The following is a 72,089-nucleotide window of genomic DNA, read 5'->3' as shown; positions in this document are numbered from 1 at the left end:
TCAGTCTTAAGAAAGAAGGAAATCTTGCCATTTGTGACATCATGGATGAGCCTGGAGGATATTATGCTACGTGAAATAAGCCAGATGCAGAAAGGTCTCGCTTATATGTGGAATCTAAAATAGTCACATTCAGAGAGGGAGAAAGTGGAATGGTGGTTGGCAGGGGCTGAGGGGAGAGAGAAATGGGGAGATGTTGGTTCAGTTGTACAAAGTTTCAGTTATGCAAGATGATTAAGTTCTGGGGATCTAATGTAACTATAGTTAGCAATACTGTCTTTTATAACCGAAATTTGCTAAGTGTTCTCACCACACACACGAGGTGATTATGGTGATTATTTCACAGTGTACACATATATCAAGTCCTCAACTTGTACGTTTAAATATATACACAATTTAAATTTGTTAATTGTATCTTGCTAAAGCTGGGGAAAAAAAGACACCTGAGCTGAAACCACAGCCCTACCACAGGCTAGCTCCATGCCTTGGGTGAGACCATGTCTTTCTGAGCCTCAGTTTCCCCCATCTCTAAAGAGGGGATCATAGTTCTATTTCACAGGAGGATTTTAAAGACTTAGTGACTGCACAGGGCTTGGCACAGAGGGGGATGTTCATTGCTATTTTGAGGCCCAACTCCATCTCTCAGAGCTCCAGTCTTTCCCTTTCATAAAGTGGAAATACAGTGAATATCAGGTCAGGGTGGGGCGGGTGTGTGGGTTGAGGGATTTGCTGTTGCTACAGTCCCCAAGGTTAGAGCAGTTTGCCCATTAGGTGGCCAAGGGTCCCCCTCCAGCTCCCTTAAAGTGGCCCCAGGTATTCCCAACCTTGAGCAGGGCCTCTGATTTTTCCATATCTTTCTCCATCTTCCTCTTCATCCTCTTTAGTTCCTCTTTCTCCCAGGTAAGCATACTGTCAGCTTTGTCAGGGATCTGGAAAACAAGGAGAGAATCTTTCACACCTTTGGGAGAGGGCTGGAGGGAGAGTTCTCCTTCCAGAGTAGTAGAGGGTTTGCCAACCTCATAAACTCTGGCTTTGGGGAATGGAGTTGGGGGCACTCTCGCCTTTTGGGGATCTCACTCTCTGAGAAGGCTTTACCTTTTAGGGGGCTCTCACTTGGGGTAGGTCTTACCCTCTAGAGAGCGGGGCTGGGGGCTTCTCTCTTTTTATAGGTAGGAGCCCAGTGAGCTGGGATGGAAGTGACTTAAGCTGGGGAAAGGTTATCACCACTTTCTGGGGCTGAGGGTCCTCCTTCCTTGGTGATGGTCTTATCTTCTCTCCCTGGCTAGAAGTGGAGGAGTCTCATCATAGCGATGATGAGGGTTTGCCTTCTTGAGGTCTTACTATCTGGATCTGGGGGCTGGGACTAGGAATCCCACCCTGTGGGTGGGGTCTCATCTCTCCCCAGGGAGGCTGGAATATTCTCCCCTTTTGGGGTAGGGGTATGGGGTTTCACTTTAGGGGGAGGATTTCACCAGGGCTGGGACTAGGGGTCTTACCCTTTTCCCCTGGCTAGGGGCTTAAGTCTCAGGTGCAGGGGCTGGGAGTCCAAGGGTCTCAATCTTTATGCAAAATCTGCTCCTTTCTGCCTGGGTGAGGCCCCGGGAGGGGTTCTCACTCGCTGAGGCTGGTGGGGGACTTTGGTTAGGGTTTTAAAAATAAGCATTTTGAGGAGAGTTTCATCTGGGTTGGGACCAGGACATCACCCACTCTGCTCATCTGGGGGCTTCGTGTGTGTTTTCGGTGGGATTGGGGCACTGAGGGTCTCATGCCTGTGGGAGGGTCTCACCCTCTGCGCCTAGGGACTGGGTGAGTGATTTCATGTCTGGGCTGGGGGTTGTAGATTTTACTCTTTGGGAAGGATTTCATCTAGTCTGACTCAAGGGTCCCACCTCTCCCTGGCTGGGAGACTGGGATAGATTCCCCCTCTGGGGCAAGGGGCCTGAGAATCTCATCTCTTTGGGAGGATCTCCGCCTCTGGCGTTGGAAACAAAGGCACCTCATCTTGGGGGAATTTTCTTGTGCTCTCACTCAATGGAGCTGGGATGGGTTGGAGAGTTCTCTCTATAGGGTGGGTTTTGCCCAGGCTGAGCCTCTGGGAGCGGAGGCCTCAGTCTTTGCGACTGGGCTGGGGGGAATGGTGGTCCCACCTTCTCAGACTTGGGCCGGTAGCCCCGCAGCTTGACGCTCTGCTGGTTAATAAGCAGGGCCTTGCGCACTTCGCTGAGCCTGTGGTCGGTAGCCTCCCGCTGGCGCTGCAGCAACCGCAGCTGCCCATTGATCTGGTGCTGGGCGCGGCTGAGGCGGGCGGCAGTGAGGCGCGCCCCACGAGCGTGCGCGTGCACCACCTCGGCCGTCTGCAGGGCCCGCGCGTCGCGGTGCATGGGCAGCGGCAGGCGCGCATGCCAGGCAGGCGGCTTCATCTTGCCCTTCCACAACGTAACGCCCTCACCCGGCGGTGGCTTCTCCATGGTGCTGCCACCTTTGAGCATCTCCACGCGGAAGCGCCAGGGCAGGATGTAGGCGGCCCGGCAGAGGTGGCGCGCCATGTGTGGGTCCCGCACGCTGTCCTTGGGTTGCCACATGGTCACTGCCTCTCGCCCACAGCGGTCGGTCAGCTGGTGCGCCTTCTGTGTCAAGGCCTTGGTCGCCTCGCGCCATGCTGGAGGCCCAACACGCGTGTCCTGGCTGTGCTCAACCGGGGGTATCAACACGGGCATGGTCCCTGATTGGTGTCCTCGCCTGGCCCGAGGTCCTCTCCAGGAGAGGCAGGGACCCCCAACGACACGCAACTCCTTCCTGGCCTGAAGAGTGAGTGAAGCAGAGCACCCATCACTATGACGACCGTGGCAACAGCGCAGGCAGAGTTCCAAAAGTGGGGGAGGGGAAAGGCTACAGGGAAGGGTTGGATGGACTCTGCTTTGGAGCCAGGCAGAGGTGGCTTGGAATCCTGGCTCTTCGAGAAAACCGACCTCATCTAGCCAGCCCCTCACTGTTGCTTCTTACCCTCCAGGAAAACGGGCCTTCTTCCAGCTCTGAGGACATGCTAAGGTCTTTCCCACTTCAAAGCTTTAGATTTCCTGTTCCTTCTGTGTAGTATACTCCTTTTCACCTCCTTCCCATGGCTGGCTCTTTTCCAGTCTTCAGAACCCAGCTTAAATATTACCATCTTTTGCGGAGCACAGGCTCCGGACGCGCAGACTCAGCGGCCACGGCTCACGGGCGCAGCTGCTCCGCGGCATGTGGGATCTTTCCGGACCGGGGCACGAACCCGTGTCCCCGGCATCGGCAGGCGGACTCTCAACCACTGCGCCACCAGGGAAGGCGCAAATATTACCATCTTAAAGGAGTCTTTCCTTAGTGCAATATCTAAGCTCTACTCTCTCCCATCACTCAGGATTTTTAGTGCAAGCCACAGCAAAGGAAAAGATGGTTTCCCGATCAGAATCACAGCCAAAAAATACAGAGACACGTGGTGGCTCTTGAGGGCACCATGGCAACCACTGCAGAAATCTCAGCTGCTGGTTGGCTGTCCCTGGGAATGGCACTGTTACTGCGACCAGCAACTGAGTCAGTTCTCTATAGTACCTGCTTTTTGCCTCCTTAGTTCCCAGGGTCCAAGGTGGCTGCATCTAATTGCCTGAGCCTGTGTCACATGATCATGCCTGAGCTACAAGGCAAGCTAGGAAAGTGACTCATGTCTGAACTTCCTGTTTCTATGGCGGAAGGAGGACTTTGTTTTCCACCCACCAAGACTTACATGATGTATAATTCCTCCCACATAGGAAGCCTCTCAGAGTCTGGGGAAGAAAAAGAGACAGTTGCCCTCAATCTCTCCCCCGTAATTCTCCATCACATCACCTCGTTTGTTTCCTTCTAGCAGTGGCATCTTTATCTGGGCCATTCATAGGCATCTCAAAGTCGACAGGTCCAAAACCACACCTCTGATTAATCTCCCTGATCTTTTTCCTCTGCTAGTGTTCTTTGACTTGATAGTTAGCCCACCATCCACCCCAGTTGCTCATGTTAAAATCTTAGGAAGATTCCTTAATTTTTTTGCGTCCACATCCAATCCATCAGCAAGTTTTGCCTGTCCTACCTTCAAAACTTATCTCCGATATGATCTTTTGTTTTCTCCATTGCTACCAGCGGTATTCTCACTCTCATTCACACCATCATTTCTCACTCACCTGCTCTCCCTGTCTACCCCCTCCTCCCTTGCCTCCCCAAATTCATTCTCCACACTACAGTCAGCCCTATGTTTTAAACTAGAGCACATCACTTTCTCGCTTAAAAGCCCTTCAAGTGATTCTCACAGTACTTAGAATAAAATCTGAGATCTTTACTCAAAAGTGTCACTTCCCCGAACTAACTCATCTTCTATCTTCCACCCCCAGGCCCACTCCACACGGTGCTCCAGTCTCTCTGGCCATTTTTGTGTTCCTCTAACATGTCATGCTAGTTCCTACCTCAGGGCCTTTGTACTTGCAGGTACCCTTTTGGCTGAATCTCTTTCTCTCAAGATTTTTGCCTGGCTGGCTTCTTGGTGTCCTTCAGGAAGGTCTCACCTCTAAGCCAGGTCTTCCTTGACTACTCAAAAGCAGCTCCCTTAGTCTTACAGTCTCTTTACATAGTGTCTTCATAACACTTCATAACACTCTGAAAATGTCTTATCCATTTATTTGCTTACTGAAAAATTTTTTTGTCTCCCCCACCTACCCTGGAAGAATCCAAGAGTCTCGAGAGCAGGAACCTTCGTCTCAAGTGCCCAGCACAGCTCAGGGCACATAACAGGTCCTCAGTACACTTGGGTTGAAGGAATGGATGGCCTCAATCACATGCTGTGATAATTTTACTTGCTTCTTTTTTTGAGATGAAAGTTTCATAAATAAAATTAACCATTTTGGGCTTCCCTGGTGGCGCAGTGGTTGAAAGTCCGCCTGCCGATGCAGGGGACGCGGGTTCGTGCCCTGGTCCGGGAAGATCCCACATGCCGCGGAGTGGCTGGGCCCGTGAGCCATGGCCGCTGAGCCTGCGCACAGCAGGAGAGGCCACAACGGTGAGAGGCCCGTGCACCGCAAAAAAAAAAAAAAAATTAACCATTTTAAAGTGCACAATTCAGAGGCATTTAGTACATTCACGACGTTGTGAAACCACCACTTCTACCAGGTTCTAAAACATTTTTATCATCCCCAAATAAAATCTTGTTCCCATTCCCCTCTCCCCTCAGCCCCTGGCAACCACTATCTACTTTCCTATCTCTATGGATTTGCCGGTTTTGTATATTTCATTTAAACTAATCATACACTGTGTGACATTTTGTGTCTGGGGCCTCTTTCACTTAGTGTGATGTTTCTGAGGTTTGTCCAAGCTGTAGCATGTAACAGTACTTCATTCTTTTTTATGGCTGTATTCCATTATATTTATATATTGCAACTTTGTTTACTCATTGATTCATTGATGGACATTTTATGTATGTTTTACTTGTCTCCTTTGTCTACCTTCCCCATCAGACTGTGAGATTCATGAAGGCAGTGACCTTGCCTATTTTGTATATCACTGAAACCCAGCACCCAGCACAGATGGTGGCTCATAGTAAGTACTCAATAAACATTTATTTAATGAATACACGAGTGAAGGAGTGAATAAGTGTTTTCTTATTGAGTGAGAAACGCAAGGAAGAGAAAGGAATGAATGACCCTGGCTTTGCAAAATCAAAGGATCATTTAGTAATGGGGAGGAATAAGATGAAAAACTGAAGGATCCCAGGTCAGCCATGCTGGACACCCACCAGGAAGAAATGGGGGTAGGTAACCTTTGGTGATGGAGGCTTGTTTCAAGGATTCTCAGGAATGCGGGTTTAGTACACACATTAGCCCCTGGGCCCAATGGTATCTGACTCAACAGATCTTCACTAGGGTCAGGATAGTACCACGGTCAAGATTCTGGAGTCAGATGACTTGGGTTCAAATTATGATTCTGACGCTTGCCATCTGTGTGACCTTGGGCAAGCCACCTGACTTCTCTGTGCTTCCGTTTCCTCATCTGGCAACTAGGATAATAGGATTGTGGCATGGATTAAATGAGTTAGTATGAATGACGTGCTTAGCATGGTAACTGACACAGAGTAATCATTATGAAGGCGCTTACATTTCATTTTTATTAATTGAATAAATAGATGAATGAGCTATTTTAATACCAGGCCATGCAGAGAGGGTTTCACAAAGAACCAGGGAGATAGCTCATTTGGGACAACATTCTGGACTCAACCATCCACCTTTGCTCTGTTCATTTAATGCTTCCATTTTCCTAACTGGAGGATTTCACTGGATTGGGTTGCCGCCTGGTGTATGGAGCACATCTATTGGGCAGTGTTTGTGCTGAGCTACCCGAGGGACACCTGTGTCAGACCTACATATGGAGGATTTTGGCTCCAACTTGGGTCTTTGGTGAAATTAATTAGGGCGATGAGTGAGGGTGTGGTCTGTCCCATTCTGGCTTTTAATTGGTTCTCCTCTTTCTTGCCAATATACTCCTAGTGTGTATTACATCGTCTGAGTATTGAAATTGGTGCATACTACTGCCCATTGCTCAGTCTGCCAACTTCTCCTCATTTTCATCTTCCAACACAAGTTTGACTATATCAACCTCTAAAACTCACCTCCAGTTCCTGGCTTTGGTGGCCCGTTTTGGACACTTTTTTTTTTCCCTATCCTGACACACATGCCCATATTTAGGAATAGGTGAACCATCTTCTGCACTGCTTTCAAAGTCTGCTGGTCAGAGCCTGGGTTGACAGGTGCTAGAGACTGAAAGTTTGTGTCCTTCCAAAACTCATATGTTAAATCCTAATGCCCAATGTGATGGTATTTGGAGGGGGGGCTTTGGGGAGAGGATTAGATCATGAAGGTGGTGCCCTCATGAATGGGATTAGTGCCCTTTTAAAGGAGACCCCAGAGAGCTCCCTCACCCCTTCCACCATGTGAGGACATAGCGAGAAGAAGCTGTCTATGCGCCAGGAAGCTCTCACCAGACACAAAATCTGCCAGTACCTTGACCTTGAACTTCCCATCTTCCATAACTGTGAGAAATAAATGTCTGTTGTTTATAAGCCACCAGTCTGTTATAGTGTTATAGCAACATGAACTCAATAAGACAGCAGGTGCCTGGAAGGAACCAGAGCAGGGATAGGGTTGGCTCTCACTCTCCAAGAGATTGAACTATGTGTGGCTGAACAGAAATAATGAAGTTTAAAAAATGCTACAGAAACACTTACATACATGAGTTGAGGGCTGGGAAAATGTTTCACTACTCTCCAAGCCCAAATACCTTCTCAAGCTAACAGATAAATCTATTTTCATGAAATGAAAATAATGTATGCACATTGTATAAAACACAGAAAATATGATGAGGAGAATAAGAATCATCTGTAATTTTACCATCCAGAGATAACTATTCTGAACATGTTTTGATTTCACTCTAGCCATTTCCCTATCTCCCCCCCTCCATATATATAGTTACAGGTATATACATCTCCCTCCTCCCAACATACTAAAGCTCAAATATTTCTAACTCAGGCCAGTGGGGAATAATATTTGTAAAATTAGCTCTCTGATTTTTATAATGAAGAACGCTTTACAGAAATTCCTTTTTGTAGCCATCTTTGGTGGGACCACCTGTTCTATATAATGAGCCCTGCAAAGTGGGGAGCAGAATTCTGCCCTTGCATTGAATAGAGTGAAAATGCAGAATGTATGAAGGAGGACCTTTTAAAACTTCTGGCTTTTCTTTCCTTTTTCTTTTAATGTTACATGGAGATGCCCTTCACTCTGAAATCTTGGCAGGTAATTATCAGAAACCCTTTTTTAGGTTCCCCGATGTCTTCCCTTCTGGGGCACCAGGTTCTACTTTTAGTAGGTGCCCCCTTTCTCTTGGAGATAATCACATCAATTGGTCTCTTGTTCCAGGGGGATATGACCTAGAATCAGTTTTGTCTTTGAGAAATGAGGTCACTTTCCTGGGGGAGGTGTCAGGAGACTGTGGGAAGCCCCAGGCTGGGAGAGGAGGTTCTTCCTGGTTTTTCCTGGTCACCTCCTGCAGAGGTGGTGACCGTGCTGGTCAGTGAGGGATAAAGACTGGTCCGTATGTCTCTAGCCCCCATCAGTCCTCTGAAATGGTCTAGGCAAAGGTTATCAATGTCCTCCTGCAACTGATCAATTCCTAGTTTCTTTTCCATCCCATTCAACTTGACCTCTAGGCAGTATTTGAAATTATCAACCACCTGTAACTTGAATGTCCTCCCCTATACTCTTTCACACTCTTCCCTTTTGCCTTTAGTCTTGGTCCTTCACTGGCTGATTGTCTGCCATCCACCCTCAAATACTGAGTGTTCTTTAGGTGAGTTAAGCAGTCTTGAAGATGGCTCCTAGTGGTCCCCACCACTGATCTTCATGTCCTGTGTAATTCCCTCTTTTTGAGTGTGGGCTGAACCTAGTGACTCACTTCTAACCAATAGAATATAGTGAAAGTGATAGGATGCCCTTTCTGAGATTAGGTTATAAAGAGATCATGGCTTCTGTCTTGCTCACTCTTTCAGAAAAGGAGAGGCCACATGGCAAGGAACTGAGGGAACTTCTGGTTATCAGCCACTGAGGACCTAAGACTCTCAGTCCAATATTCGTGAAGAACTGAATTTTGCCAACGACCCCATGAGTAAGCTTGGAAGCATATCCTACCCCCGTCTAGCCTTGAGACTAGATAGATGCCCTGGCTGACATCTTGTCTGCAGCCTGCTGAGAGACCCTGAGCCAGAAGACCCAGCTAAACTCTGCCCAGATTCCTGACCCACAGAGACCCATGTAATAAATGTGTTGTTTTAAGTTTTATGCTGCTAAGTTTTGGGATAATTTGTTATACAGCAATAGCTAGCTAATACATTAGATTTCCATTCTCCCTTCACTTCTCATCCATCGCCTTCTCCCTGGAAAATCTCATCCACATTAGTGGATTTGGGTATCACTTATTTGGTTAGGATGACTGTGACTTTAAGACCAATGGGTAGGTTTAGTGAGATGAGCCTCAAGTTTAGAATAGCATCCAAATACCTTACCATGATCTACAGAATTCCAGTTCTTTACCATCTGGTCTACCTTTTCTTCCCCCTATCCCATCACTTTGTCCTTGGATCATGAAGCCATGCTGGTGCTCAGACTCCTCAAACTTATTTATTATTATTTTTTTTTAAATTTATTTATTTATGGTTGTGTTGGGTCTTCGTTTCTGTGCGAGGGCTTTCTCTAGTTGTGGCAAGCGGGGGCCACTCTTCATCGCAGTGCACGGGCCTCTCACTATCGTGGCCTCTCTTGTTGCAGAGCACAGGCTCCAGACGCGCAGGCTCAGTAATTGTGGCTCATGGGCCTAGCTGCTCCGCAGCACGTGGGATCTTCCCAGACCAGGGCTCGAACCCGTGTCCCCTGCATTGGCAGGCAGATTCTCAACCACTGCGCCACCAGGGAAACCCTCCTCAAACTTATTTAATCCCATGGTCTTTGTACTTGCTTTCCCCCTCTATGGAATATTCTTCCCTCTCGAATGTTTTTCACCTGCATTTTTATATGGTTTACTCCCTCTCATCTTTTAGGTCTCTGTCCAGGTATTGTCTCCTAAAGGGCCTTTCCTTGACCATCTGAAGCATCACACTGCCATGTTGTGCTGCATCTCTCCTACATCAGTTTGTGATTCTCTCAATTCCATCTCTAAATATCAGCTCCTTGACGGGGACCTCACCTGTCCTAGTCATCACTGAATCCCTGGTGCTTAGCCCAGTTTCTGGCACAAAGCAGGTTCTTAATACTTATTTGTTGAATGACTGAATGATGGTGGCCCTACCGTGATTGGACTTAATTCATGTGTGGACCGACCAAAGACTTTCTGCTGCTTCTGCCATGGGCATTCCTGTTCTGGTTGCTCAACTTCCAAGTGTCCTTCTTATGAGGGATCCCAAATTAGGTGGGAGGCAGGACGGATGAAGGGCCTTGCCCACTTTTGTGGGTTGAAGTGTGTCTTCCCCAAAAGATATGTTGAAGTTCAGATTTCTTGTACCTATGAATATGACCTTATTTGGAAATAGGGTCTTTGAAGATGTAATTAGTTAACATGAGTTTATACTGGAGTAGGGTGAGCTTTTAATCTAATGACTAGTGTCCTTGTAAGAAGACTATGTGAAGAGACAGAAACACAGACATGGAAGATGGCCATGTGAGCAAAGAGGCATGGACTTGAGTGATGCCTACAAGTCGAGGAATGCCAAGGATTGCTGGCAACCACTAGAAGCTGGAAGAGGCAAAGAAGGATCCTCCCCTAGAGCCTTTGGAGGGAGCATGACCCTGCCAACCCAGGGTCAAACCAGTTTTGTTTCAGAATTCTGGGCTCCAGGACTGTGAGAGAATAAATTCCTATTCCTTTAAGCCACCCAGTTTGTGGTAATTTGTTATGGTAGCCCTAGGAAACTAGTACAATGGTGTCTGTCTCTTTAAGTCTGGGGTCCCCTGACTACTTCTGGCCTGTCTCTACATAACACTTCCTATCACCTGTGCACACTGGAAGCACCCCTTCAATGCTCAAAATGCAGAATCAGAGAGAATCAGTCATTTCTTCTCCTGGCTGTCTGAGCTCATCTTCTAATTTCTAGGTTTCCCACCTTCACCTTAAACCTTCCTCTCATCTCCTGCTGGGGACTCCTTTAAACCAAACTCACCAGATCCCCTGAGGCATGGAGCTCACTGATATGGTCCACAAAGATCTGCCTCCTTGGGTTCAGAGCAGGTTGGAGGTAGATGGAGAGAGGATGTGAGGGTCCACCAGAAAAATCTGTCTTTCCTAATGGATTGATCGATTGATTGAGTTATTTGACAAATATTTACTGAGCACCTGCTCTGTGTCAGGCACTGGTCTAAGAACCAGGAGAAGAGAGTGACAAGACACAGCCCCTTCTCTCATGGACCTTCCCATCCAGTGGGGGAGGCAGAAAATGAAAAGCTAAAATAAACCACCAAGGTCATGTCAGATAGAGGTAATTGCTTAAGTTGCAGTGACAAATCATAATAATGACAGACAGAACAACAAACTGCCAAAATGACATGATTCTTATTTTTTTTATTGTGGTAAAACACACACAGCATAACGTTACCGTCTTCACCATTTTTAGTGTACACTTCAGTGGCATAAGTACATTCACCTTGTCATGCAACTATCATAACCACCCATCTGCAGAACTTGTTCATCTTCCCAAACTGGAACTCTGTCCCCATTAAGCACTAACTCCCTATTCCCCCTCCCCGGAGCCCCTGGCACCCACCATGCTACTCTCTGTCTTTATGAATCTGACTGCTCTAGGGACTTCATATAAGTGGAATCATAGAGTATTCGTCCTTTTGTCTCTGGCTTATTTCACCTAGCATAATGTCCTCAAGGCTCATCCACATTGTAACATATAGGCACGATTCTAATTTTGAACTGGGAAACATATCCCCACTTGGAAAGTAACCCACCAACATTTTTTTTTCTGTTTGTTTTTTCTCCCATCAACATTTTAATGATGATTATGAATAGGATTTCGGTGACGTTTTTGTTTCCTTCTACACTTTTTGCATTTCCCAAATTTTGTACAATGAATATGCATTACCTCCATCATAAAAAAAGTCTTTAAAAAATTTACCCTCTGTTTATCTCTCTTCCCTGTCAGCAATGCTGCTAGGGCTCCCCAGCTCCTGGATGTGCCACCAAAGACACTTCTACTACTACAGTCTACTCATTGCCTGGTTATTTTTTTATTGCCTCTTCTGAATACCTCTCTAGACAGGAAGTCTCAGCAGGAAGCAGATATACCCTCAAACTGGATAAGTTGAGGAGAGTTTGGTGAAGGTGTGGTCGGACAGCAAGGAAACCACATGGGATGGCACAGTAACAGAGCTAGCGGCACCTGGTTAACAGTTGTCCATCCCTGGAAGAACATTCTGGAGAGGTGGGAAGCAAAAGCAGAGAGAGAGGAGGGAGCAGTTACTTCTAGAATTTGGAGAGAGCCACCTGCCAGGACCTGTGGTCTACAGTAGGGGTCCCCAATCTTTTTGGCGCCAGGGACCTGTTTCGTGGAAGACCAATTTTCCATGGACGGGGTGGTGGTGGCGGGTGGTGGTACAGGTGATAATGTGAGCGATGGGCAGCGGCAGGTGAAGCTTTGCTCCCTAGCCCGCCACTCACCTCCTGCTGGGCGGCCCGGTTGCTAACAGGCCGCGGACCCAGTAAGTGGCCCGGGGGTTGGGGACTCCGGTCTACAGTCTAGGGGTACAGACATCTGCAGTGAGTATGTAGGGAGGAACCTGAGGGAAAAAATACCCTGGCCTCACTCTCCTCCATCCCTCTGCCCTCCTGAAAGGGTCTCCCTTGCCAGAATCCAACCAGAAGTCAGAGAGCGAAGGGAGCCTGTTGGTATGATCCGTGAGGGTCGATGTCCTAGGACACAGAACGAAGGGAGGATGGAGAGTGTCTTAGGCGGCATTATGGAAGTTCTCCAGGGCCATTTCTCATTGAGATAGAGCTCTGAGCGCAGTGCTGGGTTTCCCCACCCAGTACAATGATGGGCACAAAACAGGTGTTCATTAATGTTGAATAAATAATCATGAACTAGAAGGAGACAGATTTTTAAATTGTAAAACACAGTTAAGGTTTACTACTGTAGCCATTTTTTCCAGCTTTATTGAGATATAATTGACACATAAGATTGTGTAAGTTTGAGGTCTGCAATGTGGTTTTTTTTTTTGCGGTACGCGGGCCTCTCACTGTTGTGGCCTCTCCCGTCGCTGAGCACGGGCTCCAGACGCGCAGGCTCAGCGACTATGGCTCATGGGCCCAGCCGCTCCGCGGCATGTGGGATCTTCCCGGATCGGGGCACGAACCCGTGTCGCCTGCATCGGCAGGCGGACTCTCAACCACTGCGCCACCAGGGAAGCCCTACAACGTGTTGATTTGATATATTTATATGTTGCAAAATGATTACCACCATAGCCATTGTAACTATTTTAAGGTCATCAGTTAGTTTTATTCTTTTTATTTTTTTTTATTTTTTGGCTTCGCCACGCAGCATGCAGGATCGTAGTTCCCCAATCAGGGATCGAACCCGCACCCCCTGCCTTGGAAGTATGGAGTCTTAACCACTGGACCGCCAGGGAAGTCCCTAAAGTCATAAGTTAGTGATGTTAAGTACATTCAAGATGTTGTGTAGGTATCACCACTACCTAGCTCCAGAAATGTTTAATCACCCCAAAAGGAAACGCTGTACCAATAAAGCAGTCACTCCCCATACCCTCCTCCCTCTAGCTCCTGGTAACAACGAATCTGCTTTTTGTCTCTATAGATTTACCTATTCTGAATATCTCATATAAACATAACTGCAGGCTGAATTTTGCAGGTAGGTAACTTATACCTTCATCTCTGACTTCCTTCTCCCCTCCCCACCCTGAAATTCTGCTTGTAGTTTCAGACACTTTGCTTATCAGGCCACTCTGGTAATGAGGGTGGGGTCGGAGTATGGGGGCCTAGCCTTCCTCTTCCCCCTCCCTTGCTCCCTCTGGAGCCCAGGGGATGAGGGGGAAGCTGCCAGTGGATAATGAGACCCCTTTCTCCCTTAATGACTCTGGGGGCTGCGGGGATGCCGCAGGCTAGCTCTGCCCTAATTAATTAATAGGGAGTGCTTCCCACAGAGGAATTAGCCTCGATTCCTCCATCTCAGGCTCCTGTTGGCTCAGCCGTGGCTCAGGCCCCACCCCACAGCTGGAGCAATCATCTGGGACAATCTGGGGATGCTCTATGAGGGCTGGCCTGCCCTCCTAATGCTAGGGCCAGAGCTGGAGCCTCTGGTCAGAGTGGACCTGGGGTGGGCTCACACTCTGGCCACACCATTTATTAACAATGTGGGCTGTAACTTAACTTCTCTGAGCCCCCTTTACACCTATAAAAGGGAGCCAGTAGCCTTTCCCTTATTGAAAGAATGAGAGAGAGACACAGGGCCAGGCTGAGGGTGAGGAGAATGAAGCACTCACCTGGGCTGCAAAATGTTTAGGAGAGCCGAAAGAAACTCTGTAATTAAGATAAATAATATTAGAATATTAGTATTGGAATATTAACTTTGAGAAGTGATAGATATGTTTATGGCCTTGAGGGTGGTGATGGTTTCATGGGTGTATACTTGTTCCCAAACTCATCAGGTTGTATACGTTAAATACGTTCAGATTTTTACTGGTCATTTTACCTCAGTAAAATGGTTAAAAAAAAAGAAAAGAAAAGAATAGGGCAGTGAGATACACAGTGAGTCTGTGTGTAACTGTAATTTTGAAATAATGAAATAAGTCAGATTTTTTTCTTTATAAATTATTCTTTGGGGATATAGTTCTGTTATCTTTTCCCCATTCAGAGATAATAAAGATAGTCTCCTAGAAAAAAGATAAATAATATTCCAACGTGAATAATTAAAAAGTCACACAAAATTAATGCAAAAATCCGTGGTAAGCAAAATATCGAGATGTTAAAGACAGAAATCAGTACGAGTATTGAGCTGAGCCATATGGAAGTCTGAAGCACAAGGAGAAACCAGGAATTCTGATCCTGTCTTTATTTGAAACGTTGATATTTTGTTCATTGTGGATTTTTTGTATTAATTTTGATTTTTAAAAATATTGCATTGAAATATTATGTATATTAAATGTCGAGTTTTTTGGGCACTCCTTTACTTTTCCTTAAATTGAGGTGACATTCAAACAACATGAAATTAACCATTTCAAAGAGTACAATTCAATTACTCAGCCATAAAAAAGAATGAAATAATGCCATTTGTAGCACCAGGATGTAGCTAGAAATGATCATATTAAATGAAATAAGTTAGAAAGAAAGATAAATGCCATACATATGAAATCACTTATATGTGGAATCTGAAACATGACACAAATGAACCTATCTATGGAACAGAAACAGAATCACGGACGTAGAGATCAGACTGGTGGTTGCCAAGGGGGAGGGCGTTGGGGGAGGGATGGAGTGGGAGATGTAAGCTTTTATATATAGAATGGACAAACAACGAGGTCCTACTGCATATCACAGTAAGATGTTACAAAAACCCAAAAGAACTTTTGGGCCAACCCAGTATATTCAATATGCCATGATAAACCATGATGGAAAAGAATATAAAAATATATTATATCTATAATATCTATATTATAGATACAACTGAATTACTTTGCTGTACAGCAGAAATTAACATTGGAAATCAACTATACTTCAATAAAAAATATTAAAACTAAAAAATAAGTACAATTCAGTGGCATTTGGTACATTCACAATATTGTTCAACCATCATCTCTATCTAGTACTGAACATTTTCATCATCTCTAAAGGAGACCCACCCCCAGCCCCAGGAAACCACTGGATTTGCCTGTTCTGGACAATTCATATAAATAGAACCATACAATATGTGAACTTTTGTGTCTGGATTTTATCATTGTGCATAATGGTTTTGAGGTTTATCTACGTTATGGCATGCATCAGTGCTGCCTCATACATTTTGTACCCATGGTGAGTGCTTCACTTGCCTCAACCTCATCCAAGCCCTGAAGAATTATAGCAGCTATTTTGTTTTTGGAGTCCAATCTTTTTTATTTTAATAACAAATGCTCTCCTGTCTGTGCTATGATGCTGATACCATGCTCTTTATGAAAATGATGTTTTTCTTGCATACTAGCAGAGGACCACGGGGCATGATGGTATTTTGAGTACCCAAGGAGAGGACCTTCTTTTTTTGTTTCTTGCGGTACGCGGGCCTCTCACTGTTGTGGCCTCTCCCGTTGCGGAGCACAGGCTCCGGACGCGCAGGCTCAGCGGCCATGGCTCACGGGCCCAGCCGCTCCGTGGCATGTGGGATCTTCGCGGACCGGGGCACGAACCCGTGTCCCCTGCATCGGCAGGCGGACTCTCAACCACTGCGCCACCAGGGAAGCCCAGGACCTTCTTTTTTTCATTGTGTCCTTTTCTTTCTATTTTATCTTTCTGGATGCAGATCCTCTTTTCTAAACTCATCTTTCCTTGGCTCTACCTCCGAGGACCCACTCCTCCACGCCCACCTTGAGTCCTGAGTGCCGCCCCTTCCTGATGCTCCCACCCTTCATCAACCAAACTCATTCTCACACATCCTTTACTCTCTCCTAACCACCTGCTTTTCATTGTTGCACATCAACCCCATCAGCCCACTTCTAGCTTCTCCTGCCATCACTCTGTGTCCCTTCCTTTTCCCTCTGCTCCTCTTTGTGTCCCGCTGTCCAGTCTCATCCCTCCTGCCTCCATGTTTCCTTCAGTCTCTAATAGCAGCTAATTTTTATTGACCCTTTCATGTACGCTTCATTTTAAAAACTGAGATATAATTGACATACAACATTTCATAAGATTAAGGTGTACAACATGTTGATTTGATACATTTATATATTGCGATATGGGTTGATTATCACCATAGCATGGGCTCACAGCTCTCTCACATCACCTAATTATCATTTCTTTTTTTGTAGTGAGAACATTTAGGATCTACTCTTAGCAACTCTGAAGTTTATAATACATAGTGATGATAGTCACTATGCTGTGCATTAGATCTCCAGATCTTATTCATCTTCTGGTTCATGTAACCCTCACTACAATTCTACAGATGCAAAGGCTGTGAGCATTCCCATTTTACAGATAGGAAAACTGAAGCTTGGAGAAGTAAAGCAGCCTGTTGTAAGTCTATGGAGCTAATTACTGGGGGAGTGGATGGTAGCCTGATTCCAGGTGCAGTACCCTTAATACTATGTAGGGAGAGTACACGGACAGTGCCTGGCATAGAGTGGGCTCTTGGTACATGCAGAATAGCTCAGGTCATGTGGATCCAAAAAGGACAGGCTCTGCCTGGGCCCAGACTAAGCTCCCTGATTTGCTTCCCAAAGGCTTCCTAGCTGGGGACAGGTCGATTTTGAATAGCCTGTTGGAATATGTTGGGGAGAGATGCACATGCTACCATCCTTGCTGTGTGTCAAACTCCCCAGGCACGTCCTGCTCATAGCCTTTGCATTTGCTGTTCCCTCTGCCTGGATTGCTCTTCCTCCAGATATCCTCATGGCTCTCTCCCTTATCTCCCTTGTGCCTTTGCTCAGATATCACCTTCACACCCAGACCTTTACCCAATAAAGAATGTTACTCCTTCCCTACCCTTCATACATTCTTTTCCTGATGATTTTTTCCCATAGGGCTTATCACCATCTGACAACAGTTTGCAAAGTGTAGTCTTGCAGAACCCTAAGGTGTGGTATCCCTGAGATTCTTTCAGGGGGTCGTCGTGGTCAAAACTATTTTCATACTAATTTTTAGGATATTAGGATACCCTAATTTACTAGGTTATTATTTGTTTTTTTTTTCACTATGCTAATCTATGCACTGATGGTACAAAAGCAATGGTAACAACTGTAACATTTTAGCATGGATCTTAATGGTAACATCTTAGCATGGATCCAGGCAGCAACTCCAACCTGTGCTAAGAATTATTATATTCTTTGTTGTTGCACACTAATGGTTATAAAAACCAACGAAAGCCAGTTTTGCTTTATCGTGACCTCGATGAAGCAATCCTTGGTGGCGCAGTGGTTAAGAATCCACCTGCCAATGCAGGGGACACAGGTTCGAGCCCTGGTCCGGGAAGATCCCACATGCCGCAGAGCAACTAAGCCCGTGTGCCACAACTACTGAGCCTGCGCACTAGAACTTGTGAGCCACAGCTATTGAGCCCACGTGCCACAACTACTGAAGCCCACATGCCTAGAGCCTGTGCTCCGCAACAAGAGAAGCCATCGCAATGAGAAGCCTGTGCACCGCAACGAAGAGTAGCCCCCCCGCTCGCTGCAACTAGAGAAAGCTTGTGCGCAGCGACGAAGACCCAACGCAGCCAAAAATAAATAAATAAATACATTTATATAAAAATTTCATTTGATTAAATCACAACTCTTGAGTGCATGTCTTTATCTTGCTCCGATTTTAATTGGAGTAATCTTTTCTTTTAGAGACAATTTTTTAGAGCAGTTTAAGTTCACAGCAAAATTAAGCAGAAGGTACAGAGATTTCCCATACACATCCTGCCCCTACTCGTGCACAACCTTCCTAGCTCTCAAAGTCCCCACCAAAGTAGTGCGTTTGTTACAACTGATCAGCCTACATTGACAGCTCATTATCACCCAAAGTCCACTGTTTACATTAGAGTTCACTCTTAGTGTTGTATGTTCTAAGGGTTTGGAAAAATGTATAATGGCCTGTATCCATCTATACTATCATACAGAGTAGTTTCACTGCCCTAGAACTCCTCTGTGTTCCATCTATTCATCCCTTCCTTTCCCCTAATCCTTGCCAACCACTGATCTTTTTACCGACTCTGTAGTTTTGCCTTTTCCCCAGTGTCATATAATTGGAATCCTATAGTATGTAGCCTTTTCAGATTGCCTTCTTTTACTTAGTAATATGCATTTAAGATTCCTCCATGTTTTTTCATAGCTTGAAAGCTCATTTCTTTGTAACTTTGAACGCTATTCCGTTGCCTGGATGTTCCACAGTTTATTTATCTATTCACCTACTCGAGGACGTCTTGGTTGCTTCCAGGTTTTGGCAATTATGAATAAAGCTGCTATAAACATCCATGTGTAGGTTTTGTGTGGACATAAGTTTTCTACTCCTCTGGGCAAAGAGCATGGAGTGAAATTACTGGACCATACAGGAAAAGTATGTTTCGTTTTGTAAGAAACTGCGAAAATGTCTTCCAAAGTGGCTGTACCAGTTCATGTCTTTTTAATAACCAGTACGATGAAATGAAAAGTATGCATAAAGCATTTTTGTTTCATGTTGAAGTACCGTGGTAGCTGTTCCCAGGAAAATAACACTTGTGTGATTATTTGAATTGCAAGCTGAACAAGCCACTTTTTTCATGGAATACCATTTTTAGACAAACCTCAGTTATTCCAACATGGGTATTTGGCAGACATTTTCACAAAAATGAAAGAAGTGGGTCTGTCACTTCAAGGAAAGCAGCTGATGGTATTTGTTGCCAATGATAAAATTTGGACTTTTAAGTGAAAATTAGAATTTTGAAAAACTTATACTTACTACTGTAATCTTGACGGCTTGCCAACCCTTAAAGACTCTTCTGATGAGATCAGTGGTCATATTAACAAATATTACTTCTTGATATTGAATAATGAAATGTGTTAATATTTGGATGATCTGTGTAATTCAGGAACTAATCTTTTTCAGATGACTAGTGAATGATGTTTAAAAAGATGCACTCAATAGATTTTAATGTTAATAGAATACTAAAGGTTCACTGACAGTTTCAGATTCCACCGTGCAACTATCCTTTAAAACGTGTCAAGTTTTGGTGTAGTCTCAAAGAATAGCCACGATAACTGAAAAAGCTGATTAAAATATTCCTGTCTTTTCCAACCACCTGTCTGGGTGTTTCTGTTTAGAGACTCCTTATTTAATATATAGTGTTGATTCATTAACGTTGAATTCGCAGCCAACAGCATTGTAACTCATGCCTGAATGAAGCTTATCTAACACATGGATTTTTTTCCATGAGGCACAGGACAGTCTTCCTGTGCTAAAGAACATCAGACAGCACTTCAGCACTGTGTCTGGGGCCACTTCAAACAGCAAAATCAACAAAAAGCACAAAAATGGGGAAAATGCAGCATGAAAGAGACCGTGGAAAGGACATTTTTTCCAGAATGACACCTGAAACAAGAAGGTAGAGGGTTGCCTTCTTTGACCTTAGCTGGAAACTTGACCTTAGCATATCAACCAGTTCAAATTTTTTACCATGCTGAGCATGTCTGCTAATGGCCACAAAAGTGCCATGCGTATCTATTTTGGGGTCACAGATAAATTTTAGCAAGTAGGTGAATTTGCAAATATGGAATCCTCACGTAAGGAGGATCAACTGTATGAGAATCTTGCTTTCTTTTTATTAAGCTAGCCGTTAAACAATTTGTAAAAGTGTAAAACATTGCCACTCTTCTAATAATTTTTTTCTTGTTTTGGAAAATATAGCTATTTTCATAAAAATCTGCTATTTATGTTAACATGTAATGAATTTATTATTATGCTAAAATGAATAAACAAATATTGAAATACTTTCTCAGATTTATTTCCAATAAAGACTAATAGGTATAACTTATACAGACAAAAACTCTTTCGAGTCCTCCATCATCATTTTTTTCCCCTCCGTGATTTTTTTTAACCAATAGACACCATTTCTTAGAATAGTTTTAGATTTACAGAAAGATTGAAAAGATAGTGCAGAGTTCCCATATCCCTTCACCTCCCCCTCAAATTTCCCCTATTATTATTCCCCTATGATTAATATCTTCCATTAGTAGACACATTTGTTACAATTAATGAGCCAATATTGATACATTAGTATTAAAGTCTTTAATAGTATTAAATTCTAATAAATCTTTATTAAAGTAAAGATACATTAGTATTAAACCCTATTCAGATTCCCTCAGCTTTCTCCTAATATCCTTTTTCTGTTCCAGGAACACATGCAGGACCCCATATTACCCTAGACATCATGTCTCCTTAGGCTCTTCTTTACTTGTTTTAGACTTTCCTTGTTTTTATGACTTGACAGTTTTGAGGAGTACCGGTTAGGCATATTGCAGGATGCCCCTTATTGGAATTTGCATGACTTAAAAAAAATCATGATTAGACTGGGGTTGTGAGTTTTGGGGGATCCTCCTTAATTTTAACAGTGTAAAGTGTTTTCAAGACCCAATAGTTTGAGAACCACTGATGTTTCTTCTTCTTATTTTGTGTGAAAGAGCAGGGGGCGCTCTGTCTTCCAGCCTCTAGCACAGCTTGAAGCATAGTGGGTGGATGAACGATAAATATGTGTGGAGGGAATAACTGTATGAACCAGGACCTCAGGGGCAGCTCGAGGCTCAGAAAAGGATGCAGAATCATCTGTGCACACCTGGTGACTGAAACAGAGGGAGTGTGAAGGTTTCAGGGAGGAGTTGCAGGTGTGGCCCAGGAGAACTTGACATCTGGGGCAGGGGTTCAACTTCAGCCAGACATTGAAATCATTTGAGGAGCATTAAAATATGCCTGAGCCCCTCGCCCAGGGAAGCTGACGAAATTGGTCTGGGGTACCACCTGGGTATCAGAATTTTTAAAGGCTCCCCTGGTGATTCTAAGGTACAGCTAAGTTTGAGAACTGCTTATCTAGAAGGTATTGTGTCAAGAAGGAGAGTGGGGGCTGTATGCACAAAGAATTGGAATTGGGGTGGCTGCTCCCCGGCTGTGTGACCTTGGTCAAGTTACTGAACCTCTCTGAGAGCCTGTCTCCTCATCTGCAAATGAGGGTAATGATATCTACTGCATAGGGGTGTGTAGATTAAATATGAGTAAAAGAGCCTGCCTAGACTAGGAAGTTGCCGTCAACAATTGCTCAATAACAATAATAATAGCAAACATGTATTGGGTTTTTATCACATGCCATGCTCTGTGCTCAGCTCTTAAACATGGCAATTACTTTTCAGGAGAGGTAGGAGATATTGGAAACAGCCAAGTCAGTGCCATTTGGGAAGAAAAGCAAAATCAACATTGCCCGGTGTATCCTAAAGAGTGCAAAGAATAATGTTAATTACAATACTAACAGCAGTGATTTGCCTCCCACTTGCACAATGCTTCACGCTGCAGGGAGGATTTCCATGCTCACGCACTTCAGTTTTCTCAGCTTTAATTTTCTGTGGGGTCGGCAGAGTCATCTCCGTTGTTTAAACGAGGAGACCAGGCACAGAGAGGGAGAGGGGCTGGCTCAAGCTCACACAGCGGCCAAGTGGCCAAGGATGGAATGTGCGCCCCGAGGGAGAAGAGGGGCAGCCGAGCCCACGCAGAGGCTGCGCTCACTCGGACGCTCACGCCCGCGCCATCCCCAGACCTCCGCTGAGGATGCGGGCTTGGGCCCAGTGGTGCCAGGGCCTGGTGCCCGCGCTCTCCAGGGATATTCTGGCCTCGGGAGGGCTCAGGAGGCAGCGGGAGGCTGGGGCTCGGAGGCGCGGCTCTGAGCTGGGGGGCGGGGGCTAGACGAGAGAGAGGCCAACCACCCCGCCTACCCCAGGATCCCCTCCCTCCCCAAACAGGCAGCGCCCTTTCTCCCAAGCTGCAGCTGAGCCAGGGCTGGGCGCGGGGGAGGCTGGGGGCATCCCGGAGGGGATCCCGCCCCCGCCCCCCACCTCCAGCGACCCGGGGCCCCCACACCCACGTGAACGCAGGGCTGGCGCCGATCCCACTCGCTGCACAGCGCGTCGCGGCTCAGCGCGGGTACCTCGGCCTTTTGGTCCTGGAGCCGGCGCTGCGCGGTCTCTGGCGGTTCCCCCCTGCCCTGGCCGGGCGCTTCTCTGGGCTCCGGCTTCTGCCTCCTGGCGCAGCGCGTAGGCGGACACGCGGGCAGGCCGCCCCCGCAGCTCCTGGCCCTGGTGAGTGGGAACACCACGGCTCCTCGAGGGCGGGGGCTCTGAGGTTCGGGGCAGGCGGGATCCGAGGCCGGCTTGGCCTACCCTGGGGTCCGGCGGGTGGGGCGCCCCCTGCGCCCACGTTCCCATCTCTCGGCTGCTCTTTGTCTCAGCTGCTCCCTGACTCTTAGAGTCGTAGCCTCCGCTCATCTCCCCGTAGCCCTGATCAGTTTCCTATCGCCTTAGTTACTCCAGATTCTCCCTGCCCATCTCCCTTCTCATCCTGTCCCTCTATCCCTGGCCTCTACTGGTGGGCAGGTTTCCATCTCTGCCTGATGCCTGGTCCCTTTCCAGGGCTTGGTTCCCTTCCCTACCTGGGGCTTATTCCTCCAACTCCGGAGGGACCTGGTTGTGACAGACTTTGGCCATCGCTGCGGGGGGCGGGGGGCTGGGTCCGAAGTTGTGTGTGGGGTGGTGATGGTGTGTGTGTGTGTGTGTGTGTGTGTGTGTGTGTGTGTGTGTGAGACTGAATTTATGAGTAGGGTTGCCTTCCCAAAGAGGTGGGTGGGCCTGAATGTTTAAATGTGGGAAGGAATTCGGATGTCTGAAGTTTTGTGTCCCAAGTTGTGCGTTGTGTATAGGAATGGCATTTCTGCAAATGCCATATGGAGTTTCATTTACAAGGGGTGTTGTGCAAGGACGTGAAGGTGTGTATGTATGGGGTTGTGTGTCTGAGAAGGGGTGTGGGGTTTTGTGTCTGACGGCATTCATGAATGTGTCAAGTGTGTGTGTGTTTGTGTGTGTAGGAATTGTATGACTGATACTGCATGAATGGAGTTGCATTTCTTTTTTTTTTAAATTGAAGTATAGATGATGTACAATATTATATAAGTTACAGGTGTACAACATAGTGATTCACAATTTTTAAAGGTTGTGCTCCATTTACAGTTATTATAAAATATTGGCTATATTCCCTGTGTTGTACAATATATTCTTATAGCTTATATATTATAGCAATATAGCTTATTTTATACATAATAGTTTGTACCTCTTAACCCCCTAGCCCTAAGTTGCCCCTCCCCCCTTCCCTCTCCCCATTGGCAGCCACTAGTTTGTCCTCTATACCTGTGAGTTTGTTTCTTTTTTGTTATATTCACTAGTTTGTTGTATTTTCTAGATCCTACATATAAGTGATATCATACAGTGTTTGTCGTTCTCTGTCTGACTTACTTCACTTAGCATAATACTTGGAGTTGCCTTTCTGAAAGTGTGTGGGTTGTATGTTGAACAGTTCTGTGTGTGTGAAACTGTGTGTCTGTGTGCAGTTGTGTATATGTCAGTTGTACACAACAGGTGTGTGAGGTTGTGTGTTCAAGTGTGTGTATGTGGCGTGTGATGTATGTGGTTTCCTCCTTGTCTTTCCCTCCCTTCACTCACTCCTCAGGCTAGCGGTGTATTGAGATAAAATGTATGGAAAGCATCCCTGTTTGCCCACTGTAGGCTGCTTCAGCTTTAGAATGTAGGAGTTCCTTCCTTTTTGCCCCTGGCTCTGAGAGATGCCCCTCTCATCACATCTAAGAGTCTGGAGGTTGTGAGAACCAGGTGGGGGACCCGTCCTTGAATCCCTGAAGATCCTGGAACACTAGAAGGGCCGTTTCCTGAGTAGGAAGCCTAAGAAACAGGGCCAAGAGAAGGCGTAGGACCAGGAGAGACTAGAAAAGAGAGAACCCAGGGTGAGGGGAGAAGGCCCCCGGGGGTCCAAGAGAGACTGAGAAGGGGCCAAATGGAGGCCAAGGTCCTGGGAAAACAAGTTCAAGTTAAGCATTGCTTAGCAAGTAATGCAGTCAGGACCGAGCAATGTCGATGGGAAGACCCTCTCCCTTGTCAACATTTTTCTCAGTCCTCAGTCATGTGTCTGTTGGATTTCTGCTTTTTATTAACCTTGGTTGTCATCTATTTCATGCTCACTAGGTGCTGTTCTAAGTGTCGCGTGAATTGGGCCATCAAAGCCACACAGAAAGTGACCAGTTCCTGAAAGGTGGAGTGGGATTTGAAAGAAAGAGCTCATGTACGCTCTTCCTCTAGGCCAGGGATCTCCAAAATTTTTCAGTAAAGGGCCAGAGAGATTGTATGGAGACCCATAAAATCTCTGTTCCGACAGCTCAGCTCAGCACTTGTAGCACAAAAGTAGCTGTAGACAGTACATAAAGAATGAGTATGGCTATGTGCCTATAAAACTTTACTTACAAAAACAAGAAGCGGGCCAGAATTGGTCCTTGGACTATGGCTTGTACATCTCTGCTCTGTACCAGTTCTTGTGAGGGAGAGATAGGAAATAGACAAAACTAGCTCTAGAGATTTTTGTGACTCGTTTGGATCTCAGCTGGATAAACAGACGAAGAATATTGAAATCAGACCCCTATCTTACACCACTCACAAAAATTAAGTTGAAGTGGATACGAGTCATAAACATAAGGCCTGACAGTGTAAAACTGCTAGAGGAAAATGTAAGGTAGAAGCTGCTCAACTTTGGTCACAGCACTGATTTTTTTTTTTTTTTTTTTGATATGACACCAAAAGCACAAACAACAGAAGCAAAAATCAAGTGTGACTACATCAAACTTAAAAGCTTCTGCACAGCAACAGAAACAACAAAATGAAAAGGCAACCTACAGAATGGGAGAACAATTTTGCAGACCGTGTATTGGATAAGGGGTTAATATCCAAAATATATAAAGATCTCATACAACTCAATAACAAAAATCATCAACGATCTGATTGAAAAATGGGCAGAGGAACTAAATAGTCATTTTTCCAGAGAAGTTGTCCACATGGCCAAGAGCTGCAGAGGACTGTTCAGTGGGAGCTGTGGCCTTAGGTAGAGGAATACAGTCAGTGCCACACAGGGGCCTGGCAGGGGGAGCTGAGAGAATGCTCCACCTACATCTCCTCCCACCTTCCATTCTCCTGCCGTTTTCTACTGGCCAGACTGAAAGGGCAAGGGAGCCCGGGCAATGCCAACTGTAGTGGTCAGCCTCTTGCCTGGGGATGAATCTATAGGGATAACAGAATTGCCAGTATGCCTACAAGAGGGGTGCTGCCACTTTTTGCTGTGAGATCAGTATAGGTAAGCCTGCTTATCTTTCTGGAACAGGAGGTGCCCAGGGCCCACGAGACTTTTGGGGACACCCATGCAAACGTTTTCGCTTCTTTTGAAATCAGAATAAAGAATTTAACTTTCAAGTCAAAGAAAACGTTTTAATATGTAATATTACTGTTCTCATCTAAAAAATTGGGGTGAAATTTACACAACAGAAAACCAACCATTTTCAAGTGGCATTCAGTGGTATTCAGTTCATTTGCAATAATGTACAACAATCACCTTGATCTAGTTCCAAAATAATATATTCCTTTTTATACCAATTTGGCATACCAAATTATACCAAATATAATTTTAATATATATTTTAATGGAGGAAGGGGCTGTGAAGGCAAATTTTCCTCAGACTCATGAAGGCAAATGTTCCTCACAATTTCCAAGCTGCCTATACATGGAAGGTGTTTAGTTGGTAAAAGGATAGGCAAGTTTTATTTCTTATATGCATTTTATTTAACGTGTATTAAGATATAATAAGCATTTCAAGTAATGACCTAAAGTTTCCAGTTTGGATTACAATTATTTAGGTAAGTAAATAAGATGACATGGATGTGGCTGAATGTAAAGAGTCTGAAGTTTGGGAGACAGCGCCCGGCAGGCACCCCAGAGTGACTCTGAACATCACATTTTTCTTCAAAAATGGATCCTGAGGGGCTTCCCTGGTGGCACAGTGGTTGAGAGTCCGCCTGCCGATGCAGGGGACGCGGGTTCGTGCCCCGGTCCGGGAGGATCCCTGGTGCCGCGGAGCGGCTGGGCCCGTGAGCCATGGCCGCTGAGCCTGCGCTTCCGGATCCTGAAGAGGTGCTGGGATCAAGAATGATCACCATTTCCATCCCATGGGACTCTCCCTCTGCCTGTTGCTCACTTGGGCATTCACACAGAGCAACTGCATTTATTGGGCACGAACTGTTTGCCAGGCACCTGCTGATTCTGTCGTTGTGCTGTAGTAATTTGGGGGGCTAACCACAGAGTGCCTTGTTTAAGGCTCTGAGTGAAGTTGATGCTCAGCAAAGATTTGTTAGTCTGGTTTGTGAGCTGCGTCAGCTCTCAATTACTTGTGATGATCTCGTGAGATAAGGAGGGGTCTGGAGTTAGAGAATGGCAAAAACGTCCATTATATTGTGACCTATTCCTCTGTCTCTTCCCAGCCATGCCTGGGAGTGATTCTGGAGACCTTGATCTTTTTCTGCCAGGACATGACCCTTGAACCCCTAGCAGTGTTCTCAGGTGGCCCAGCGCAGGCACATCCCAACAGACCGACGCCGCCCCTCCCCTGCTCTTTGGACTCTCTCTGAGTTCATCACCAGCTTCTGCCACCTTTCCCCTCTTCCCACATCCACCTTCTGTCCGGCCCCTCACCAGGCCCGGGCCCCTTTGTACCCCGCAGGTAGACGATGAGCAGCCATGGCAACAGCTTGTTTCTGCGGGAGAGTGGCCAGCGGCTGGGCCGGGTGGGCTTGCTGCAGCGGCTGCTGGACAGCCTGCAGCAGAGAGCGCTGAGAACGCGCTTGCGCCTGCAGACCATGACGTGCGAGCACGTGCTGCGCTTCCTGCGCCGGAACGCCTTCATCTTGCTGACCGTCAGCGCCGTGGTCATTGGTGAGTCGTCTGGGAGGGGCGGGCTCTGCCCCCGGAGGGCGAGGACCTGAGGGAAGTTCCCCGCACAGCGTATTTCTTCCCTCCACTTACTTCTTCTCACCTGCACAGGTGCACACGTCCACCATTCCCCCTCCCCAGGACGCGCTCACACAAATAGGAATACATTCTTGCGAACACATCTGTGGGTACACACAACGTCTCATCTATATGCATGTGTATATACGGGCATAAGTGTACACCATACAAACGCACTTCTGCATACGAACACACACAAACATGAACACGTTTTTATGCATGCACAAAACATACAGGTGCAAAAAAGTAAACACACGCTTGCACACATATACTAGAACTTATAAACACGTTCACACACACATGCATTCCTCTGCACACACAATGGCCCACTTAAGAGCTTGAATACATGTGTACCCCCATGCTTGAAAACAGTAACATACACACACAAGTCATACCTGTATACACACATGGGAAAAACATGTGCATCTCATATACATGGACCCTCATATATAGGGACAGATACATGTGCACAAGTGAGTACACGCTATCACATATGTGTGCATATGTACACATGAATGTGCGTATTTACACACATGTCAACACAATAACACATAAATTCATACATTCCACAACGTACACACAAACACGCACACTCATAGAATCTTTCTCTCTTTCTGTCACCTCTACCCACACACACGCCCTTCTTGGGATGGATGGATGGCCCCTGCTTGGGATTCAGTGACCAAATTCAACCCTACAGACCCCTCATTTTGGCCCTAGGGGTCAGCCTGGCCTTTGCCCTGCGGCCGTACCAGCTGAGCTACCGCCAGGTCAAGTACTTCTCTTTCCCTGGAGAGCTTCTCATGAGGATGCTACAGATGCTGGTGCTGCCACTCATTGTCTCCAGTCTGGTCACAGGTGAGAGAGCCCAGGCCAGTGTCGGCCTCCAAGACACATCCCAGAGTCCAAGCTCAAACCTGGAGCCACGGCTGTTCCAAGCATGGGACCACCTCCCCAACTCAGGACCTCAAACATGGAGCATGCACGTAGCTCTGAGTCTTTGGCCAAAGCCCTGATCCCAATCAGACCTGGGTTCCAGAACCCAGATGACCTGCAATCCTTATCTCAGTAGCTTTCCTGTACTTTTCCTTGGAGGTAAAATACCAGCCTGAGAGGGGCTTAGTATCATCCAGAGATGAAAGGAAGGCTGTTGTGGGGCAGCCAGGGAAGGTAGCTGGGATGTGGTGTGGAAGGTAATGGGATGGGACGTGGATGAAGGTGTTTGAGATACAGGTGACAGGGTGGTGGGTGGAGGGGTGGTGGAAGTATGAATGGCCTATGCAGGGGTTGGCAAACTTTTTCTATAAAGGGACAAGTAGAAAACATTTTCACCTTCAAGGACCATGTGGTCTCTGTTGCAACCCTTCAATTCTGTTGTAGTGCAAAAGCAGCAAGCAGATTAGTTTGTAAACAAATGGGCATTGCAGTGTTCCAATAAAACTTTATTTACAAAAATAGGCAGCGGGCCAGATTTGGCCCATGGGTGGTTGATTGCCAATCTCCAGATTTGGGGATGGGTACGAAGATAAAGGGAAGGAAGAATGATTTCTTGGGTTGGGTTTCCTTAGAAGCAGAGACTGAGAAGGGACTATTTGCACAAGTGAGTTATTGAGGGGTAGCTCTCAAGAGAAACCTATGAGGAAGTGAGGTGAGCAGGATGGGGAAAGAAGTTAAGTAGAAATGTGGGTTCAGAAGAAGGTTGGCGTCTCAGCCTGATCCCACGGGGAGCTCTGGAGAATGTGCAACACTACAGAATTGTTCTCCACAACTCTGCCCCCGTCTAAATCAAAGGAGCTGGCCTTTTGAATCCCTGTACCAATCAGTCATTGGCTGTAGGTCTCCCATGGGGACTTTGTGGGTGAGTAAGCTCCTGTTCGGCTGAGGGCAGCCCTCAACAGAAGGGGGCAGCGTGAGTTGTTAGCAGCCAACAGGCTCAGCTGTGGAAGGATGGGTGTATCAGCACGATAAAGGGTGTCTTGATAGGGCACCAAAAGTATCTACTACAGATAGTGTATAGTGAGCTGGGTTGGAGGGAGGTGTGATTTTGGGGTGGATAGGAGGATGAAGAGAGCAATGCAGATGAGCTTATGGTGCAAAATAGGGGTGAATAGAGGATGGAGTGGGGGTTGAAAATGCTGGCTTGGAATAGAGGGAAGGTTAGTGAAGTGGTGCTTGGGATAAAGGATGGAGTGGAAGGTGTAATTGGAACATAGAATGGGAGTTGGAGGATGGCGATGTGGGGTGGGGCAAAGGAGGAGGGATGCTTGGTGGAATGGTTGTAGCAGTGTGGGGAGTGTGGAGCAAATAGATGGGAGAGTAGGTGGTGGGGTGTGGATGGGGCTGCTCGGGCTGCACCACCTGTCCTCCAGGTATGGCGTCCTTGGATAACAAGGCAACAGGGCGGATGGGGATGCGGGCAGCTGTATACTACATGGTGACCACTGTCATCGCGGTCTTCATCGGCATCCTTATGGTCACCATCATCCATCCTGGGAAGGGCTCCAAGGAGGGGCTGCACCGAGAGGGCCGGATCGAGACCGTTCCCACGGCTGATGCCTTCATGGACCTGGTCAGGTGACGTCCTTTCTAATTTTGATGGGAATTCCAGCCCTACATGTAACAACCTATACTCAAGGGGAGACAAAGGGGACAGGCTAATCCAGCCTGGAAATGCAACACCCAAGTTGGGCCTAGTGTTTTTGGTACCTATTTTCTGTCCTGGAGCCTTGCATAAATCCTCTGAGAGCAGCTTACTCCTAGGGTATGATCTTTTGACCCGTAGGCTAGGGAGGCTATAATTGCAGCATCTTGAGATGGGCTCAGGACAAATGGTATTTGTCTGGTGTTCCCAAGATCCATTGGAAGGTGAATGATTCTCTTAAAGTAGCAAGATTTTGCCTGCCAGAATCAAGGCTGGTCATAGTTCTACCCTAGTCACTGACTTGGGGGGAGCTTTCCGTGTTTTTTTTTTGGAGACATCACTGTGTGTGAATTGAAGTCCCTGAGGTGGCATAAGGTCATACCAAAGGGCTCAGACAGGCCTGAATTTGAGGTCCATCTGTACCCCTTAGGAGTTGTGTGGATTTGGGTAACTTACATAAGTTCTTTGTGCTGTGGTTTCTTTGTATGTAAAATGGGGACATCAATAACACTCCCTTTTAGGATTATTGTGGTGTTTAAATCAGATCCCATAGGTAAGGCACTTAGATCGGTTTTCAGATGTTGGCTGCTATTATTATCATTGCCATTGCAATTATTATTACTGTTATCAGCCTAGATTCTCTTCTAAGGTCTAACCACGTTCATTCATCTGATGTTTTTCTGCAGAAATATGTTTCCGCCCAACCTTGTGGAGGCCTGCTTCAAACAGGTCAGGGGGAAGTACATAGTCTGATCAAGGAGGTTTGGAGGGTTGGGGGAGCTTGCTGCCGAGTGAATGGTCCAGGAGTGAGGGATGGGAAGAAGGACCTGACAGAGCATTGCCCAGGGGCTTTTGGAAGAGTCTGAAAGAATGTGCTTTCTATTGGTGTGGTGATCAAGGCAAGGTTAGAGAGAAGGACTTAGGTCAAAGGCTGCCTGGGGATGGTAATGGAGGAGGAACCAAGGCTTCTGATCATAGACAGTTGAGGAGACAGACCCCAAAACCTGTCTGAGCATTGCCCAGGGAGCTTGTGAAAAATGCAGAATCTATACTCATTCTTCCATTCATTGGTTGTTCACTCCCTCATTAACCTGTTTATGCACTCAATTTACTATGTATTGGTCTATGGCCCAATATCTCCTTATTTCAGTTTAAGACGCAGTACAGCACGAGGTTGGTAACCAGGACCATTGTGAGGACAGATAATGGATCTGAGCTGGGCACCTCCATGCCTCCTTTATCCTCAATGGAGAACGGAAGCAGCCTCTTGGAAAATGTCACACGGGCCATAGGCACCTTGCAGGAGGTGCTGAGCTTTGAGGAGACTGTGCCTGTGCCTGGCTCAGCCAATGGCATCAACGCCCTGGGCCTTGTGGTCTTCTCAGTGGCCTTCGGGCTGGTCATCGGTGGCATGAAACACAAGGGCCGAGTCCTGCGGGATTTCTTCGACAGCCTCAATGAGGCTATTATGAGGCTGGTGGGCATCATTATCTGGTGAGTGCTGGGCTGTGACAAGGGCGGGGTGGTGGTGGTGATGGCACACAGAAGGGTGTTGTCAGGGCTGGGAAGTCAGGCTGTGGGGCAGCTCCTGAAGTGGTTGCTGGGACCACTCGGCCGAAGTCATTTATATATGCATCGGTTAATTCACACCCTCACTCATTCACTTACTCATTCATTCATACCTTTGTGCAATGATTTATTCACTCATTCACCCCCTTGTTCATCTATTTATTCACTCATTTATTCATTTGTACTCAAGCTCCTGTGCATTGTTCATTCCCTCCGTCATTTATCTATCTTCCCATTCTTCTATGGATTGGCCGAATTATCCATCCATTTATTTATTTATCTTCATTCTTCCATGAATTGGTTCACTCATTTTCCCATTCATTTGTTCATTTTTCTTTGCATTGGTTAAGTCACTCATTCATTCACTCATAAATCCATTCACAAACTCATCCATGCATTAGTTAATTCTTTGATTGATTGATTGATTTACTCACTAAGTCATCTATTCATTTGGACTCATTCTTTGACTCACTTGTTCATCTCTACATTTGTTATTCTCTCATTCACTCAGTCAAATATTCCTTGCATTCATTCATCCATTTGCTTAACCCACTCATTAGTTCACTCACCCATCATTCATGTCTCATTTGCTCATTTTCTCACTCATTTATCCGCTCACTGATTATTCCTTAATTGACGCATTCATTCATTCATTCTTTAAATCCCTTCATTCTTTCAGCAGACATTTTCCCAGGCTGACTTTATTTTGAACTCTGGAATACAGAGATACATTGAATTCAGTCCTTGTCCTCAAAGAGCTTTCAAAGTCTTGGAGGAGACAGGCACATATTAGATAAATATAATACAAGATGGAAGGTTCTAGAGCCAAGAGACATTAAAAAAGTATAGATAAGTAAGCAGCCAATGAGGGATATGCAGTGAACTCTGTCTGGGAAGGTGAGGAGGAAGTCATGGAGACGTCCGCCTCTTAGTTGGGTCTTGAAAGGTGAGTGGGAATCCAACAGGACAGGAAGAAAGGAGAGGCACTTCAAGCAGAGGGAATAGAACATGCAAAGCTCGAAAGAACCTGAGTTGTTTGGAGAATGGTAAGGAGTTCAAGAAGGTGGGAGCCTACCTAGGGAGTGGTGGTGGAAGATGTTAACGAGGCTGTCTTCCCAAATTGGGGAAGACATTGTACGTCATCCCAAATAATTTGAAAGTTGGGTGGGGGGCTAGAGGCTAAGTTGAGAGCTTGGAAAAGCAGCTGAGGGGATTGGGAGGGAAAGCTTATCAAGGACGAGCAAGAAGATTGAAAAGGAATATTGAAAACTCAACTGAATTGGGCACCATGAGTCTATAGCGATGTCCTTGGCACGTTTGGGAAAATATCCATATGTGCCAGGTAGCCGAGTATAGGAGGAAAGAAGTCATGTGCAATTGATCCAGAGTTGAGGAATTTTGCAGAGTGTGAGAAAGGAAGGATGGAGGTGAGGAATTTGAGAAAGGAGTTAACAGGTTATTCACAGAGGTAGATCTGGAGTTGGAGACAAGTCAGCAACCACCCACCAGGGCTAACCTCGAGCCCAGCTTGGGGAATACAGATGTGGCTGGAGGAGTCCCCTGTATCCTCATTCCCACAACCTCAGCTTGGGTCTCACCATTTCTGACCTAAGCTGTTGCACCACCTCCCCAAGCGGTCCTCACCTCCTCATACATCCCCCATGACAATGACCAAGTGTGGACTTCAATTTCTAAAGAGACAGAAATAACAAAGGAAGTCTGGTGATGGGTGAATTATGGCATCACTGGCAGAAACTCACAAAACTAAGCAATGGGCTGTTTTGAGTGGAAAACAGGTGAACCCCCTATGAACTTGCTTCATCTGTCTTCTCTACTCTTCTTTTCACTCACTGCTCCAGCTATACTGGTCTTCTTTCTGTTCCTCCAGTACTTCTAGCTCACATCCATCTCACGGTCTTTGAACTGTGCCTGCAATGCTTTCCCCTCAAATATGCATGGTTCCTTTTCATCATTCAGGTATCAGCATAAATGTCACCTCTTCAGAGAAGCCCTCCCTGACCACTCATTCTTACAGCCCCACTCACTGATTCTCTTTTGTAGTTATCACCACCTGAAGTTTTTTGTTTTGTTTTGTTTTTTGCGGTACACGGGCCTCTCACTGTTTTGGCGGCCTCTCCTGTTGCGGAGCACAGGCTCCAGACGCGCAGGCTCAGCGGCCATGGCTCACGGGCCCAGCCACTATGCGGCATGTGGGATCTTCCCAGACCGGGGCACAAACCCGTGTCCCCTGCCTTGGCAGGCAGACTCTCAACCACTGCGCCACCAGGGAAGCCCTACCTGAAGTTTTTAATGACATATTTCTCTGTGTATTGCATAGTTCCCCCATTAGGATGTAAGCACCATGAGGGCAGGGACCACGTGACTGGAACATAGTAGGTGCTCAATGGATATTTGTTGAGTGAACGAACAGATAATTTAATAAGACAGGCTGTTTATAATTAACTTTTTATTGGAGTGTAGTTGATTTACAATGTTGTGTTAGCTTCTGCTCTACAGCAAAGTGAGTCAGTTATATATACATACATATATCCACTCTTCTTCAGAGTTTATTCCGTATAGGTCATTATAGAATATTGAATAGAGTTCCCTGTGCTATACAGTAGGTTCTTATTAGTTATCTATTTTATATATAGTAGTGTGTATATGTCAATCCCAATCTCCCAATTTATCCCTCCCCCACCTTTCCCCCTTGGTATCCGTAAGTTTGTTTTCTACAGCTGTGACTCAATTTCTGCTTTGTAAATAGGTTCATTTGTACAATTTTTTTTTAGATTCCACATATAAGCAATATCGTATAATATTTAAGACAGGTTGTTTAAGATGTCTGTGGGAAATCCAGGTGAAATAACTTAGGGCTGGTGAATGAGTGAGAATATATACTTAAAGGAAAGAGAATAGGGGCATACAGGTTACAGATGTAGAGCAAAGAGTTGGGGGAAGTGAATAAGGGAAGTTAGAAGGCCAGAGATAGGGAGTGTCTGGGCAATGTCTAGGGAAAAAGCCCTGAGGACTGTGATTATTTGGGGGGACTTGAATTGGGGGGTGGGTGAAGGAGAGACCTTATAAGAATGTATATGTTGGAGTTGTAGGAACTCTTCTGCTCTCTGTGGGCGAGCTGTGGGTAATCAGGAAGAAAAGGTGGGATTTATTTGTGGGACCCAGCCCCATTTGTTATTGTGTGGGGAAGGTTGGAGTGGAGTGGGCTGCTGTATGGTGTGTGTTGCCTGGCTCCAGGGTCTATGTTGGCAAAGCCTGGGGGATGCTGGCTCCAGGCTTGTAGGGGAGGTCATGAGGGAGGCCTGACAGGTGTCTGGCTTGGCCCAGGTATGCACCTGTGGGCATCCTGTTCCTGATTGCTGGCAAGATCCTAGAGATGGAAGACATGGCTGTCCTTGGGGGTCAGCTGGGCATGTACACCCTGACCGTCATCGTGGGTTTGTTCCTTCATGCCGGTGGCATCCTGCCTCTCATCTACTTCCTCATCACCCATCGGAATCCTTTCCCCTTCATTGGGGGAATACTGCAGGCCCTCATCACTGCCATGGGCACGTCTTCCAGGTATGGCCTTGCTCCTCACCACTGGTACCCTTCCTAGGTTCACTCTTTGCCTTTCACAGGCTCTCTTAGGAGTCCTGCCCTCTCTGCCACTACAGAACCTCATCTGGGTTGTATAGTAATGTCAGGTGCTCTTGAAGGTCTCCAGGTGGCTCGACACCTGGGCACTGATCTTTGTCCTGGGCTGGCTCTCCTAACCCCTTTCCCTCCTTTTCTGTTTCTCTATTTATTTCTTTATTTTTAAAATATCTATTTATTTGGCTGCGCTGGATCTTAGCTGTAGCATGTAGGATCTTCGTTGCCGCGTGTGGGATCGTCGTTGTAGCAAGCGAGATCTTTTTAGTTGCGGCATGTGGGATTCAGTTCCCTGGCTAGGGATCGAACCCAGGCCCCCTGCATCGGGAGCATGGAATCCTAGCCACTGGACCACCAGGGAAGTCCCTGTTTCTCTATTTAATATGGAGGGAGAACCAGCTGCAAATTTTGAGGTTAGGACCAAGGGTCATGATCTCAGTCATTTTCTACCTCATAGGGTCTCATCTCCCCTTGAGATGGCCTCTGGGAGCTCCCTTGGCTTCCTTCTCTTTTATGGTTTCAGGGGTTTCATAAAGAGCTCCCCTCTCCACCGTCAATCAAATTCAAAACAATCTGAGATGTATCACTAGAGCCAACCAGATGGAAGAAAAGTATCATTTTTATTGCTTGTAACACCTGTTGGAGAATGTTGTGCCTTTTGATCTGTGGCCAAGGAGGATTGGTGCCATTGTACCCCAGAATTAAACTCACCCGGTTGCCACAGGCATGGACACCCAAAGATCCCCTTTGTGGGTCCAGGATTCTCACTGCATGATATAGAGCTGACCAGACAGAGCGCATGTTTCATGGACCAGCTGATCCCAAGCGGGGAGAGAGAGACCTAGAAGGTTAGTGTAGCTGAGGTCACTCCCTGAATAAACATGGGAAGTGGGGAATAGGAGTCTTCTGTAATACCTCTCTCTTAGCCCTGAGGTGTGGGAGCTCAGAAGGCCCTTTGCCTCCTTTCTGGGAGTGGATAGTTAGAGCGAACTGGTGACACGAACTAGTGTCTAGTAAGTAGCCCTCAGCTATTGGTTTTAGGTGGGTCAAGAGACCTTCAGCCTGGGGGACCCCACTGCTGTGTGCTCTCTGTGTCATGAGGAGTTCCCCTCCCCCACGCACAGTCATCGGCCTCTGAAATGTCAGACACCTGCCGTCTTCCCCTTGCTCTAGCTCCCACTTCGCCTTCCAGTGTTCTCGGGGGAGCCCTCCCTTGGCCCATCGCCACCACTTATTCTCAGCCCTTGGGGTTCTCTCTCCCAGCTCTGCGACACTGCCCATCACCTTCCGCTGTCTGGAGGAGGGCCTGGGTGTGGACCGCCGCATCACCAGGTTTGTGCTGCCGGTGGGGGCCACCGTCAACATGGATGGCACTGCCCTCTACGAGGCCCTGGCCGCCATCTTCATCGCTCAAGTCAACAACTACGAACTCAACCTGGGTCAGATCACAACTATCAGGTGAGTTGGCCTTGGGTGGGACCTGCCAACAGCTGAGACCTGAGAAGTCATGAGCTTGGCTGGGGGTGTTGGAGGGGAGGGAGTCACAGCAAGAAGTAAAGGGAGCCTTTGGATGTTGGAAGGGGGATGTGTTGAGGGACGCAGGAAAAAATAAGACATGGTTCCTGAACTCAGGGAAGATCCAGTCTAATGAAGGAAAAAGACACACTGATGATGAGGATGACGATGATGACGGTGTTGGTGAGGATGATGTAGATTACGGAGGGGATAGTGGTGATGATAGTGATGGGGGTGATAAGGGTGGTGATGGTGATAATGGAGATGATGATGATGGCCAACATTTATAAAACACTTGCTATGTGCCATACACAGCATTAAGTATTTTACAGGCGTGGGCTCTTTGAATGACATCTCATGATGTCCTATGCATAGTTCCATTACTGCCCTTGCCAAATTATAAAAAAGATTATCTCCTTATTATGGGTAACGTAAGAGTTTTGGGAATCCAGAGAAGGGTTATGTAACTCAGCTGATGCTGTATAGCTATCTTTTTCTTTCCATTTTCTTAGCCTCTTCCTAAACAATTTCAACATCCAAACAGGTGACTCTTCCATCATCTTCTTTTCAAAGTTTGCTGACCTTTGGAATTCCAGCCACCTACTCTTGGGGCCATGTCCTGGACTTTGCCCCTGCTTAGCCTGCTCTGACATCTCGAGTATGTGCATCGTGGCCACAGTGTCCGATCTCTCCATTCTCTCACTTTACTTCCCCTACATATTTTCTTTAATTCCATGAAAAGTCTTGCTTCTTCAACTCCTCTCATTCCCTCCATTATGGTTTCACTTTCCCTCTGTGTGTTTCGGTTCAGCGCCTCTCAAACTTTTCTGTGCGTACTAATCACTTGGGGGTCTTGTTCAAAAGCAGACTCTGATTCAGTAGCTCGGGGTTGGGGCTTGTGATTCTGCATTTCCATCAAGTTCAGAGGTGATGCTGATGCTGCTGGTCTAGGGACCACACGTGGAACCGTGAGCTTCCGGACCAGAGAGTGTGGTGCTTCATTCTTTCATTTTCTTGAGAGCGTCTTTGATATCCTTACCCCTTAGTCTTTCCAAATCCTCAACATTGGGGATTCAATCAACCACTTTATCTGTTCCTATGTCAAGGTGTCTGAACCCAGCTAGAGAAAAATCTACCCACTGTGGTGATTACTGCAGTGACCGCTACAAGACGACGCATTAACTTACCAGCTAAGTGTATTTCCACTCAGAAATCCCTTTATATCAGTGATTCAAAGTCTTGGCTACTCATTAGCATTGCCCAAGACCACCTACTCCCTGAGGCTCTGACTTTGCTATGGTGGGGGTAGGGTATAGGCGTTGGTATGTTTGTGAAAACCGCCCAGGTGATACTACTGTGCCCAGGGTAGATAACTACCCAGTTATGTGGTGGCACCATTATCCATCCCTCATTCCAAATCTTCACTCTATTTATCTTCCAGTTCCGTTCTCCAATTTTCTTCCGCGTAAAAGATCATATTTCCTTATACCTCAGGGGTGTCGTTGAGGTTACTGGGTGTGAATGGACCCAACTTTCTGCCCCCACAACTCAAATTTATTGTGGTATGCATCCATCCATGCTTTCTTTCCCCTGATCTCAGTTTAAACATGGATCTGTTGCTCTATTCAAAACTCATTCCTCTACAATTCCCCAAATCTCGTCCCTCCTATCTTCTCACTCTGTCAGCTACTCCATTGCTTACTTGCATTTTCAACTCCACTGCCTCTACTTGACCTTTCTCTACAGCATATGAAGGCATTCTGATGTCTCTCACATATTATAAAAATAAAGACCTTAGACCTAGAATACTAGTGACCTCAGGGAAACTGGACTCCAGTGCCCATGCTCTTTAATGGAGCATCCTACCCTCCCTAACAGCTCTCTGCCCCTCTTGGCTACATAGGGATTGTGAATAAAGGCAGGTACCACAATGTCATGCAGTGTAGTACCAAGCTGGCTTGGCTGGAAATACTGGTAACTGGGGTCAGCAGCAGGACGGAGTGCTCTCTCTTTTTATAGGGGTTCTGAGAGACCACTCTGCAGATAAGGAAAACAGGCTGAACTTGGGTCCCAATGGCTTAGGGACATTCAGGGATACAGCTTCAATCTGGGCACTATGGCTCATAGCATCTGGAGGTCCTGTGAGATGTTGAGCCCATGTGAAGTCCCTTCTACTATGGGTAGAGGAGGTCCCAGCTACCTTGTTACCACACAACCCAGAGATCTTTGAGTCTTATACCTCTGAGGCCCCTGAGTCTTTCTTCAAACAATCTTCCTTGCCTTTACAATAAAAGGCTGTGGTATGAGAAGCCTTTTCTAGGGGAAACCAAGGATGCAGTGAAGATGACATGAAGATAATTTCAAAGGAACACGTTTTGGTTTGTTTGTTTGTCTAGCTTAGGGTCCCAAACATTGCAGTGAGCACTTTTCACGGGAACTTTCACATTCTGGGGAGTAGAGAAGTCATCAAAAAGGGTAAGGACTCTTGAGGGGCGTTCTTAAATGGATCAGGGAACTGAGCATCACTTCTAGCTTCTAATCTATGCGAAGAGCTTGGTGGCAGTGGCCAGCTTGAGACCCATCAGGTAATTGCTTCAGAATTTAGTGGAAGATTGTGATTGGATGGTTAGGGATTCCTAGTTTGGACTGAATCTAAACAAAGTTTGAGTTGGATTATTGGATCCAGGTGGAATTAGCTGGATCTTATGAGAGCATGGTGCCTGCCTCCCAAGGGCATGCACAGATCACTGTTTACGCCAGGGCCAGCACTCAGAAGAGATATTCTCTCTCACTTAGGATATTAGTAATAATGACCCTTCTTGGGGCCCTACTCTCAAAGCATTGTTCTATTTTACGGCTCATAATAACCCCTCAAGGTAGGTATATGTCTACCAGTCTATAGATGAGGGAATATAGGCTCTGAGTTTATGTCCCAGGGTGTACAGCTGACGAATAAAACCTGCTGGACCCCAAAGTCCATTCCCTGTTCATGAGCCCAAATGTTTGCTCAATCACTGTGCTGTAAGAGATATCGTCTGCGTTAAGCATCTCGAGTAGCTCTATGTCCACGACTATAGAATTTGGGAAAGGACTTCAGAAGCCACCAGGGAGGGGGGGGGCGTCAACCTCAGGGCCCTAACACCTTTCCTGGCAAGCCCAGTGGTCTTATAATTCTTCTTAGCACACCAGGCTAGACATCCGAATTGATGCAGGAGCTAAAATCTAGCCTACTTGTGATCCAGTCTGACCCTCTACTTGATGGTGGATCACCATCTCTTTCACTTTCTATGTGTTTTACGTTTTAGTTTTCCAAAACCTTATATGTGTAAATGTCTAATTTTTAAAATTCACTCAAGCACCATAGACAATTTCTTCTTTTGACTCTAAATTTGGCCCACCTTCCGGAGTTCTGTTCCTGGCAGCTGGACCTGTCTATACTGACCTACCTACTTCTAACATACGTGCACATGGGGAACTCAAGCTTCTGCTTTACGGCTGCTGCCCAGTTGATTCTTCTGCCCTCTTCCAGTCCCCAGAAGCAACTGGTTAAATCCTTACTCTTGCATCTGCAATATGAATTGTTTAAAACCTCTATCATTGGGTGGACGTCTAACCAGATCCCAACAAAGGAGGAGGGAACATAACTGCAGTGGCATTCAATGAAAGTTGCTTTGGATTTGCTCTTTATTTTTGGGAATTTGATTTAAGATGCCCTGGGAAACTGACCCCTTCCCTTCTTTTGTGTCTCTTCTGACACTGCCTCATCTCTCCCTTCCCTCCTCCTGCCTCGCTGTGTTCTCTCTCCACATGCAGTATCACGGCTACAGCAGCCAGCATTGGGGCTGCTGGCATCCCCCAGGCAGGTCTGGTCACCATGGTCATTGTGCTAACCTCGGTCGGCCTGCCCACTGAAGATATCACGCTCATCATAGCTGTGGACTGGTTCCTGTAAGTGCTCTTCAGACTCTGGTGCTATCTGTCCTCGAACCCACCACTCTCCCTGCAGCACTCCCAACACACGGGCTCTTATTCCAGCAAGGACAGAGTTCTAGGATTTTAGAATGAAAAGGTGGCCTGGGGGAATATCCCAAGCCATGTGGATCCCAAATTCTATAGAGTTAACCTTGGGAAGTAGGGCAGGGAGGAGGTAAGCAATGGGGTCTTTACCCATTATCCAGAAAAGCCCTGCTGTACCTGTTTAATGTAGAAGTCACCAAAAAGGTGATCCTTGGGGGCAGAGCTGGCTTGCAAATTTAAAAAAAAATTCTCAACTTTAATTATTTATTTATTTATTTTGGGCCACGCTGTGTGGCTCGAGGGATCATAGTTCCCTGACCAGGGATTGAACCTGCACCTGTGGCAGTAAAAGCGCCGAGTCCTAACCACTGGACCGCCAGGGAATTCCCTCAACTTTTAAAAATAGGAGGTTTACATATAAAAATCTGGACTTTTGTCCCCACTTGGGAGCTGTCCCCTGGATCTGAGTCTCATTTAGTTGGTCTTCAGTCTGGCCTTGTTTACTCACAATGGTTACCTTCCTCATCCTGTATGCTGTTCAGCTCGTAACCCCTACTTTTCTGTATCAGACGTTTACATTTTTTTTAAAAAAAGACTTGCCTTGCTAATAACAAACGTGAGCATATCAGAGCTCGGTCCACCCTGTGTTAGACTGGAATGTGAACCCCAACTTTTAGGCACAAGGAGCTCCTGGCTGCTGCACCCTCTTCTCTGTGGAGCTCTTCAAACCTCGATTAACGGTGGCTTGTCTCTCCCTCCCCACCGCCCCCGCCCCCTCCAGTGATCGACTTCGCACCGTGACCAATGTGCTGGGGGACTCTATTGGAGCAGCAGTCATTGAGCATTTGTCTCAGCGGGAGCTGGAGCTGCAGGAAGCTGAACTCACCCTCCCCAGCCTGGGGAAGCCCTACAAGTCTCTCATGGCACAAGAGAAGGGGGCGTCCAGGGGACGGGGAGGCAACGAGAGTGCCATGTGAGAGCCCCCAGCTCTGCCGCCTAGAGGAGGGAAGGGGGCTGGGGAGGGGGTTCCTGGGGAAGACCGCTGCATGAGTGACTGTGCACTGAACACACATGTTCTTTCCAGCGCGTCTGGGGGGAAACTGAGATAAAAGAGCAGGGATGAAAGATGTCTAAGGGCTCTGTTTCTCTCTGGGCATATGCTGAGAATTTGTGGGAGGGTGATGGGCAAGGCAGGGGAGGAGATGTTTTCCCTGGGATTGGGGCTAAGGGGAGCTTCAGGTTCCACAAGGTGAGCGATCAGCTCATGTTCCTCATTTTCTCAAGGACTGGTGGAACTCGAGAAGGGTAAAGGAAAACTACTATTTCTCCTAATAAAACAATATCCATGGCCTCTGTGTCGGGAGTCCCTATGACCACCTTCGGGTTTGATGATTTGCCGGAAGGACTCACAGAACTCGAAAAAGCTCTGATGCTCACATTTATGGTTTATTGCAGTGAAAGGACAGAGGTTAAAATCAGCAAAGGCAAAAGGTGCAGGGGGCAGGGGCCAGGAGAGACCAGGTGCGAGCTTCCAGTTGTCGTGTCCCAGTGGCATTGCATGGACAGCAGTTATTTCTCCCAGCAATTATGTGTGACAACACATATGAAATACTGCCAACCGTGGAAGCCCACCGGAGCCTTGGTGTCCAGAGATTTTATCAGGGTCTGTCATGTAGGCATGGAGTTCCTACTGACCTTCACAACTCACTCTTTTTTTTTTTTTTTTTTGCGGTACGTGGGCCTCTCACTGTTGTGGCCTCTCCCGTTGCAGAGCACAGGCTCTGGATGCGCAGGCTCAGCGGCCATGGCTCACGGGCCCAGCCGCTCCACGGCATGTGGGATCTTCCCGGACCGGGGCACGAACCTGTGTCCCCTGCATCGGCAGGCGGACTCTCAACCACTGCGCCACCAGGGAAGCCCCACAACTCACTCTTTAGTCCCCCCAGAGGTCAAACTAATACAGCATTGCTAGGGTCCCAGGTAAACAAAAACAGGCATTCATCATCAGCTACACTGTCAACACAGACTGCCTGGCATGGATTAAGGCCTCAGGTAAACAAAGACACTTTTATCAGGCAGGATATCCAGGGGCTTAGAGATCATCTTTCAGGAGGCGGTCTAGGGCCAGTCCTTTATTTGGGATGTGCAGGCTTTGAGCACCCTTTATCCTCTGAGTTAACCCTTTACCTCATACACCCTATGGGTGGGAATAGGGGAAGCAGCTCCCATGGGGATGAGTAATTGGGACTTGTAGCCCTGACTCTTGACTTCTGGGACTAATTGGCCTGGACATCACCATGCTGGTCTCAGGGGGCTCTGTGTCTCCTTACTCCACAAGGGTGGATGTTGGACTTTTAGCACTCTTTTCTTACAGCCTAATGAACCAAGTGGGACATTACATGAGACCTTACTAAAGATGTGGGGAAAACACAAGTAAACATAAGGTAACATGATTCTAGCTGCTATAGATATAACTCAACTCCATGATCCTTTTGTCCAAGAAACATGACATTAATCTTTTCTAAATCAAATTAAGCTTCATTTGAGCACCTACCTCTCCCAAAGAGGGGAGGGAAATTAAAGCATGGGTATGTTTTGAGATGCTCCATCCTCCATTCCTTAGGATCCTAAGAGAACCCTTGAGCATAAGCAATTGAGAGAACTTGGGAGAAGAGCTCCAGAAATCTTTAATGTATTTTCAGTCACCATGGAGACAATTATGGTCAAAGTTTGGAAATAGTCCATGAAAAGGCAAAAGGCTCCTCCACTTATAAAACATCCTACTCTACATTTGACCATGGGTAACTTTTTTTGAGATCCCAGTCTCAAACCAGAATTTCAGCTTCTAGCCCCACCCACCCCATGGTCAGTGTTCTGTGTCCCCAGAGGGCTCCTCTGGAAGCAGGGTATATTAGTTTTCTAGGGCTAACATGACAAAGTACCACAGACTGGGTGGCTCAAACAACAGAAATTTATTTTTGTTTTGGAGGTTGGAAGTCTGAGATCAAGGTGCCAGGCAGGTTAGTTTCTTCTGAGACCCCTCTCCTTGGCTTATAGATGACCGTCTTCTCACTGTGTCTTCACATGGTCTTCTCCGTGTGTGTGTCTGTGTCCTAATCTCCTCTTCTTATCAGGACACCAGTCAAATTGGAGTAGGGCCCACCTGAATGAACTCATTTTAACTTAACTACCTCTTTAAAGACCCTCTCTCCAAATACAGTCACATTCCAAGGTATGGGGAGTTAGGACTTCAACATATGAATTTTGGGGGGACACAACTCAGGCCGTCACACAAGGTGTGACATACCATCAAGGGATGCATGACTTATCTCCTCCAATCCTTGGAACCTGCTCCAGCTCTATTTTCTTTATAAGTCTGGGTTTTAAAGAATACAGGAGCAAGGGAAACATAGATCACTTTTTTGTTGGGGGGGATTGTGGCTTGGATTTGATTTTATCCCCTGGGACAAGAGAAATATAGATCATTTTTTGAGGGGAATTGTGGATTGGATTAGATAATCTTTTCATTCTTTCAATCCTTCATGCCAGCCAGAACAAGATAAATTTATCTGTGACCACAGAAGTTTTCTGTTGTAAAATATGTGACCTGCTTTCTGGGTTTATCCTGAAAAGAGAAGATGGATGTAACGTGGGGTGTGATCAAAGGCAGGCTGGAAGCTGCAAGCAAGAGATGGAAACTCATGAGGATGGAATAAAGCCTGTGACCAACTGTGTTGCTTCTGACCTCAGTGATGAGGGTTTTCTGCAGAACCCAGAGCCCTTTGTTATGGAGATAAACACACACACTTGGCCCAAGAGGCAGAGAGATTCAAAGAGGATCTAGCAGAATGTAGAACAGTTGCAACTCCATCTGTTGCTTCATGTCAGTGAGGCAAATCAATAGATCTTCAGTAGTATGTGTGTGTGTGTGTGTGTGTGTGTGTATTTCCACAAATGACAACTGCTTCTTGTAACCCTCCAAATATTCCAAGAATCTTCCTTATCGTCTGTATTAGTTTCCTGTGGCTGCTATTACACATTACCACAATGTGGGTGGCTTATAAGAACAGAAATTAATTTTCTTACAGTTCAGGAGGCCAAAAATCCAAAGTCAAGGTATCAGTAGGGGTGCATGCCCTGTAAAGGCTTTAGGGGAGGATACTTCTTTGCCTCTTCCAGCTTCTGGTGGCTCCAGGAGTTCCTTGGCTTGTGGCCACATCACTCCAATTTCTGCCTTTACATCATAGGGTTTTCTCTTCTTTGTGTCTTCTCCTCTTCTGTATCTTATAAGAACACTTGTCATTGGATTTAGGACACACCTAAGTAACCAATAATTATGTCATCTCAAGATCCTTAACTAACTGAAATTGGTGAAGACACTTTTTCTAAATAAGGTCACATTCACAGGTTCTGGGTAGGCATATCTTTTGTGGGGCTGCCAATCAAGCCATTGTATGGCTCAGGAAATGTAGCTCAGTCTATTTAAAACAAAGATTTTAGTGGTCCCAGGCAGTGGAGTTGTGAGTCAGGCAAGGGAAAACAGCCATAAAGGGTATGTTTATCAAGCCAGTTACCAATATGGTCAACTGGGATTCCTGCTGGGGAATGACGGGAGCCAGTGTAATATATGTGCTTCAGACTTATCTCACCCAATAAGCAAATGAGTTATACAGCAGCTCCTGTCAGTCTTTGGTTAAGGAGTGATTCCTGGGGCATTAATTCTCTGTGCACATGGATAGGGAAGACTAGAGAAATTCTTCAGGCAAAAGATGCAGATGTGAAATTTTGAAGCCAGACAGAATGCACTAAAATGGAAAATGTTGATGGGATATCTTGTATATTATGCTTCTCCATCCTACCTTCCTGGAATGCAGTTTCAATGGCTGGAAGGGCAGAAGCTATTTTGTGATCATGAGGGTGAAAACCCCATGCTAAAGGTGGTAGAGCAGAAAAGTAGAAGGATCCTGAGTACTTGAGGGCCAGCCTAGAACTGCTTAGCTCTAGAATTCATGTTTAAGGAGGAAAAAAGCTTTTTTTGGTTAGGCCATGTAGTCTGGTTTCTACCATATGTAGCCAATTGCATTTTAAAACAGGAATAGGAGAAATTTGCTAGCAACATACCTGATCGCCTTGACGGGGCATCCCTGTAGAGTGTTATAAAGAAAAGGCAGCATCCTTCTACAGTCATACTCTCGGACAGAACTCTGTGAAATGTTCTCTATCTATATTGTCCACTATGGTGGACTAGCCATGCATAGCTTATTGAGCACTTGATATGTAGCTAGTATGACTGAGACACTGAATTTTTAAAGTTTTTATTTATTTTTCATTATTTTATACAGCCATATGTGGCCAACAGCTACCATATTGTATTGGACAGCACAGTTCTAAGGAATATTGTCTTTGGGGTAATGGAGCTATTTTAGTAGCGTTAGGAGAGGGAAGGGCAGGGCTCTGATCCCTGTCCTAGAGTGTAGGGTTCAAGTTTATTTGACCTCATATCTATGACTAAAGTGAAACTGAGGGTTCCTTCTAAGGCTGAGTATTTCTGGCTGAGACCCCAAAGCTGCTGTACCTCTATGACCCCTTGAGGAGTCACATTCCACTTAGAGCAGCTGAGACCTTGAAGTGACAAAGCTCAAGCCCTGATTTATAAATGACTGAGGAAAGGAGCTTCTTGTCTTGGAGATAAGGGAAATCAAAACCACAATGAGATATCACCTCACACCTGTCAGAATGGCTATCATGGAAAGACCACAAATAACAAATATTGGCAGGGATGTAGAGAAAAGGGAACTCTAGTACACTCTTGGTGGGAATGTAAACTGGTGCCGCTGGAGTTTATATATATAAACTGGTGTGTGTGTATACACACACGCAATGGGATATTACTTAGCCATAAAAAGAATGCAATTCTGCTATTTACAGCAAGACGGATGGACCTACAGAGTATTATGCTTAGTGAAATAAGTCAGAGAAAGACATATTCTGTATGATATCACTTATATGTGGAATCTGAAAAAAAAAGAATGTGTACACAAAATAGAAAAAGACTCACAGATACAGAGGAGAAACTGTGGTTACCAAGGAGGAGAGGGAAGGGGGGAGGGACAAATTAGGGGTATGGGATTAACAGATACAAAGCACTATGTATAAAATAAGTAAGCAATGAAGATATACTGTATAGCACAGGGAATTACATCCATTACCTTATAATAATCTATAATGGAGTGTAATCTGCAAAAATACTGAATCACTATGCTGTACACCTGAAACTAATATAATATTGTAAGTCAACTATACTTCAACTAAAAAAAAAAAAACCAGAAAAAACCAATAAGAATAGAAAACCTTAAGATGATAAAAGATCAAAGTATGTAAATAAAAATTTTAAAGGAATATATACAAGTAAATATATATATATGATACTGTGCTCACCCTGATCACAATGAAAGGAGGTCAGATTAAAATACTAGGGGAATCTTAATAAGTCTTATTCTAGGGTTTGAATTATTTCCGAGCCTACAGCCTCAGAGACAGAATATTTCCTGGTGGGGGAGCTGACTTCCAGAAATAAGAGTTTTTATATTAGAGGGTTCCTGTTTCCTTGGAAATTGAGCTATTATTAAAATAAGGTTTGACTAGAGACAACATAATACTGTGCTTAAGAGAGTGGTCTGATTTTTTTCTCTTTTTTTAAAATTAATTTTTATTGGAATACAGTTGATTTACAATGTTGTGTTAGTTTCTGCTGTACAGCAAAGTGAATCTGTTATATACAGATATCCACTCTTTTTAAGATTCTTTTCCCATTACAGAATATTGAGTAGAGTTTCCTGAGAGTGGTCTGATTTAGGCAGCCCTGGGTTTGAGCCTCCCTTCATCACATGTATGACCTTGAGCAAGATCCTCACACCATGATCAAGTGGGGTTTATTCCAGGAATGCAAGGATTCTTCAATATATGCAAATCAATCAATGTGATACACCATATTAACAAACTGAAGGAGGAAAACCATATGATCATCTCAATAGATTCAGAAAAATCTTTCAACAAAATTCAACACCCATTTATGATAAAAACCCTCCAGAAAGTAGGCATAGAGGAAACTTACCTCAACATAATAAAGGCCATATATGACAAACCCACAACCAACATTGTCCTCAATGGTGAAAAACTGAAACCATTCCCACTAAGATCAGGAACAAGAGAAGGTTGCCCACTCTCACCACTATTATTCAGCATCGTTTTGGAAGTTTTAGCCACAGCAATCAGAGAAGAAAAGGAAATAAAAGGAATACAAATCGGAAAAGAAGAAGTAAAGCTGTCACTATCTGCAGATGACATGATACTATACATAGAGAATCCTAAAGATGCTACCAGAAAACTACTAGAGCTAGTCAATGAATTTTGGTAAAGTAACAGGATACAAAATTAATGCACAGAAATCTCTTGCATTCCTATACAATAACAATGAAAAACCTGAAAGAGAAATTAAGGAAACACTCCCATTTACCACTGCAACAAAAAGAATAAAATACTTAGGAATAAACCTACTTAAGGAGACAAAAGACCTGCATGCAGAAAACTATAAGACACTGAGGAAAGAAATTAAAGATGATACAAACAGGTGGAGAGATATACCATGTTCTTGGATTGGAAGAATCAACATTGTGAAAATGACTCTACTACCCAAAGCAATCTACAGATTCAATGCAATCCCTATCAAACGGCTACTGGCATTTATCACAGAACTAGAACAAAAAATTTCACACTTCTTATGGAAACACAAAAGACCCCGAATAGCCAAAGCAATCTTGAGAAAGAAAAATGGAGCTGGAGGTATCAGACTCCCTGACTTCAGACTATACTACAAAGCTACAATAATCAAGACAGTATGGTACTGGCACAAAAACAGAAATATAGATCAATGGAATAGGATGGAAAGCCCAGAGGTAAACCCACGCACATACGGTCACCTTATCGTTGATAAAGGAGGCAAGTATATACAGTGGAGAAAAGACAGCCTCTTCAATAAGTGGTGCTGGGAAAACTGGACAGCTACATGTAAAGGAATGAAATTAGAACACTCCCTCACACCATACACAAAAATAGACTCAAAATGGATTAAAGACCTAAATGTAAGGCCAGACACTATCAAACTCTTAGAGGAAAACAGAGGCAGAGCACTCTATGGCATAAATCACAGCAAGATCCTTTTTGACCCACCTCCTAGAGAAATAGAAATAAAAATAAACAAATGGGACTTAATGAAACTTAAAAGCTTTTGCACAGCAAAGAAACCATAAATAAGATGAAAAGACAACCCTCAGAATGGGAGAAAATATTTGCAAATGAAGCAACTGACAAAGGATTACTCTCCAAAATTTACAAGCAGCTCATACGGCTCAATATCAAAAAAAGAAAAACCCAATCCAAAAATGGGCAGAAGACCTAAATAGACATTTCTCCAAAGAAGATATACAGATTGCCAACAAACACATGAAAGAATGCTCAACATCATTAATCATTAGAGAAATGCAAATCAAAACTACAATGAGATATCATCTCACACCGGTCAGATTGACCACCATCAAAAAATCTACAAACAGTAAATGCTGGAGAGGGTGTGGAGAAAAGGGAACCCTCTTGCACTGTTGGTGGTAATGTAAATTGATACAGCCACTATGGAGAAAGGTATGGAGGTTCCTTAAAAAACTAAAAATAGAACTACCATACGACCCAGCAATCCCACTACTGGGCATATACCCTGAGAAAACCATAAGTCAAAAAGAGTCATGTACCACAATGTTCATTGCAGCTCTATTTACAATAGCCCGGACATGGAAGCAACATAAGTGTCCATCAACAGGTGAATGGATAAAGAAGATGTGGCACATATATACAATGGAATATTACTCAACCATAAAAAGAAGCGAAATTGAGTTATTTGTAGTGAGGTGGATGGACCCCTAGAGTCTGTCATACAGAGTGAAGTAAGTCAGAAAGAGAAAAACAAATACCATATGCTAACACATATATATGGAATCTAAAAATCAAACAAAAAAATTGGTCATGAAGAACCTAGGGGCAAGATGGGAATAAAGACGCAGACCTACCAGAGAATGGACTTGAGGATACGGGGAGGGGGAAGGGTAAACTGGGAAATAGTGAGAGAGTGGCATAGACATATATACACTACCAAATGTAAAATAGATAGCTAGTGGGAAGCAGCTGCATAGCACAGGGAGATCAGCTCGGTGCTTTGTGACCAGCTAGAGGGGTGGGATAGGGAGGGTGGGAAGGAGGGAGACGCAAGAGGGAAGAGATATGGGTATATATGTATATGTACAACTGATTCACTTTGTTATAAAGCAGAAACTAACACACCATTGTAAAGCAATTATACTCCAATAAATATGTTAAAAAATATAAAGTAAAGCAATGAAGAGAACACAGTTCGACATTCGTAGATGTGACTATACAAAATTTACATACACACACAATTCCTCTAAATACGTCTATACTTACATTAAAAAAAAACTAAAATCAAACAGCCAATTTTTGAAAAACTCGAATTCTCTGTTTGAGAGATTGCACTTAAAAAGAGGAATAAAAGTTCACAGATTCTACTATACAAAAGAGGATTCACACAGATATTAGGAGATAGAGAAAGTAAATGGCTAAGAAATCCACATACATATTCAGCCTCAGAGGTAATGAAACAATTGCAAAGTAAGGTCATTAGTACGCCCTTCTTCATATCTTAATTTTTTTTTCAGTTTTTTCACCGAAGATAATATGAAGGGTATGCCTTTTGCAACTGCTGTTTCAAGGATGCATTTGCAATAATTCCTTGGTGTGTATCTTTCTCATCATTATGGAAACATGGTCAAATATACCCTGTCATACAGACCCATTAGAGAATGGACTTGAGGATATGGGGAGGGGGAAGGGTAAGCTGTGACAAAGCGAGCGAGAGGCATGGACATATATACACTACCAAACTTAAGGTAGATAGCTAGTGAGAAGCAGCTGCATAACACAGGGAGATCAGCTCGGTGCTTTGTGACCGCCTGGAGGGGTGCGATAGGGAGGGTGGAAGGGAGGGAGACGCAAGAGGGAAGAGATATGGGAACATATGTATATATATAACTGATTCATTTTGTTGTAAAGCAGAAACTAACACACCATTGTAAAGCAATTATACTCCAATAAAGGTGTTAAAAAAAAAAAGAAATTCTGGAGCTTCCACTTACATTGAATATTTTTAAATTATTTTGTGTAAGAGACTTTAATTAAATGTGTTTGGATGGGGAACAATGAATTTATTAAAATAAGTGAATGAAAATCAAAATAAACATCTTATTAAAAAAAAAATATATATATACCCTGTCATAAAAATTAAAAAGAAATGCTCTCACTCTGTTTTATATGCCTCCATCGTTAACGCCCCGTTTTTATACTCCAGTTACTTAACAAGATATAGGACACTGTTTCACTTTTACTGGAAGCATTTATGCCTTTCATCCCTCTTCTAATTGGGCTTCCATTCCTGTCATTTAATTGGTATCACTGAACATTGCCTTACTGACTTCAGTGTTCACTTCTCTTTTAAGCATCATAAAAATACATTGATATTTAATCAAGCAAGCGAACAACCATAGTGGTCTCTGGGCTCTGGGCTAGGCTGAAATGGTTCTCAGGTGACCTCTGGTAAATATTCTCTCTGACCTTTTCCTGCAGCATCTTTTGGGCTCTTGGAATCTCCTGCGTGGGAACTCTGAGAGGAAGGTCTCCGTGTGGAAGTCTGAATCCATTCCTGGATGGTTGATAGTGGAGACTGAAGCTCTGTCCCCATTTGACAACAGAAAGGGGTTAAGCATTGGTCCTTTAGTCAGACTTAGGACTCCAAAAGCAACAACTGGGTCTTGTCCATGCCAAGGTTATACAAGCTCAGGGACTGCAGCAGAGGAGATGTTTACAGCTCTTTATGTCTGTTCATTAGGTACATCCACTCTTGTTACTACATAACAAGACCCTGGTTGGACAAAAAGGACTTTTTCTTCTGATTCTCTGTTCCCAGGATACCAATTATAAGCCAGGAGATTTCAGTGTTCATTAATCCTTCTCTATTAACTCTCTTGCTTTCCAGAGGTCTAAACTCCTAGCACCTTATCCTAACCTTATCCTAACCCTGAATTTAAGTTTTCTCCAACGTATGAGACTAAGGCAACTGTCTTAACTAGGTCCCTTGGATCATTAAAGCATTGACTTGTGATGGCTACACAGCCCATAAAACCCTTAGAAAATTATTATTTCCCGCTTTTTGAGAGGGACAACTTTGTTCCTCTAATATAAAACATCGGGCAGTGCACTCTTTGGCTTCCTGACACTTTTGCTAAAACCATTAGGAATTTCATGTTTATACCTGTCATTTTGCCCCTCATTATAAAATGTTTGAAGTTATGAGATATATTTAGATATTTTAAAGCGTATAACCTACCTTAACACATTATAGGCATGATCTGCTTTAATTTTTAGAGAAGCTCCTTCTGTGAGGTAATACTATTATAACTCCATCCTCTATTTCAGGAATGGGATTCAAAAGTACTTAATGTTCTGCTGAAAATTACAGACTGATTTTGGGATGGCTCCTTTTTCATGTCTGATTTTATTGATGTGGGCCCTCTCCCTTTTTCTCTTGATGAGTCTGGCTAAAGGTTTATCAATTTTGGTTACCTTTTCCAAGAACCAGCATTTAGTTTCATTGATCTTTCCTATTGTTTTCTTTGACTCTATTTCATTTATTTCTGTTCTGATCTTTATGATTTCTTTCCTTCTCCTAACTTTGTCTTTTGTTTGTTCTTCTTTCTCTAGTTCCTCTCACAAAGTGAGAGAGTGGCATGGACATATGTACACTACCAAACGTAAAATAGATAACTAGTGGGAAGCAGCTGCATAGCACAGGGAGATCAGCTCAGTGCTTTGTGACCACCTAGAGGGGTGGGATAGGGAGGGTGGGAGGGAGAGAGATGCAAGAGGGAAGAGATATGGAGACATATGTATATGTATAACTGATTCACTTTGTTATAAAGCAGAAACTGACACACCATTGTAAAGCAATTATACTCTGATAAAGATGTTTTTTAAAAAAGGCTTCTATAAATGAGAATTACAAGCTATGCATAGCCTGAGATGTCAAGAGTGAGCTGCCAGTAAAGGAAATATAACTAACTCTAAAACTAAGAAAAGATCTCAATCTTACCCATGATAAAATAAATAAAAATTTAATCCTCTCTGCAGCACCATCTTCACTGTTTTGTAAAATAAAGTTTGATCATAAAGTTTGCAACAAACTCTACTGAGAGCAATTTGTGATACCTATCAAAATTATGAATGACAAATCTTTTAATTAGTAATTTCACCTCTAGAAATTCAGACTACAGATAGACATGCTCACAAGTGCACAAATGATGCATATACAAAGCGATTTATTGCAACATTGCTTGTGATAGCAAAACCAGGACACGACTTAGATGCTCATCATCCCAAATGATTGGCTAAATAAATTATGGCACATCCATACTTGGAGTATAAACAGCCATAAAAAAAAGAGAATATTTTTAACTTATATGTAATATTTTCAATATATCTTAAGTGACCAAACAACTTGCCGAATGGTAGAATTTGCTACCATATATGTTATTTTAAAGAAAAAAAAAGAAAGAAGTTTGCAAAGAGCAACTGAGCCCACGAGCCACAACCACTGAGCATGCGAGCCACAACTACAGAAGCCCGCGCACCTAGAGCTGGTGCTCTGTAACAAGAGAAGCCACTGCAATGAGAAGCCCGTGCACCACAGCGATGAGTAGCCCCTGCTCGCCGCAGCTAGAGAAAGTCCGCACGCAGCAACAAAGACCCAACACAGCCAAAAAATAAATTAAAAAAATATTTTTAAAAAGGAGATAACATTAAAAAAATAAAAAGTTTGGCCAGAAGTATTGTTTTGTACATGTATATATGTGTGTATGTGTGTGTGTGTATCTCTGGAAATATATCCAAGAAGATACCAACATTAACTGCTCTCAGAGTGAAAGACCAGGGAGACAGACAAGGAAAGGATGTACAGTTGGCCCTTGAACAACATAGGTTTGAATTGCTGTCGTCTACTTATACATGGGTTTTTTCCAGTAGTAAATACTACAAAACTACATGATGCCTGGTTTGTTTTATCCACAAGTCCTGGAACCCCAGATACAGAGGAACCACCTATAAAGAGGGTCTACCGTGTCATATGTGTATTTCCACTGTGCAGAGGGCCAGCACCGCTGACTCCCCAGTTGTTCAAGGGTCATTTGTACTTCCCAGTATACCCTTTTGTGTAAATGTAAATGAATTATATATTTTTTAAAGTAAAAAGATAGAAAAGAGGATAGACATGATTTTTTTCAAATAGCATAATTGAAACTGCTGTTTCCTCCCCATTCTTTATTCTGAAAGTGAGTTTCTTACATCCTCTCTTTACCAAACTATTTACTTCAGCATGAACTGGATCTGTTTTCTGTGCACTTGACTCTCCCCACTCCCTGGGCACGCCTTTAAATGCCACCTGCTCCAATGAGGTTCCCACTGCTATTGGGTCAGTAACTGAGTGCACTCCTTGTGGCCTAGGACAGCAATGATGGAACAGCACAGTGACCCCTACAACAGGGAGTACAAGGGCAGAAACTCTTCAGAATTTAAAGCACTCAAGCTGGAGACAGCCAACATAGACTCATGTAAAAGATTGTTTTTATGTATTATTTGTGTTCAAATATTCCTCTGATGATAAATCTTGCAATTAAGCAGTAGCTTTCCAGATTAAGAAGTGGGAAAGTAAAAAAAAAAAAAAAAAAATTAAGGAATCAGTATATCTAGTCCCACCTTTGGTTACAGAATGAATAAACCATTCCACTTTCTTTATATCCTCAATGTCTTTTGAAGAAGTTAGATGGTTTCAATAGCACATAAAATAAAATAAAATAAAATTTTTACTACGTGAGTAAAAACAACTCACTTCTTTTACTATAAGTTTCTCCTTTACTTTCACTCAACTATCACAGTCAGCGATTCTCACAACAAATGTGTGGGGTTTTCCCCTGCACCAAAAAATTTTCTGTGACATCAGCTGGGTGTCCTACTGTTTAAATCATTCTGACACTCTATACCTGGAGACAACATCAGATCCCACAGGTTAAGGGCTCAGTCCTACAGTACTTCAGATTACCACTTCAGATGCCAATTACGAGTCTCAGCTTGTCACCTACACTTCTGACCCACAGGCTATAAATCGGGATTTCTATGACCCTCTCCTAGGGTTTGATAATTTGCTAGAATGGCTCACAGAATTCAGAGAAACATTTCTTTATGTTTACTGGTTTATTATAAAAGGTTATGATAAAGGATATAGATGAACATCTAGATGGAATTGATACATAGGGCATGGTATGGAGGAAGGGGACCTTGCATGTTCTCCAGAGCTCACTGCTCTCCTAGAACCTCTACATGTTCACCAACTCAGAATCTCTCTGAACCCCATAGTTTTGGGATTTTTATGGAAGCTTGAACTAGGCATGATCAATCATGAACTCAATTTCCAAACCCTCCCCCAAAGAATGGGAGTTGGAGTTGAAAGTTTCAAGCTTCTATTCTTGGCTAGGTTTTTTGTTGACCAGCCCCATCTAGGGCCCATCAAGAATCATCTCGTTGGGCTTCCCTGGTGGCGCAGTGGTTGAGAGTCCGCCTGCCGATGCAGAGGACACGGGTTCGTGCCCCAGTCTGGGAAGATCCCACATGCCGCGGAGCGGCTGGGCCTGTGAGCCATGGCCGCTGAGCCTGCGCGTCCGGAGCCGCAACGGGAGAGGCCACAGCAGTGAGAGGCCCGCATACTGCAAAAAAAAAAAAAAAAAAAAAAAAAAAAAAAAAGAATCATCTCGTTAAACCAAAGACATTCCTAATACCCAGGAAATTCCAAGAGATTTAGGTGCTTGATGTCAGGAATCAAGTTCAAAGACCAAACATTAGAACAAAAGGTGTTTCTAATGCTCTTATCACTTATGAAATTACAAGGGTTCTAGGAGCTCTGTGCCAGGAACCGGGGGCAGATATTATTATTATTATTTCACAGTAAGGGAAACTGGTCTATTAGGAATCAGGATTAAAGGATGATGTAAACCCAGGAGTGAAGACATGTCCCCAAATATTATTGCAGACATGGGATCTGAATTCAGCTCTTGAATTCCAAGACTCCAATGTGGGAGAAAACAATATTAGCTACATAAACTACAGTGTCCCTGAGTTTAAAGACTTTAAAGATTCATAAATATTCTTGGTAATAACACCAGAGGCAAAAGTTTCCCCTCGGTCTTCCTAGAAGTGTCTCAAAGTTCTTACAGCAAACACAGCCTTGAGTTTTACAATATTTTTTAATATGTATTGATGACACACTGTCTGAACACAACTCAACTTGATAAAAGCGATTCAGCAAGGACTGGATGAAGCTGTCATCAGAGATTAGGTAACAGACACTTGGGAACAAGAGGGAATATTCTTCAGGAAAGCCTCCAAAAATTGGGTTTCCCTCACTGAAGCTTTATGGAGTGCCGATGCTCTCAGAGTTATACAGTTACAGCAGAAGGTCCTTTTGCTTGCACTTAACGTCATATTTGAGGGATTTTATAGCCACCTAAAGTGGGAAATATGTTGACATCTTTTTCAGGAAGCTTAGAATCCCAACAATAATTTAAGCCTGGACATTGTTTTAACCAAATATGATGAAATACTCCCCAGGATCATGAAAATGTATCAAGGGAGTGTCCATGGAATGTTTAACCTTGAGCAATGTAAGTTCCTTTTGGAAATTCAGGAGAGACTGGTTGCAAACTGTATGGCTAGAAAGTCAAATGGTGAGCCCCATGAGAAAGGTCCCAAACTCCCACAAGAGTTCCTGGTATGTGGTAGTTACTCAATAAGGGTTTATTGAAAGCAATTGCTAGGTAATATTGGGCGACTTCTACAAAATGATGTTGGTGTTGATGTCAAAATAGTCATTTTGTTAGTTCTTTATTTTTCATCTATCAGTACCAAGGCCACTGTCTATTCAGTTTCCTTGGGAACGTGGTTTCATGCCCACAAGTCACATCAGACGGTAGCTCTGACATTTTTACACATAATTCTGTACATTCTCTACCCCTTAGACAGCAGCCTGCTCTGCCCTTACCTGTAATGGAGAGCCCATGACTCCTTCTGACAAGTGCTCAAGGGAGAAATGATCCTACAGAAGGGAGAGGAGTTTTCCTGGGCAGAGCAAACTGTGGTCAATCTTTGAAGATTCCACAGGCGCATGTTATGGTTATTTCCAGGTCACTGCACTCCAATAGCTAAGTCATTTCCTATGTCCAGTACCCAGGTAGTCCAGTACTACCTGCTTTAACTTGAGCTTATCTCTCCCAGCAGCCAGATGGCAAGGAAAACCACTGATCTCCCTACACGCTTAATAATATTTGTATGTCGAGAATACAATCAAATCATCCATGAACCTTTTCTTATAATGTGCATTCCACTGTTTTCAACATTTTAAAGATATTTCCCTCTTTCCTCATGTCCTAGTTAAAGAGAATTACTCCTCCATGTTGTTGCAAATGGGAGGACTTTCGTTTTATGGCTGAATAGTATTCCTGTGTTTATGTGTGTGTGTGTGTGTGTGTGTATCACATTTTTTTTTCAATTTGGTAAATAGTTGGTTTTTCCTTCCAGTTCTATTGAGATATAATTGACATACAGCACTGTATAAGTTTAAGGTGTACAGCATACTGATTTGACGTACATATATTATGAAATAATTGTCACAATAAATTTAAATGAACATCCATCATCTCATATAGATACAAGATTAAAGAAATAGAATATATATATTTCCTTATGAAGAGAACTCTTAGGATATACTCTCATGTATAACATACAATAGTATTAATTATATTTCTTATGTTACATTACATCCCTACTATTTATTTCTCTTATAACTGACAGTTTGTACATTTGGACTATTTTCATCCAGTTCTCCTTCCCACCACACCCCCATCTCTGGTAACCACGATGAAGATCTCTTTTTCTATGAATTTGTTTGGTTTTTTTTGTTTGTTTTGTAAACTATAATTGGCCTACATCACTATGTTAGTTCTTGTTACCCAACGTAGTGATTCAGTGTTGCTATACATTTCAAAATGATCACCATGAGAAATCTAGTTACAATATGTTACCATACAAAGATATTACGTAGTTATTGACTATACTCCCCACGCTGTACATTTCACATCCATGATTCATTTACATTAGAAGTTTGTGCCTCTTAATCTCCCTCACCCCTGACTCCCTTCCTCTCTGGCAATCACCTGTTTGTTCTCTGTATCTATAACTCTGTTTCTGTTTTGTTATGTTTGTTCATTTGTTTTGTTTCTTAGACTCTACATATAAGTTAAATCATATATTGTGTGTCTTTCTCTGACATATTTCACTTAGCATACTATCCTCTAGGTCCATGTTGACGCAAATGGCGGATTTTATTCTTTTTATGGCTGAGTAATATTCCATTGTGTGTGTGTGTGTGTGTGTGTGTGTGTGTGTGTGTGTGTGTGTGAAATTCTCATTATCCATTCATCCACTGATGGACCTTGGGGATTTGGGTGCTTCCATATCTTGGCAATTGTAAATAATGCTTCAATGAATATAAGGGTGCATATAACTTTTCAAACTAGTGTTTTCATTTTCCTTAGATAAATACCCAGGAGTATAAATGCTGGATAATATGGTAGCTCTATTTTTAATTTTTTGAGGAATCTCCATACTGTTTTCCATACTGGCTGCACCAATTTACATTCCCACAACTGTGTATGATGGTTCCTTTTCTCCACATCCTTACCAACACTTGTCATTTTTTGTCTTTTTAATAATAACATTTCTGTGGGGTAAGATCTTATTGTGGTTTTGATTTGTATTTCCCTGATGATTTTTGTTAATATCTTTATTGGAGTATAGTTGCTTTGCAATGGAGTGTTAGTTTCTGCTTTATAACAAAGTGAATCAGCCATACAGATACATATATCCCCATATCTCCTCCCTCTTGTGTCTCCCTCCCTCCCACCCTCTCTATCCCACCCCTCTAGGTGGTCACAAAGCACCGGGCTGATCTCCCTGTGTTATGCGGCTGCTTCCCACTAGCTATCTATTTTACATTTGGGCGTGTATATATGTCCATGCCACTCTCTCACTTCGTCCCAGCTTCCCCTTCCCCTTCCCCGCGCCCTCAAGTCCATTATCTATGTCTGCGTCTTTATTCCTGTCCTGCACCTAGGTTTTTCAGAACCTTTTTTTTTTTTTAGATTCCATATATATGTGTTAGCGTATAGTATTTGTTTTTCTCTTTCTGACTTGCTTCACTCTGTATGACAGACTCTAGGTCCATCCACCTCGCTACAAATAACTCAATTTCATTTCTTTTTGTGGCTGAGTAATATTCCATTGAATATATGTGCCACATCTTCTTTATCCATTCATCTATCAATCAACACTTAGGTTGCTTCCATGTCCTGGCTATTGTAAATAGAGCTGCAATGAACACCGCGGTACATGAATTTTTGAATTATGATTTTCTCAGGGTGTATGCCCAGTGGTGGGATTGCTGGGTCATATGGTAGCTCTATTTTTAGTTTTTTAAGGAACCTCCATACTGTTCTCCATAGTGGCTGTATCAATTTACATTCACACCTCTCCAGCATCTACTGTTTGTAGACTTTTTGATGACCGTCATTCTGACTGGTATGAGATGATACCGCATTGTAGTTTTGATTTGCATTTCTCTAATGATTAGTGATGTTGAGCACTCTTTCATGTATTTGTTGGCCATCTGTATATCTTCTTTGGAGAAATGTCTACTTAGGTCTTCTGCCCATTTTTGGATTGGGTTGTTTGTTTTTTTGATATTGAACTGCATGAGCTGCTTGTATATTGTGGAGCTTAATCCTCTGCGAGTTGCTTCGTTTGAAAATATTTTCTCCCATTCTGAGGGTTGTCTTTTCGTCTTGTTTATGGTTTCCTTTGCTGTGCAAAAGCTTTTAAGTTTCATTAGGTACCATTTGTTTATTTTTGTTTTTATTTCCATTTCTCTGGGGGCTGGGTCAAAAAGAATCTTGCTGTGATTTATGTCATGGAGTGTTCTGCCTATGCTTTCCTCTAAGAGTTTTATAGTGTCTGGCTTTACATTTAGGTCTTTAATCCATTTTGAGTTTATTTTTGTGTATGGTGTGAGGGAGTGTTCTAATTTCATTCTTTTACATGTAGCTGTCCAGTTTTCCCAGCACCATTATTGAAGAGGCTGTCTTTTCTCCATTGTATATTCTTGCCTCCTTTATAAAAAATAAGGTGATATGTGCGTGGGTTTATCTCTGGGCTTTCTATCCTGTTCCATTGGTCTATATTTCTGTTTTTGTGTCAGTACCATACTGTCTTTTTTTTTTTCTTAAACATTTTTATTCGAGTCTAATTGCCTTACAACAGTGTGTTAGTTTCTGCTGTATAACAAAGTGAATCAGCTATACATATACATATATCCCCACATTTCCTCCCTCTTGTGTCCTCCTCCCACTCTCCCTATCTCACCCCTCTAGATGGTCACAAAGCACTGAGCTGATCTCCCTGTGCTATGCAGCTGATTTCCACTAGCTATCTATTTTACATTTTATAGTATATATTAGTCCATGCCACTCTCTCACTTTGTCCCAGCTTACCCTTCCCTCTCCCCGTGTCCTCAAGTCCATTTTCTACATCTGTGTCTTTATTCGTGTCCTGCCCCTAGGTTCTTCATAACCGTTTTTTTTTTTTTAGATTCCATATATATGTGTTAGCATATGGTATTTGTTTTTCTCTTTCTGACTTACTTCACCCTGTATGACAGACCGTAGGTCTATCCACCTCACTACAAATAACTCAATTTTGTTTCTTTTTATGGCTGAGTAATATTCCATTGTATATATGTGCCACATCTTCTTTATCCATTCATCTGTCGATGGTCACTTAGGTTGATTCCATGTCTTGGCTATTGTAAATAGAGATGCAATGAACATTGTGGTACATGCTTCTCTTTGAATTATGGTTTTCTCAGGGTATATGCCCAGTAGTGGGATTGCTGGGTCGTATGGTAGTAAACAAGATGAAAAGACAGCACTCAAAATAGGAGAAAATATTTACAACTGAAGCAACTGTCAAAGGATTAATCTCCAAAATTTACAAGCAGCTCATGCCACTCAATATCAAAAAAACAAACAACCCAATCCAAAAATGGGCAGAAGACCTAAATAGACATTTTCCCAAAGAAGATATACAGGTTGCCAACAAACACATGAAAGACTGCTCAACATCACTAATCATTAGAGAAATGCAAATCAAAACTACAATGAGGTATCACCTCACACCACTCAGAATGGCCATCATCGAAAAATCTACAAACAGTAAATGCTGGAGAGGGTGAGGAGAAAAGGGAACTCTCTTGCACTGTTGGTAGGAATGTAAATTGATACAGCCACTATGGAGAGCAGTATGGAGAGTCCTTAAAAAACATATTGTCTTGATTACTATAGATCTCTAGTGTAGTCTGAAGTCAGGGAGCCTGATTCCTCCAGCTCCGTTTTTCTTTCTCAAGATTGCTTTGGCTATTTGGGGTCTTTTGTGTTTCCATAAGAAGTGTGAAATTTTTTGTTCTAGCTCTCTGAAAAATTCCACTGGTATTTTGATAGGGATTGCATTGAATCTGTAGATTGCTTTGGGTAGTAGAGTCATTTTCACAATGTTGATTCTTCCAATCCAAGAACATGGTATATCTCTCCACCTGTTTGTATCATCTTAAATTTCTTTCCTCAGTGTCTTATAGTTTTTTGCATGCAGGTCTTTTGTCTCCTTAGGTAGGTTTATTCCTAGGTATTTTATTCTTTTTTTTTGCAGTGGTAAATGGGAGTGTTTCCTTAATTTCTCTTTCGGATTTTTCATTGTTATTGTATAGGAATGCAAGAGATTTCTGTGAATTAATTTTATATCCTGCTACTTTACCAAATTCATTGATTAGTTCTGCTAGTGTTCTGGTAGAATCTTTAGGATTCTCTATGTATAGTGTCATGTTATCTGCAAACAGTGACAGCTTTACTCCTTCTTTTCTGATTTGGATTCCTTTTATCCCTTTTTGTTCTCTGATTGCTGTGGCTAAAACTTCCAAAACTATGTTGAATAATACTGGTGATCATGGACATCCTTGTCTTGTTCCTGATTTTAGAGGAAATGGTTTCAGTTTTTCATCATTGAGAACGATGTTGGCTGTGGGTTTGTCATATATGGCTTTTATCATGTTGAGGTAAGTTCCCTCTATGCCTACTTTCTGGAGTGTTTTTATCATAAATGGGTGTTGAATTTTGTTGAAAGCTTTTTCTGCATCTATTGAGATGATCATATGGTTTTTCTCCTTCAGTTTGTTAATATGGTTTATCACATTGATTTGTGTATATTGAAGAATCCTTGCATTCCTGGGATAAACCCCAGCTGATCATGGTGTATGATCCTTTTAATGTGCTGTTGGATTCTGTTTGCTAGTATTTTGTTGAGAATTTTTGCATCTATGTTCATCAGTGATATTGGCCTGTAGTTTTCTTTCTTTGTGACATCTTTGTCTGGTTTTGGTATCAGGGTGATGATGGCCTCATAGAATGAGTTTGGGAGTGTTGCTCCCTCTGCTATATTTTGGAAGAGTTTGAGAAGGATAGGTGTTAGGTGTTTCTCTAAATGTTTGATAGAATTTGCTGTGAAGCCATCTGGTCCTGGGCTTTTGTTTGTTGGAAGATTTTTAATCACAGTCTCAATTTCAGTGCTTGTGATTGGTCTGTTCGTATTTTCTATTTGTCAATAAAATGGACAGCCTGAAAGAAATGGACAAATTCCCTGATGATTATTGATGTTGAGTATCTTTTTACATGCCTGCTGGTCATCTGTATGTCTTCTTTGGAAAAATGTCTATTCAGATCCTCTGCTTATTTTTAAATCAGGTTTCTTGTTTTGTTGATATTGAGTTTATGAATTCTTTGCACATTTTGGATATTACTCTTTATCAGATATAACATTTACAAATATCTTCCTCCATTCAGTATGTTGCATTTTTGTTTTGTTGATTGGTTCCTTCACTGTGCCAATGATTTTTAGTCCCTGTAGTCCCAGTTGTTTATTTTTAATTTATTTCCCTTCCCTGAGGAGATCTATCCAGAAAAATATTACTAAGACCAACATCAAGGAGCTTACTGCCTAGGTTGTCTTCTACAAGTTTTATGGTTTCTGGTCTTACATTTAGGTCTTTAAACCATTTTGAATTTATTTTTCTACATGGTGTGAGAGAGAAGTCCAGCTTGATTCTTTTGCATGGAGTTGTTCAGTTTTCCCAGTACCACTTGTTGAAAAACTGTCTTTTCTCCATTGTATATTCTTGCCTCCTTTGTTGCATATGAATTGTCTATATAAGTGTAGGTTTATTTCTGGGCTCTCTATTCTTTTCTATTGATTTCTGTGTCTGTTTTTGTGCCAGTACCATGCTGTTTTGATTATTGTAGCTCTGTAATATAATCTGAAGTCTGGGAGAATGACACCTCCAGCCTTGTTCTTTTTACTCAAGATTGCTTTGGTTATTTGCGTTTTTCTGTGGTTCCACAAAAATTTTAGAATCCTTTGTTATAGTTCTGTGAAAAAGGTCTTTGGTATTTTGATAGGGATTGCATTGAATCTGTAGTTTGCCTAGGGTGATATGGTATTTTAAGACAATTAAATTTTCTAATCCATGAACATAGTGTACCTTTCCATCTGTTTTTTATCATCATCAACTTTCTTTCATTAATGTCTTACACTTTTCCAAGTGAAGGTCTTTCACCTCCTTAGGTAGGTTTATTCCTAGCTATTTTATTCTTTTTGATGTGTTGGTAAATAGGATTGTCTCCTTGATTTCTCTTTCTGATCTTTCATTGTTATTGTATAGAAATGCAAGAGATTTCTTTGTATTAATTTTGTATCCTGTAAATTTATTGAATTCATTGATGAGCTATAGTAGTTTTCTCGTAGCATCTTTAGGATTTTCTATGTATAGTGTCATGTCACCTGAAAAGTGACAGTTTTACTTTTTCCTTTCTGAATTGGAATTCTTTTATTTCTTTTTCTTCTCTGATTGCTGTGGCTAGGACTTCCAAAACTATGTTGAATAAAAGTGGTGACAATGGACATCCTTGTCTTGTTCTTGATCTTACAGGGAATGCTTTCAGCTTTTCACCATTGAGAATGATGTTAGCTGTGTGAGTTTGTCATTTATGGCCTTTATTATGTTGAGGTAATTTTCCTCTATTCTCACTTTCTGGAGAGTTTTTGTCATAAATAGGTGCTGAATTTTGTCAAAAGCTTTTTCTTCATTTGTTGAGGTGATCTTATGATTTTTATACTTCTATTTGTTAATGTGGTGTACCACATTTATTGATTTGAGGATATTCAAACATCCTGGTATGCCTAGGATAAATCCCACTTAATCATGGTGTATGATCCTTTTAATGTATTGTTGAATTCAGTTTGCTAGTATTTTGTTGAGGATATTTTCATTTGTGTTTATCAGTGATATTGGCCTGTAATTTTCCTTTTTAAAAATATATTTGTCTAGTTTTGGCATCAGGGTGATTCTGGCCTCATAAAACGAGTTTAGAAGCATTCCTCTCTTTTTTTTTGGCAGTTTTTGGAATATTTTAAGGAAAATAGAGGTTAACTCTTCCTTAAATGTTTGGTAGAAATCCCCTGTGAAACCATCTGGTCCTGGACTTTTGTTTGTTGGGAGTATTTTTGTTACTGGTTCAATTTCATAATTGGTAATTGGTCTGTTCATATTATCTATTTCTTCCTGGTTCAGTCATGGAAGACTGTATGTATCTACGAATTTTTCCACTTCTACTAGGTTGTCCATTTTATTGCCATATAATTGTTCATAGTAATCTCTTATGATCCTATGTATTACTGTGGTATCCATTGTAACTTCTCCTTTTTCATTTCTAATTTTATTGATTTGGGCCCTCTTCCTTTTTTTCTTGATGAATCTGGTTAAAGAATTATCAATTTTGTTTATCTTTTGAAAGAATCAGCTCTTAGTTTCATTGATCTTTTCTATTTCATTCAGTCTCTGTTTCATTTATCTCTGCTCTGAACCTTATAATTTATTTTCTTCTACTAACTTTGGGTTTTGTTTGTTCTTCTTTTCTATTTCCTTTAGGTATTTTTTATTTCCTCCTTGATTTCATCAGTGATCCATTGTTTGTTTAGTAGTATATTGTTTAGCCCCCACGTGTTTCTGTTTTCTGCAGTTTTTTTCTTGTAATTGATTTCTAGTCTCATAGCATGTGGTCAGAAAAGAGGCTTGATATGATTTCAATTTTCTAAATTTACGGTGACTTGTTTCATGGCCTAGCATGAGATTTATTCTGGAGAATGTTCCAGGTGAAATTTAAAAGAATGTGTATTCTGTTTCTTTGGGATGGAATGTTCTATATCTATGTATTAAGCCCATTTGGTCTAATGTGTTGTTTTAAGGCCCGTGTTTCCTCCATGTGAATGATCTGTTCATTGAAGTAAGTAGGGTGTTAAAGTTCTCTACTATTATTGTGTTACTCTAAATTTCTTCCATTATGTTTGGTAATATTTCGTTTATGTATTTAGCTGATCCCATGTTGGGTGCATATATATCTACAGTTGTTGTATCTTCTTGGATTGATCCCTTGATCATTCTGTAATGTCCTTTTTTTCTTGTTACAGTCTTTGTTTTCAAGTCTATTTTGCCTTATATAAGTATTGCCACCCAGCTTTCTTTTAATTTCCATTTGCATGGAATGCCTTTTTACCTCCCCTCACTTTCAGTCTATGTGTGTCTTTAGATCTGAAGTGAATTTCTTGTAAGCAGCATACATATTGGTCTTGTTTTTACATCTATTCAGCCAATCTTTGTCTTTTGACTGGAGCATTTAGTCCATTTACATTTAAAGTAATTATTGATAGGCATGTACTTATTGACATTTTAATTGCTTTGGATGTTATTATTTTTTTTTTGTACTTCCTTTTTGTTCCTTTCTTCTTCTTTTGCTCTCTTCCCTTGTGATTTGGTGATGATCTTCAGTGTTACGTTATGTTTGGATTCCTTTCTCTTTTGTGTGTGTGTCTATTATAGATTGTTGTTTTGTGGTTACCATGAGGTTTATACACGGCAATCTATTTAAATAAGTAATTATTTTAAGTTGCTGATCTATTCAGTTCAAGTGCATTTTAATAACCCTGCATGTTTACTCTTCCTCTCCATGTTTACTGGGTTTTCTTTCTTTCTTTCTTTTTTTACATCTTTATTAGAGTATAACTGCTTTACAATGGTGTGTTAGTTTCTGCTTTATAACAAAGTGAATCAGTTATACATATACATATGTTCCCATATCTCTTCCCTCTTGCGTCTCCCTCCCTCCCACTCTCCATATCCCACCCCTCTAGGTGGTCACAAAGCACCGAGCTGATCTCCCTGTGCTATGCAGCTGCTTCCAACTAGCTGTCTATTTTACGTTTGGTAGTGTATATATGTCCATGCCACTCTCTCGCTTTGTCACAGCTTACCCTTCCCCCTCCCCATATCCTCAAGTCCATTCTCTAGTAGGTCTGTGTTTTTATTCCTGTCTTACCCCTAGGTTCTTCATGACATTTTTTCCCTTAAATTCCATATATATGTGTTAGCATACGGTATTTGTCTTTCTCTTTCTGACTTACTTCACTCTGTATGACAGACTCTAGGTCCATCTACCTCATTACAAATAGCTCAATTTCGTTTCTTTTTACGGCTGAGTAATATTCCATTGTATATATATGCCACATCTTCTTTATCCATTCTTCTGCTGATGGACACTTAGGTTGCTTTCATGTCCTGGCTATTGTAAATAGAGCTGCAATGAACATTTTGGTACATGACTCTTTTTGAATTATGGTTTTCTCAGGGTATATGCCCAGTAGTGAGATTGCTGGGTCATATGGTAGTTCTATTTGTAGTTTTTTAAGGAACCTCCATACTGCCATTTTTACTGTTTTGACATGATATTTTACATCTTTTTTGTTTTGTGTATCCCGTAACTACTTATTGTGGATATAGATGACTTTATTACTTTTCTCTTTCCTACTAGCTTTATAAGTGGTTGATTTACTACCTTTACTCTATATTTACCTTTTCTGATGAGATTTTTCCTATCATAGATTTCATGTTTCTAGTTGTGGTCTTTTCTTTTTCCACTTAATAAAAGTCCATTTATCATTTCTTGTAAAGCTTGTTTAGTGGTGCTGAATTCTTCATTTTTTGCTTGCCTGTAAAACTTTCAATCTCTCCATCAAATCTGAATGAAAGCCTTAGGTAAAGTATTCTTGGTTGTAGGCTTTTCCCTTTCATCACTTTAAATATATCATGTCACTCTCTTCAGGCCTGCAAGGTTTCTGCTGAAAATTCAGCTCACAGCCTTATGGGAGTTCCCTTGTACATAGCTCATCCTTTTTTCCTTGTTGCTTTTAATATTCTCTCTTTATCTTTAATTTATCCCATTTTAGTTACAATGTGTCTTGGTGTGGTCTGTTTTGAGTTGATCCTGTTTGGGACTCTCTGTGATTCTTGGACCTGGATTCTTTTCTTTTCCCAGGTTAGAGAAGTTTTCAGCTACTATATCTTCAAATATGTTCTTGTATCTCTATATCAAGAAGTTTTCAGCTACTATATCTTCAAATATGTTCATGTATCTCTGCCTTTTCTATTTCTCTGTTCTCCTTCTGGGACCCTACATATGAACAAGTTTTGTTCCAAGAGCATGTTCCTAAGTCCTATTTTTTCGTAAGTCCAACAGAGTTAACCTAGGTACCCAATAAATACAATCAGCTATATAGTGCTGTACTGTAATAGGTTTATAATAATTTTCACACAAATAATACATAAAAAGCAAATAAACCAAAAAATAAAAAGAAAAATTTTAATCTCGCAGTGCAGTACCTTGAAAAGTACATTAGTACAGTAAAACAGCTGGCATACAGGGGCTGGCATCAAGTGAAGAGGTAAGAAGAGTTACTGACTGCAGGAGAGAGAGGAGGTGGGAGATGGTAGAGCTGAAGGATCATCAGCAATAGGAGATGGAGGGCAAGCTGCAATTTCACTCATGCCTGACGTTGATGGAACACACATTCACATCCTTGAAAGTTCACACCTTGAAACTTCGTATGTAGGGGACTTACTGTAATGTGAATTTTAGTATACTTGATGTTGTCCCAGAGGTATCTTAAACTGTCCTCATTTCTTTTTCTTTTTCTTTTTCCTTTGGTGGATTACTCTACATTGACTACTTTTTATTCCAAAGTTGCATTTACCCATCTGCAGGTGGCATTATGTAGCATCCCTCTTACCTGCTTATCACACCACTGATGTCCAACCAGCCTGCTGCCTATTCAGCAAGCAAGTACAAGGTGCCTTCCACTGCCAGCAAGGACATCAGCAAAATCTCCAAAACAGTAATAGTGAGGGTACATTCTCATCACCTCTTCTTACTCTGGCTTGGAGTAAGAAATCAACAAATGATGAAATAAGGGTAACTTTTGTCCTCCCCAGTCTCTCATCTAGGTGTTTTCAACTGCATAATCTACTTTCATCATCAAGGGATTTCAGAGACCTTCAAAAGTCATTCAGTCCATACTGTACAAGCCAGGCAACACTCACTGCAGAGAGAAGTACAGCAGTCTTATACTTAAAGGTCTCCATTAAACTAAAACAGCTCAGTGGACAAAAATAGTCCTGAAAGAGAGAATTATTTTGGTATCTAACTTGAACGTTATGTTTTTCTCATTAGTTTTCTCTTTTATACATACTAGCATATACATGTCAAACTCAATTTCCCAGTTCACCCCATCCCCCTCCCACTTTGTGTCAATACGTTTGTTCTCTACATCTGTCTCTATTTCTGCCTTGCAAATAGGTTCATCTGTACCATTTTTCTAGAGTCAACATATATGCATTAATATACGATATTTGTTTTTCTCTTTCTGACTTACATCACTATGTCTAACAGTCTCTAGGTCCATCCACATTTCTGCAAATGGCACAATTTCATTCGTTCTTATGGCTGCGTATATTCCATTGTATATATGTACCACATCTTCTTTATCCATTCCTCTGTTGATGGACATTTAGGTTGCTTCCATGTTCTGACTACTGTAAATAGTGCTGCAATGAACATTGTGGTGCATGTATCTTTTGGAATTATGGTTTTCCCTGGGTATACATTCAGAATTGAGATTGATGGGTCATATGGTAGTTCTATTTTTAGTTTTTTAAGGAACCTCCATACTGTTCTCCATAGTGGCTGTATCAATTTACATTCCCACCAACAGTGTAAGAGAGTTCGCTTTTCTCCACACCCTCTCCAGTATTTATTGTTTGTAGATTTTTTGATGATGGCCATTCTGACCAGTGTGAGGTGATACCTCATTGTAGTTTAGATCTGCATTTCTCTAATGATTAATGATATTGAGCAGTCTTTCATGTGCTTGTTCTAAAAATAGAACTACCATATGACCCAGCAATCCCACTACTGGGCACACACCTTGAGAAAACCATAATTCAAAAAGAGTCATGTACCACAATGTTCACTGCAGCACTATTTACAACAGCCAGGACATGGAAGCAACCCAAGTGTCCATTGAGAGATACAGATGAATGGGTAAAGAAGATGTGGCACATATATACAATGGAATATTACTCAGCCATAAAAAAAATGAAATTGAGTTATTTGTAGTGAGGTGGATGGACCTAGAGTCTGTCATACAGAGTGAAGTAAGTTAGAAAGAGAAAAACAAATATCATATGCTAACACATATGAATCTAAATTTAAAAATCTAAAAAAAAAAAGGTTATGAAGAACCTAGGGGCAGGACATGAATAAAGACATAGAGAATGGACTTGAGGACATGGGGAGGGAGAAGAGTAAGCTGAGACGAAGTGAGATAGTGGCATTGACATATATACACTATCAAATGTAAAATAGATAGGTAGTGGGAAATCCATGTTTCCATAAGTGGCAACATTTAATTCTTTTCTACAGCTGAGTAAAATTCCATTGTATATATATGCCAGGGGTCCCCAACCCCCCGGGCCGCAGACAGCTACCTGTTAGGAACCAGACTACACAGGAGGAGGTGAGTGAGGTGCACAGCGGGCAAGCGACCGAAGCTTTATCTGCTGCTTCCCATCGCTCTCCATTGCTCTCACTACCACCTGTACCATCCCCTGCCCCACAGTCTGTGGAAAACTTGTCTTTCATGAAACCAGTCCCTGGTGCCAAAAAGGTTGGGGACTGCTGATATATACCACATCTTCTTAAGCCAGTCATCTCTTGATGGGCACTTGGGTTGATTCCATGTCTTGGCAATTGTAAATAATGCTGCTATGAACATTGAGGTGTATGTATCGTTTCAGATTAGTGTTTTCATTTTCTCTGGATATGTAACCAGGAGTGGAATTACTGGATCATACGAAAGTTCTATTTTTAGTTTTTTGAGGACCCTCCATACTGTTTCCATAGTGGCTGCACAATTTCATTCCCACCAACAATGTACAAAGATTCCCTTTTCTCCACATCCTATCCAACATTTGTTGTTTGTAGACATTTGATGATAGCAATTCTGAGATGATATTTCATTGTGGTTTTGATTTGCATTTCTTTAATAATTAGCAGTGTTCAGTGTCTTTTCATGTACTTGTTAGCTATCTGTATATCTTCTATAGAAAAATGTCTATTCAGATATTCAGCCCATTTTTTCATCGGGTTGTTTGGGTTTCTTTGATATTGAGTTGTATGAGTTGTTTGTATATTTTGGCTATTAACCCCTTGTTGGCCATATTATTTGCGAATAAATTCTCCCATTCAGTAGGGTGTCTTTTCATTTTGTCAATGATTTCCTTTGCTGTGCAAAAATGTTTAAGTTTAATTAGGTCCCATTTGTTTATTTTTGTCTTTATTTCATTTGCCTTAGTAGACAGATCCAAGAAAATATTGCTATGATTTATGTCAAAAAGTTTTCTGCCTATGTACTCTTCTAGGACTTTTATGGTTCTGTTCTTACATTTAAGTCTTTAAAGCATTGTGAGTTTGTTTTTGTATATGATGTGAGGGAAGATTCTAATCTCATTGTTTTACATAAGGCTGTCCAGTTTTCCCAGTACCACTTGTTGAAGAGGCTGTCTTTTCCCCATTATATATATTCTTGCCTCCCTTGTCATAGAATAAATGACTATAGGTTCAGGGGTTTATTTCTGGGCTCTCTATTCTATATGATTGATTTATTTTAGTTTTAGTGTTGTTTTAGTGTTGATACCATGTTATTTTTATTACTGTAGCTTTGTAGTATGGTATGAAGTCTAGGATTGTTATACCTCCAGCTTTGTTCTTTTTTTCTCAACATTGCTTTATTTGGGGTCTTCTCTGGTTCCATATGAATTTTAGGATTACTAGTTATAGTTCTGTGAAAAAGTCATGGGTATTTTGATAAGGATTGCACTTAATCCTTAGATTGCTTTGGGGAGTATGGACATTTTAACAATATTAATTCCTCCAATTCATGAACACATTTCCATTTCTTTGTACCATCTTCACTTTCCTTCATCAACATTTTATAGTTTTCAGCATACAGATCTTTCACCTCCTTGGTTAAGTTTATTACTAGGTATTTTATTCTTTTTGATGTGACTTTTTTTTTTTGCAGTACGTGGGCCTCTCATTGTTGTGGCCTCTCCAGTTGTGGAGCACGGGCTCCGGACGCACGGGCTCAGTGGCCATGGCTCACGGGCCTAGCCACTCCGCGGCATGTGAGATCTTCCCAGACTGGGGCACGAACCCGTGTCCCCTGCATTGGCAGGCGGACTCTCAACCACTGCACCACCAGGGAAGCCCCTGATGTGACTGTAAATGGGATTTTTTTCTGCTTCCTTTTCCTGACAGTTCATTATTAGTGTATAGAAAAGCAATAGATTTATGTATATTGATCTTATGTCCTGCAACGTTGCTGAATTAATTTATTATTTCTAATAGTTTTGGGGTGGAGACTTTAAGATTGTCTATATAAAATATAATGTCATCTGCAAATAGCAGCAGTTTAACCTCTTCCCT

The 72,089-nt window shown here is 43.0% G+C and overlaps 2 protein-coding genes and 1 non-coding gene across 5 annotated transcripts in view; 1 reads left to right on the top strand and 2 right to left on the bottom strand.

Moving 5' to 3' along the window:
- The window catches only part of TEKTL1 (tektin like 1), a 7,881-nt gene extending 5,054 nt beyond the window's left edge, over window positions 1-2,827 (bottom strand). Inside the window, exons 1-2 of the mRNA XM_065875137.1 lie at window positions 2,145-2,827; window positions 822-926 (exon numbers count right to left, since the gene is read on the bottom strand). Coding sequence (XP_065731209.1) covers window positions 822-926; window positions 2,145-2,714 — 675 coding nt within the window. The 5' untranslated portion in view covers window positions 2,715-2,827. The remainder of the gene's footprint in view (window positions 1-821; window positions 927-2,144) is intronic.
- A 19,423-nt stretch (window positions 2,828-22,250) lies between these two features.
- On the top strand, window positions 22,251-41,909 carry SLC1A6 (solute carrier family 1 member 6). Of its 3 annotated transcripts, none has more exons than XM_065875129.1 (10): window positions 22,251-22,583; window positions 27,103-27,314; window positions 28,110-28,247; window positions 29,759-29,963; window positions 30,717-30,759; window positions 31,181-31,524; window positions 34,945-35,178; window positions 36,514-36,708; window positions 40,579-40,713; window positions 41,564-41,909. In XM_065875129.1, exons 2-10 carry the CDS (start codon window positions 27,110-27,112, stop codon window positions 41,757-41,759), a joined length of 1,695 nt encoding a protein of 564 aa, XP_065731201.1. In that variant the 5' UTR covers window positions 22,251-22,583; window positions 27,103-27,109; the 3' UTR covers window positions 41,760-41,909. The 3 variants fall into 3 exon arrangements, with proteins under 3 accessions (XP_065731201.1, XP_065731200.1, XP_065731202.1); XM_065875128.1 differs by having other exon boundaries at window positions 22,433-22,583; window positions 27,107-27,314; XM_065875130.1 differs by lacking the exons at window positions 22,251-22,583; window positions 29,759-29,963; window positions 34,945-35,178; ... (1 more) ...; window positions 40,579-40,713; window positions 41,564-41,909 and having other exon boundaries at window positions 27,110-27,314; window positions 31,181-31,211.
- On the bottom strand, window positions 35,539-35,611 carry TRNAR-CCG (transfer RNA arginine (anticodon CCG)). Its single transcript has one exon. It is a non-coding gene; the product is annotated as a tRNA-Arg (tRNA).
- Window positions 41,910-72,089: the final 30,180 nt, after the last annotated feature.

Source organism: Phocoena phocoena, chromosome 3 (assembly GCF_963924675.1).
Source record: "Phocoena phocoena chromosome 3, mPhoPho1.1, whole genome shotgun sequence".
Taxonomy (NCBI): Eukaryota; Metazoa; Chordata; class Mammalia; order Artiodactyla; family Phocoenidae; genus Phocoena; species Phocoena phocoena.
The sequence above is the reverse complement of the archived record's forward strand: the minus strand, read 5'-3'. Positions and strand labels throughout refer to the sequence as shown.

Excerpts from the sequence above, each read along its gene's own strand:
- SLC1A6 (XM_065875129.1), top strand. The coding sequence starts at position 27,110 with ATGAGCAGCCATGGCAACAGCTTGTTTCTGCGGGAGAGTGGCCAGCGG. Across the intron at positions 29,964-30,716 it reads GCCTTCATGGACCTGGTCAG|AAATATGTTTCCGCCCAACC; the intron begins GTGACGTCCTTT and ends GTTTTTCTGCAG. Across the intron at positions 36,709-40,578 it reads GGTCAGATCACAACTATCAG|TATCACGGCTACAGCAGCCA; the intron begins GTGAGTTGGCCT and ends CTCCACATGCAG.